At 36.7% G+C, this 72,089-nt stretch overlaps 2 protein-coding genes and 4 pseudogenes across 2 annotated transcripts in view; 4 read left to right on the top strand and 2 right to left on the bottom strand.

Moving 5' to 3' along the window:
- Positions 1-654, top strand: part of LOC101388767 (olfactory receptor 7G2-like) — a 930-nt gene extending 276 nt beyond the window's left edge. The window contains exon 1 of the mRNA XM_014790407.2: positions 1-654. This exon is cut by the window's left edge and continues 276 nt beyond it. Within this exon, the coding sequence (XP_014645893.2) occupies positions 1-654 (654 nt within the window).
- A 28,603-nt stretch (positions 655-29,257) lies between these two features.
- Positions 29,258-30,196, top strand: LOC106802460 (olfactory receptor 7G2-like). Its single transcript, XM_014790463.2, has one exon. The coding sequence runs from the start codon at positions 29,258-29,260 to the stop codon at positions 30,194-30,196; it is 939 nt and encodes a 312-aa protein (XP_014645949.1).
- Positions 30,197-37,735: 7,539 nt separating this feature from the next.
- Positions 37,736-42,128, top strand: LOC106800172 (olfactory receptor 7G1-like; annotated as a pseudogene).
- An 11,913-nt stretch (positions 42,129-54,041) lies between these two features.
- LOC106799981 (olfactory receptor 7G2-like) lies at positions 54,042-54,981 on the top strand (annotated as a pseudogene).
- Positions 54,982-60,496: 5,515 nt separating this feature from the next.
- LOC101389034 (olfactory receptor 7G3-like) lies at positions 60,497-65,822 on the bottom strand (annotated as a pseudogene).
- A 1,847-nt stretch (positions 65,823-67,669) lies between these two features.
- LOC101389294 (olfactory receptor 7G2-like) lies at positions 67,670-68,616 on the bottom strand (annotated as a pseudogene).
- Positions 68,617-72,089: the final 3,473 nt, after the last annotated feature.

Below are 72,089 nucleotides of genomic sequence, written 5' to 3'. Positions count from 1 at the left end.
GGCTGCCTCACACAGGCCTGCTTTGTCCTCATTTTTGCTAATTTAGAAAATTTTCTCCTTGTGGTTATGGCCTATGATCGCTATGTAGCCATTTGCCACCCACTGAGGTATGTGGTGATCATGAACCCCCACCTCTGCGGACTGCTGATTCTACTTTGTCTGTTCATCAGCATTTTGAATGCCCTTCTCCACAGTCTGATGGTATTGAGACTATCCTTCTGCAATGACCTAGAAATACCCCTTTTTTTCTGTGAAACTGCTCAAGTCATCAAGCTTGCCTGTTCTGACGCCTTCATCAATAGCATCCTGGTTTATTTTGCAGCTAGCATATTTGGCAGTGTTCCTCCCTCTGGAATCATTTTCTCTTATACTCAAATTGCTTCCTCTATTTTGAGAATGCCATCAGCGGGAGGAAAGTATAGAGCTTTCTCAACCTGTGGGTCTCACCTCTTGGTTGTGTCATTATTCTATGGGACAGGTCTGGGGGTGTACATTAGTTCTGCTATTACACACTCTTCCAGGAAGACAGCAATAGCTTCGGTGATGTACACTGTGGTCACTCCCATGTTGAACCCCTTCATCTATAGCCTGAGGAACAGGGACATGAAAGGAGCATTGAGAAAAATCATTGGGAGGGCACCTTCTTATCAATGATTGTGTCATCTGCTTTACGTGAGGTTTCTAGAATGATTATAGTGAAAGGAATACTGTGTGAGCCAGAAAGTTTGATTTCCATTACCTTCCTCTCCAAAATGACCAGAGAGCATAATGGCCAAGTACATTTTAACTTGGGATGGAAATCTAATTTGCACTTTTGCTCTATGATGTTTGCCAAGTGATTTCCAATCTGTAACCTCAATTTCTGAGTCAGATTCCTTAGAAGGAGCACCTGAGTGAGATTGCAATAGTGATTTTGCAAGGAATGTTTTTCTAAGAAGAGAATTGGATATGGTGGATACGGCAGGGAAAGAATCTAATCAACATTGTGGTGATTGTTAGAGGCTGCTACTGCCTTATTCCATGGTTCTGGCCATGAGAATTTAGCTTCAGAGTTAGAACTTCTATGAGGAAAGGAAGCTGATATTTCATACCTCGATTCAGTAACCATTGAGCCCAGTCACTGGGAAACTGTAACTGGGTGAGGAAATGTCAACATCAACTATACTTAATTTCATTTTGTATAAAATCACATTATGAGATTATCTTAGTGGTTTGATGTGATAGGAGGTAATGAACTTTATCCGTTAGGAAACTTTTGGTTGTATTAAAAAAAAGATACTCTGACTCTAATATACTCAGACAATAAAGAGAGTTATGAGGTCATGGATGTGTTAACTAAATTTCTTGTGGTAATCAATGCACAATATATACATATATCAGATCACCACACTGAACACCTTAAATTTATACAATTTTGTCACTTATACTTGAGTAAATCTGACAAAAAGTAGAGTTGTCTTTCATTGTAAGGGTTTCAGAGGTAGGGAGCATACAAGATCTGGACATCGTTCATTTCTCAATGTGGTGGCTTCTAGGAACAAGATCCTAGGTCTTGTTCTCCTCGTTGTTTAGATGGTTGCAACAGTTGGACCTGTCATATCCAGATGTGATCTCTGGAAGCAGAAAACTGACTGTCCTTCCCAGGGCCTATTGTTAATAGATGATCTGTTGTTAATAGATCTTTCTATGGAATCAGTTTCTTCATTTCATTGCTAAGAGTAGAATCATCAGCTCCTTCTCAATGTAATTATCTGAATGGGAAAAATTATTACCATGAGAGGCTTTGAGTAACTCACCCTCTGGAATGTAATTCATGTTAAGAATTCAACCCCATAACCACGACAGACATTCACAACAATGCCTGGCACATAAAATGTACTCAGCAAAATTTAAGTATATCCATATCCATATGTTTTCCATATCTTGCTGATGTTCATTAATCTAGTCACTATTTTGCTCACATATTTTTTTCATGTTGACTTCAGTATGAGATTTATTTACTATATTAGTAATATTTATCAGCAACATTTTCAGGTTTGCATAACATAATCATATGCATAATTATTGTCTTGGAAGAGCAAAGACTGGTAATATTTTCCTCACACTTTGCTATGATTCATTCTTATTGATTTATTTGTAATAAATTAGTTTTTACTTTCTCCTTGGTCACCTCATCTTGCTGTGTTTCTCTTTCATCTCTACTGGAGTCCAAACAGAGAACACGATTGGGTAACAAATTAATTGAATCATTGAATTTTTAGAGGATTGGCTGCAACCTTCGGGCTCTCCTGCAAAAATTTTCAATGTGTCTCTATGAATAAAACAGTTTTTCTATGGAAATGGACTTTATTTTTAGAAGGAAATGTTGAGTGTAAAATAGCACAGGAGAAAATGAAAGCTGCCAGGATTCGGAGGATCATTTCTTCCCAAAGCAGAAAAAAGCAGGGCCGTTAGTCAGAATCATTTCTCTGCATTGGTGGGTGAAAATTCTGGAAGTCTCCAAGGAGAATCAAGTGTCCAGAGAGCTTTCTGTTGTGGTCATCATGGAGGGGAGAGAGAGATAGGCATTATGTTCAGCACCGCAATTTGAGGTCAGCTCCCTTACTGGTGTCAGCGTGTCCTGTATTGCAGAGATTCCTGTATTAACTTCCACAGAGCACTCACAAAGATGATTCAACTGTGGCTTTTGTATATCATGAAGGTTCCTGGACCTCACATAAGAACTAAAGACTTTGAAACTCTGCAGAGACATCAAAGGATTCACACTTTTAGTAAACACTTTCTGAGATTCTGCTGCACTTTGAAGTTTGAAATGCGTACCTTTAATACTAGAAACCTATGGAGAATGTATATTGAATCTGGAATACGAAGCCTTTTCCTAAATTTTTCCTGTTAACTTATATACAAAGTAGTGTATAAAATGTATCTATAGTTCTTAAAGAGCAGTAACATAATGGAACACATAGACCTATGACCTGGGTGAAGAAATAAAACTATGCCATCACCAGAGAATCCACTTGCAGTGTGTTCCAGCCATATTACACTCTCTCTCCCTAATGGCAAATGCAATACTGAATTCTGAATTTATAATTTGTTTGGTGTTCTTCTATGAGGTTGAATCCTATGAAATTGCCTGTATTTGATCTTATTTACCCCCCAAAATGGCATTAGGATTCAATGCTATTGTTTTATCACCCCAAATGTATTTCTCTCCAATTTGTAAATTGCCTTTCTTTCTGAACAAGTTGAATCTTAATATATGCATTTTGCGTCTTGACTGTTTTTCCATCTTTGTTCCTTTTTTTTTTTGCTTGAGGAAGATTAGCCCTGAGCTAACATCTGTGTCAATCTTCCTCTATTTTGTATATGGGTCACTGCCACGGCATGCCTGTCAAGTGGTGTAGGTTTGCACCAGGGAACTGAACCCATGAACCTGTGCTGCCAAAGCAGAGTGCACCAAACTTAACCATTAGGCCACAGGGCTGACCCCCATCTTTGCTCTTTTGAGGTTCAAAAGTGTTGTTGGTTTTAGCAGTAATTTATTTATTTTCAGTGCTCTCTATTATTGTATTATATAAGATGACATTACAAAATAAGTATCCCTGTGAAGTTGAAAGATATTTTGGTTGGTAGTTTTCTGCATTATGAATATATAAATCAGCTTAAATATGTCAAACCTGTTTCCCAGTGGGAAGAAGAGTGTTTTATTCTTGGGACAAAATTACTGGTTATATGGGAATATGTGTCCTATGGATATTTCCAAAGACTCCTAACTGGTTGAACCGCTTTACACACTCATTAGAATTTTTTGGTGATCCATATCATCATCAACACATTTTCATTTATATTGATAATCTGGTGAGCATAAAAGTTATTTAAGTATTTGACATTTCTCTTATAATTAATGACAGTGAGTGTCTTTTCACAAATTTATGTGCTATTCAGTTTTACTCTCTGTTAAATATCTGTTTATAGTTTTTCTATCAAGCTGTTTATTTTTTTCTTATTAATTCTAAGCGTTCTTTATATAACCAGGATTTTAATCCTTGTCAGGGATACCCATTGCTAATTTATTCTTTATCTATGTGGCTTTGTTTTTGCATATCATTTATAGCATTTCATGAATGAACACAAGGGCTTTGTTTTAATTGAATTGATTTTTTCTATGCTTTCCATAATGCCTTGTGCTCCATAAGTCTTGTTTATGAAAGCCTTACTCACTTGAATCTGAAGAATGTAGTTTTCTTTTTTACATTTGTGACGTGAACCCACCTGGAATTTAGTTTTGTCTTTGAGTTGAGGCAGGAAAATTAATTTTTATGGTTCTGCATTTTTAATTAATAGTCTATTCAGTCACTGAAATCCTGCTTCCACAATGAATAAACTGAATATATATGTGGTCAGTAGGCAGCACAACTGAGCCACATCCCCAGGAAAATTACTTTTACGTAGAAAACTAGTGGTTCACTCTGTCTTTCTGTTTCCCTGAGTAGAAAGTCTGATTTTTGCTCATCAACATCCAGAAAAGAACTGAATGTCATTCCTTGGTATTGGCACTCAAGTATCTAAAGTCCACTTGTTTATGTTTTGCAAATAAGGAGAGTTCTTTGTCTACCAATGAAAGTTAAACTGGTAAGTTTCTACTTATTTTCCATTTTTCCCCCTAATATAACTAGGTAGGGGAGATGAGGAGACTGAGAAAGTGAATAACCAAGTCAATTCTACAGGCTACATCTGCTGTCTACTGGTGTCTCTACTCCTGTATGAAATATTTTAAAAGGCAAAGTAGTACAGAGAATAGGACAGATTCTAGAATTTACACTTGTGGCCATATTGCCATTACAATTATATTCTTAAAGTAAAAATAGTGTACATAAAGATGATATACACTTATTATTCTGCTCCATTCCCCTCCTTTGCTTCCCAGGCGAGCAGTCTTGATGGTGGACAGTTTGAAGGTGTTATTTTAAACTGTCTTTACACATATGTATGTGTGTGTGTATAGATGTATATATGTATATATTGTATGTATATTCATATACATACATATATATGCCACAATCAAAATGCCCATAAAATTAAGAGAAAATTAATTGTTTTGTTATAAGACAGAGAAATATGTAAGATAGTTAAATTTAACGAACCACAGTGAAATGTATCAGGAGTAGTAAATCATGAAATGTATTGTTTTTAAACACCAGTTTGTAAAGAATTCAACACAGAACAATAATGTTGTTTATGAATAGTATTGCAGGGGAGGAAAAAGTTTTTCTTGACCCTCTTTGAGTCACTAACTGGGTCTGCAAGTTAAACAGGCCAAGACAGATTAACAAGAGAAAAGGATACACATTTATTTAATATAAGATTTATGTGACACAGGAGACTTCCTAATGAAATGAAGACCTGAAGAGACAGTTAGACAGGAATATTTTTATGATAGGTTTGATGAAGGGTGGGGGAAAAGATGATAGGTCAGAGAGTATGTGGTAAATGTAGTATAAACTAGAGAGAACTTAAGGCTTGTTTGTTCGAATTCCTCTTGCTGCTCCTTTGTTTTTGGAGGTAAGGACGCTCCTTTCCTGCGGATATGAGGAGGGCTTGCATGAAAGTTTTATGACCTATTTCAGGGGAAATAGATGTAAGAAAGCTAGAGTAATCTTCTTGCTTCTGCTGTTTTCTCTAACTCCTTCAGATTAAAATATTCAATAAACCAAGATGCCATAATTTGGGGTAGCATGTCCTGAACCCCATCGGTATCATACTAAATGTACTGAAAACCCAGAAAAATCAAGTTCAATACAGGAGTTCCATCTGAGGAGTGAAAAATGATCAAGAATGTGGAAAATAAAATGAAGAGGAAGGAGGGACTTCAAATATGCATGTATTATTTTATTTCTTTATAAAAACAATGTGAGATGACAATATATTTTAATTTGATGGTGTTGAGTTGTGAATACTCAGAACTTCCTTGTGTTTAGTGCAATTTCTGATACATTTAAATGTTTCATCATCAAAAATGAAAATTTATATCATCTGTGTAGTTATAAAACTCAATTAAATTTCTCGTATTATAGATATTTTGTTAGCCAAATTACTTTTCTCTTTTAAGTTTTTATGATTTGTTTTGATATACTTAGGTTATTTATTTTAATTGCTATATATTTCATCATGTATCCATGCCAAATTACCATTGATATTATTGACATTCATTTATGTGGTTCCTTCCCTCAGCTTCTCTACACAAGCAGGACTCTCACTGAGCCTGTCAACACATCCATCCTTCCTTGAAATTTACTGTTGTCAAGCAAATAATGTTCTTTCTCTTCTCTTCCTTCACCTTGCTCCTCCCATCACTTTCCTCCCTATGGTGAATCATGCCAGGTGATCCTGTCCTGTCCATGGGACGAAAAATAACTGCAGGAAGCATTGAGAGGGTTGCAGATGTCAGGCACTGTGCTGTGCTATTTATTCATTTCTCATCCTTGCAGCATTCCCACAAGGATTTACGATGGTTCCTATTTTACAAATGAGTATAGTGTAAGGCTTCTTGCACAGTCATTACAATTTACTTGTTTACAAAGCGAGTGCTGGAGCCTGGATTCAACTCAGATGTGTCTGAGTCACACCAAATGATTGATGTTGCTGTGATGACTCCATGCTCAGGGCACAGAATTTCTCACTGGCGAAACCAAATTTTCCCAAGGCCATTCAACTCTAAATATTAGGGTATTAAAGAGCTGGTCACACCTTTGGAGACCTTTTCTAAACATTGGTTCATAAGAATAACGGACAAATATATTGATGCAGCCAAAATTTAGCCAATCAGCTCTTGTTGCTGAACAAAATTGGGGTTCTCTGCCCCATGAGGATAAACAAGCCAATTAATTATGGCATCAACCTGAAACTGGCAAACAGTTCGCCATTGATGATTAAACAGCTAGTAAATACAGGGGATCAGAATTGGCCCTCACACGCACTAACTAATCAAAGTAGTTTGGGATGAGAGGCCATTACCATAGACATCTCTGGGTATCTGGGTGGATCCATATTAAGCCCATCCTTAGTTCTTATTGCCCTTTATAAAAGACATTTACATTTGTAAAGAAAATCTCCATTTGTAGGGGTATCTTCTTCCCCATACCAGGAGGAGATGGCCTTACCTAGAAACTTATCAGAAGTTAAGGCAAGGACTTAAATCTGAATGATAAACTTACCCATTGTTAACTGTGCTGACTCTTACTAGGTTCCTATAGATGACATCTTTCTGGAGCCTGGGTCACCATGATAATGGGTGTTTGAGCTAATTTTTTTCAGGAATTGGAACCCCTTGTCCACTTCAGTCCGGTTGAGACCACCAACCCATCAACTGTAGCCATGCAGACATATGTCCGATACGTGACTTTTTGACATCGGGAGGTTAAAGCTCCACCCTCAGGGCATGCTGATGCCACCGTTTTGTGAACATGCATCCTACGAAGATTCACAAGCCTGACTACGCTTGCGCAGATCATCAATTACCTCATCTCTCCTCACCTCCAATCATTTCAGACCACCTAGTCCCCTACCCCACAAATATCCCTGAGTCCCTATTTTTGGGGAGCAGATTTGAAATTCATTCTCCCGTTTCCACACTTGGCTGCCTTGTAATAAGAGTCCAACTTTCAAGTTCCAGTCATGTCCTTCTCCTTGGGTTCCATGGGAAGGAGGATCTTTGGTTCTGTAGTCACTTCAGGTCACAGCTTTTTGTTTTGCTCATGCCCTGGCTATGTGACTTTGCAGATTTTCTGAAATGCAATTCTTAATCACTCTGTTGATAACAAATGGGATGAGTTGAACTGGTCCTGGAAGGCCCATGATTACACTCTTGCTGGTTTGGGGAAATCAGTGACCATATTGAAACCGAAGACCAACTCGCTTTTACTATACTCAGTTAGTTGTCTGTTTGCAAAAGTAGTTAGTTAATGCGTTACTAAAACCCACCCTATTGATAACATCTCTGAAGCTTGGGTAACCATTACAATGTGTGATTAAGTTTTTCAGGAACTGAGTCAACTCCTTGTCCAGTTCAGGCCTGTTAAGACCACAGACTCTTCAACTGGGCTTGCACAGGTGACCAATAGGTGATCCTTTGAAATCAAGGGGCTGAAAACTCTACCTTCAGATCCTGCTGACACCACCATTTTGTGAACATGTATCCTGTGAAGAGCCATGAAACTTGACTATGCTTGCGCAGTTTATCAACTGCCTCACTTCTCCTTAACTCCAATCACCTGTTCCCACACTTCAGCCCACTCCACCCCTTTAGCTCATAAATATACCTAATCCCCATTTTTTAAGTAGGCAGATTTGAGATTTGTTCTCCCACTTTCTGGCATTGCTGCCTTGTGAATAAACCTTTTCTCCACTGCAAACTCATTATCTCAGTGAATGGCATTTCATGCAATAGGCAAAACAAACCTTCTTCGGTAGCAATTTTCTCGGTTATCTTATCCCAACACAGGAAGTAGGTGTGCCATTGACTTCACCCTGGCTCATAAACTAGGAATTCTTGTAGGAGCCAGTACCCAAGCGACCCAGACTATGACGGGGCCTTACAGAAAAAAAAGGAAAAGGATCTGAATGTCATGATTGATTTTCAGTATTTATTTTTCTGACATTATCTGCTAATTTTGCAACTGAGACAGATGTGCCAAAACATGGAAGGAATAGGAAATGGATAAAGTTACTGAGTATTGAAGGATTAATTTTTTCTATAATATACCATAAAAACTCAGAAATAAAGGGTGGGATGGGTCCCAGTGGGCTACATAGGAAGGAAATAAAGAAAAAGAAAAATAGATCTAGAAGTAATAACCTCTTAATGGAGATTAATTGTGACTCAAGTTAGTTTAAAGTTTAAAATAGTTTGGTGTCTGTTCCTATTACATTTCAAGTAAAAACGTGACTGGCAGCTAAACAGAAGAGAGTGTGCATGTGTTTATTTCGTAAAGTGCTGTGCATGATAGGGAAGTAAGAAAATTCTAAAAATAAAGTCTAATTTTCTCATCTGTTGTCATGATCATCTTAAATACTTCACACTTAATAGGTGTTAGGGTCTCTGCTAAGGAAGTAGCACAGATTAAATTTTTTAAATCCCACAACTAACAAAATATTTGAAGTATCCACGTATGCTTTGCTCAATTTCCTTTTTTTACTCTTAAGGCTGATTTAACAATATTCTCTCTTTTCCTAATGCTGAAACAACTCTTCTGTCAAGTAGCCTGGATGTTTGTGTGGTTTGAGTTTTTCTCTTTTTAGGATTCTGCTTAGGATATACTAAAAAATCATTTCTGGGCTGGCCCTGGGGCTTAGCAGTTAAGTGTGTGCGCTCCACTACTAGCAGCCTGGGTTCGGATCCTGGGCGCGCACCGATGCACCGCTTCTCCGGCCATGCTGGGGCCGCGTCCCACATACAGCAACTAGAAGGATGTGCAACTATGACATACAACTATCTACTGGGGCTTTGGGGGGAAAAAAAAGGAGGAGGATTGGCAATAGATGTTAGCTCAGAGCTGGTCTTCCTCAGCAAAAAGAGGAGGATTAGCATGGATGTTAGCTCACGGCTGATCTTCCTCACAAAAAGAAAAAAAAAATCATTTCTCTTTTTTCTTCATTTTTTTCAAAATTCTATGTATATCACTCCTTCTCCAATGTTGTTGTTTGGAGTGAAAAAATGTGCTATTCATCACCTTTTGAGAAAAATATTTTTATCTTCAAGTAATTGGAGGGAAAAGAGAGTCTCATCAACATAGTCATATATATTACATAGTGCACATATTTTAACGACCATAGTCATAACAGGGTGGAGTTTCAAGTAGAATATTCAAATCTTGATGTCAGGTCCTGATTGTGAATCCTATTGAATGCTATCAGCTCAATGTCTCAATATCTGTGGGGTCAGAGATGAGATCTTGAAAATCAGAGAAATCATCTGAGGCTTTATTCAGTTGGAAGTTTTCAAAAAGCAAGTGATGGAATCTGATTGACCTTCAGGACACCTAATCCTTTACTACTCAGAGTTCACATAGCATGCTACGTGGTAGTATGATGTCAACTCCAAAGTCTGGTAGCCCAAGTTCAAATCCTCTCACCACCTCTTATAAGAGTGCCATGAATCCATGTACCTATAACTTAAACTTATGTTATTTAAGTAACTTCATATTAAAGTGAGGTATGAGAAAACTACTCAACTCATCGATCTGTTGAGATAATAAACTTAGATAATATAAGTAAAGTGCTGAGATACATGCCTAGCAATAGTCACAGCTCCATCAGTTGTGGTGGCAAGAGTTGATAATAATGATTACTTTAGTGATATAATTTCTACTAATACTATTATTAATTGTAAAATTTAGAGAAAGAATCTTGTGATAAGAACCCCAACAGTGCGACCTCGAAATGAAAACAGAAATTAAAAGAACAAGTCTTTGAACCCATTGGCAATGAAGAGGCTTAACTGACTGCTGGCCTTGAACTCCCAACCAGCCCTCTCTGCATAGCGCTGACAATTTGGGTCACTATCTGCACAGGAAGTGTGCTGGGCATGTACAAATTTTCAATTTTTTGCAAGAGTTTCAGGAGGGTTGTTGTTAGTTCTCCTTTAAATTTTGGTAGAATTCTCTAGTGAAGCCATCTGGGATTTTCTTTGTTGGGAGGTTTTGTATTACTGGTTCAATCTCTTTCCTAGTTATTGGTCTGCTCAGATTTTCTATTTCCTCATTATTCACCCTTGGTATTTTGTGTGTTTCTAGGAATTTATCCATTTCTTCTACCTTATCCAATTTTTTGGTGTATGATTACAGGATTTTCTTATAACTCTTTTTATTCTATGGCATCTGTTGTAAAATCTCCTATTTCTTTCATTTCTGATTTTAGTTATTGGAACCTCTCTTCTTTTTTTCTAGTTAATCATGCTAAGAGTTAGTCAATTTTGTTAATCTTTCAATAAACCAACTCTTAGTGTTGTTGATTTATTATATTTTTTCCTACTATCTATTTGATTGATCTCTTTTCCAATCTTCACTATTTTTTTCCTTCTGATAGCTTTGATTTAATTTTTCTTTTTCTAATTCCTTTGGGCATAAAGTTTGAATTTTGTTTTGAGATTTTTTCGTTTTTTAATATATGCAATGACTGCTATACACTTCTGTCTTAGCACTGCTTTCACTGAATCCTTTAGGTTTTGGTACGTTGCATTTTTATTTTCATTTTTCTTAAAGTATCTTCTTAATTTCTTTTTTGAGGTTTTTCTTTGACTCATCTGTTGTTTAAGAGCATTGTTAATGTCCACATATTTGTAAATTTTCCACTTTTCCTTCTGCTATTGATTTCTAGTTTTCTTCCACAATGATGAGAATAGATACTTTGTATGATGTACATCTTCTTGAATTTGTTAAGGCTTATTTTTTTGTGTAACATGCGGTCTGTTCACTTGGGAAGAATGTATTTTCTATTGTTGCTGGTTAGAGTGTTCTGTATCTGTGAGTTAGATTTAATTGTTCTATAGTTTAGTTTTATCTGCACCTAATGGAACCCAACACTTCCACTAGTGCATGGAATAGTTCATAGACCTAAAAAACTCTTGCCTACTCTAGGACATAGCTCTGATAATTCCTCCACCACTCTCTTGCATCATCAATTTTCTTCTTTGATTACTTCATTTCAAATAGCATCTAGTATATTTGACCTATTAAAAAAACTCTGGACCCAGCTCCAGCTGTACCTTCAATTTTCTGCTCTCTTTATAAAAAAACTTCTCAAAAAGACTTTTTTATACTCACTCTACCCAATTGTTCTCCTCTAATTGTTTTTCAGGTCAATATAGTCAAGCACCTGCTCCTAGACCCTCACAATATCTACCCTTAAAGAGTCATCAATGTTCTTTCCTATAAGTCCACTGTTTAATTCTCCTTCCTTCCCTTAACTGACTTATCGGTAACATTGACTCATTCATTGCTTACTAAAAAGCTTTCTTTCATCACCTTTCAGCATCACATATTATTTTTGACTTACTCCTACCTCACTGGCTACTATTTCTCTGTTTCTTTTGATCATCTTCCCCATCTCCCCAACCCCCAACCCTGGAGGGCCTCTTGGATCAGTACTTAGTCCTACTCTTTAGCTATCATCACTCCTGTGCAATAGCATCCTAGACTCATGATTGATAACCCATGAATATACTAGGGACTCCCAAATTTAGGTCTCTACAGAGATACTCTCCTTTGAATTCCAGAGGTGTATTCAACTTCCCTCTTGACATCCCCCTGTAGATGCCTAACAGGCAACTGAAACTCAACATTTTGGAAACCAGAATCCTGATATTAATCCACAAATATGATATGCACACAATTTTTCGTATCATCGTTGATGGCAACTCCAATTTTTATGGTACTGAGTATTTTTCTCTCACTAAGCATCACCCCTGATTTCATTCTTTCTCTTACAACCTGTGTAGTCTTCCCCAAAATCTTGTTGTCTACACCATCAAAATATATCCAGAATCCAGCCAAATCTTATCTCCCCCATTACCACCTTGATTGAACCCACTAGATATTTAGAATTATTCAAATGCCATCTTACCTGGGCTACCCTGTGTCTGTCCTTGTAGTCAGTAGGATGTTGATATAATATGTCTGACATTACCTCTTTGATATCATCTTTAATATTTTTCCCGTTTCTTATCTGTTTCATCCCTGCTGGCTTCCTTGTGTACTGCTTATTATTCATTTTGTTGGTTTTCTGTTTCAGGATTATTTTTATTGCTACCTATTAGTATTTTGACTTGCAGATTTTATTTGAGTGAGAAAGTTTTTTCTTCTCTCTCTGTTGATGGTCTCACTCTTCCTTGTGCAGCAAGTTCTCAATTACACTCACCAATCACAGTTCTCTAGTTCTGAATTCAGTTTACTGACTCTTGCTGCTCAATGACATTGAGAATGTCATAAATCCAGCCATAAAAAGTCAACAGGTAGATCAGTTCAGTTCTTACCTGGAGGTTTTATTGAAATCTGAATATTCTATGTTCACAGACATATAGGCTCAATCACATCCATAACTTTACATATTTGAGAAATACTTTCTCAAATAAAGAAGTTCCACTTCTGCCCTTGGATTTAAGTACTTAATCTTCTTCTATAACATTTAGTCCTCATTACCTGAAAGAGTAAATATCTTCTTACCTACGGACCTAAATCCATAAAACCCTTGCCTCCAGCCCAACTACCGCTTTATGCTTTGGTTCTTTTGTGGTACGTGGAAAACTTAATTTTTTAAATTCAGCTAAGTCTTTGTATATTTTACTTATTTCTCCCGTGTTTGAAGTGAATGAAGTTAAGACGGTGAAGAGTGACATTACGATGCCATCTTGTCATAAATGTATTTTCAAATAATACATCTGGAAAAACATAGATTAAAAAACTTTATATAGAAAGAGTTAAAATGTAAAATAAATCAATGAACACACAAGAATACTAAAGTTCTTCAAAAAATGTTTTTAAGTGCATATTAACATGGAACATCATCCCCATCTATTGAATTATGGATGAAATCTCCTGAGATATACTAGTTAATGGACAAAATTTCACATTACTGCCTTTCATTGACATATTTTATCACAAAACAATTAAAAATGAAGAACCACAATGCAATCCAAAGTCTCCTAATGTGAAGAAAAATGTACATTGAATTTGTCGTAGAAATAGGGAGAAGTGGTTATGACAGTTCAAACAGGGAGAATGAAGTCTATGTACATTGATCACACTCATACTGATCACAGAGATATTTCATATTCTTCTGTGTGATATACAAAGAACAGAAATTAATGTAAAGGAAACATTTAATGACACTAAAAATGAAATACCTCTAAGTGCGTGAATTTTACAATGCCTTTGCTGTATTTGTCTTATTTATACCCAATACATAAACTATCTTTTAACACTTAAAATTGGAATCAGGATCTAAGATGTTAGTAATTAGATGGAGATGCTTTTATATGTAACTTTAAAAAGAGGAGACTGGAATTCATTACAAAATGAGTGTGTGTAAACATGCACAATGTGTGTGAAATGGAGGTGAACATGAACAGGTGGAGAGAACTGGATGGCGTACACCAGGCCTAACAAGGTCAGGGGTTAGCCATCATGAATTCTTTTCTATAGTCTTGGTCTTTAAGGATTTGCAGTGCCCAGGGATCAGAAGGAGTATAAAAATATTTGTCTAATGAGGAGCTTTGGATATTGATCCCCCAGGGATATAGAGACTGTGTAGTGCCAGCCTGTAGCAACCTCATTCAACAACCATTGCCTGGTCAGGAAGAAGCACACCTGAGGCTCCATCCAGGGATGATCTTTCTTGTCCAGAAGCCCATTTTCTCACTTGGTCTCTCTGCCCTTCCTGAAGACATATCTTCTGTCTTCAATATTCAGGTGACATGTCAAGCATCATTCCACAGTGATGCCAGTCAGGTAATTTAAAGTCCCTTTGTTAGCATGTTGATAATGATGTCAGGTGTTTTACTATGAATTCATCTGTGGGAAGAAATGAGGAGAGAACATGTGTGAAATCATCAGAACCAAGTGTCCACGGGATTGCAGCCTATCTGTCTTCTTGTTGACAGGTTCCCATGTACATATGTACCAATAATCAGTCAGTTCTCAATCTACTAGTCTTCTATTTTCTCTAAAAAATTGAAGAACACCTTATCTTCCTCAGCAGAAATCACCCCATTCTCAAACATGATGACTGTTATAAATCTTTCTGACTTTTACAAGGATTCCTGTGTGAACATGGTGAAGGAATTTGGTTAGCTTCTCCGTCATTTATGTTCCTGGTTCTTGATACACCATCACAGAGAAGGGCATATTACCCCCGTAGCTGGCTTGTGAGAACACAGGGGAGAAAATGGAGACAGAGAGAGATTCCACCAGCTACCTTCCTGGTACACCTGTTTCTCTATATAAAATTGCCATGCATTTAATATAGGAACAGCAGTGATAGCATAATAAATAAAAAACATATGACCAACCTTCTCTCATTCTATAATCAACAAATGTTGATATTCTGCTATATAAGCTTCAAGTCTTTTTTACAAAGTAACAAAATAATATATATACAGAAAGCACTTTTTTTTTTAACATCCCCCTCAATTCTTGTTCTCCCTTTTGTATCCCCCGTGCATAGCTTTATATTGTATGCGTATTCATAAACACATATAGAATGTGTTTATAACCGTATACTATCAGTTTGGGAACATAGAAATAAATTGTGAGGTAACAATATATTAGATTACTCTGTGATAATTAAAATTAATGAAGTAGGACTAAATACATAAACATTAATCAAAAATAAATTACATAAGAATGCTAATTGTAAATGACACGTACCATACGGATTGGTTTATGTAAAGCTTTCAAAATGCAAAACAATGCAATCATTTCTGGAATATTAACACTAACTATAGTAAAAGTTTCAGGGGAATAACATATATGAACTTCATGTAATGGTTCATCTGAGGAAGGAAAAGAATAAGATTGTGCAAATACACTATGTGGGCACTTCACATATACCTGTACTATTTATTGCAATAAAAATGCTTATGACGAGAAGAGTGAAATGTATGGATTTGATAAATTTGACTTATGGGTACCAAGCTCTTCATTGTTGTCTCCATACTCTTGTTTCACTGGAATAATCCATAATAAAAATAATCACATCTATGTAGGACCAAAAATATTTAAAATTTTCTCATGCTGTAGACTTTTTGTTGTACAAAATTTTTTTTCTTTTGTAGGTTTTCATTATTTGTATTGATTCATTTACCTGATTATTTTTATTAATTGATTCATCTTAATTGCTATATATTTCATTATATTTCCATTTCAAATGAATAGTAATATCATTGATGTTTCTTTCACTCCTTTTCTACATGATAAATGTTCCCAGCTGGAGTTTCAGGTCTTAAAAGCTTCCTTAAAATTTGCAGAAACCATCAAAGGATGTTCTCTATTTCTGTTGTCTTTCCTCAATTTGCCCCATCCCACTGTTTTCTTGTAAGGAGGGAAATGTGCCAGGAGCTGTTGTTCACGGCAGAAAAATAACAATAGGAAATGTCAATACAAGGTTCCCAAATGCTGAGTGCTGCATTGGATGCTTTCCTTCCATTTGTGTCTCATGATTTCAACATTCAAAACATAAGTTTTTAATTTTTGTGTGTGTGTGTGTGCAGAAGATTGGCCCTGGGCTAACATCTGTTGCCAATCCTCGGCCTTTTGGCTGAGGAATATTGGCCCTGGGCTAACATCCGTGCCCATCTTCTTTTACTTTATATCGTACGCCAACACAGCATGGCTTGATGAGCAGTACGTAGGTCCATGCCCGGGATCCGTACCTGTGAACACCTGGGCTGCTGAAGTTGAGGGTGTGAACTTAACCACTATGCAACCAGGCCGGCCCCAACATCCCTGTAAGTTTTTATGATAATTTCCATTATACAAATGAGGACATCAGGCTTTTCATACAGGTGAACAATTTCCCCCTCAATGCTAAAGGCTGTCCTGGCCACTTCTTTTTCCCCCTTGAGAGGGAGGACCACCACTTTACAGAGACAATTCTGTTAAGACACTTGATTATTTTATAAGTATCATATAAGTCTCTCTCATCTTGTAAGTCTCTATCTTCCAAGGACCAAAAACTGAAGCTATTTTCATTTGTTTTCTTAGGAGCCTATGAATTTCACTGTTTTTCTCATTTAGCTGTTTTTATTAATGATATGCCACCTATCACCTTAGGGGAAGAAATTCCCTTAGGATGAGACAGAGAATCTCATTGACATAGTTTTCCAGCTTATTTTAGAATCCACAACTAATGAAGTTGACTATCGTTTCCATGGAAGAGTCTTCTGAACTTCAATTTTGTAGGCAATATTTTCTAATCTTTGCTCAGGTGCGGAGCATATACTCGGATGGATGCCATGCACCTGCCACACAATATTCATGGGTAGAGGTGGACATACCTTGTAGGAAAGTGAAAAGATTTGGGGCATTGTTCAGGATTTTGGTTAGTACTTAGTCTCAGACACTCTGAATTTAATCCAGTCTCTAACACTTGTTTTGTGAATGGGGATACTCTTTAACTGTATGGGAAGCCCAGCATTCTGTTTGTATGTTGGGGACTATCATAAAACTCTGTGGGCTTGTTGCAGTGATGAAAAATGAATAGGCTTAAAGCAGCCAGCACAGTGCTCGGTATATGGGAACCTCATAGTGACATTTCCTGTTGTGCTTTTTTTTTTTCCAACATGAAAAAAAAAGTACCTGTCATGTTTCCCTCCTAGAAGGGAACTGGTTTGGTGGGGCAAGTTGAGGAAAGAGGAAAGAAAGAGAGAACACTCCTCACTGATAATTGCAAATTTCAGGAATGGGTTTACGTGCTGAAATTCCCTCTGAAAATCTTGGTCATGTACAGGGGAAAGGAAGAAAATATCAATGACATCAATACTTATTTGGCATGGACATAAAGCAATTAAAATGAATTAAATAATAAAGTAAATTAGACATATGAATCGATACAAGCAATGAAAACCTACAAGAGAAAAAAAATGTCTGATATAAATTCTACAGCATGAGAAGTGCTTAAATATTTTTTTAACCTACATAGGTGTTTATATTTACTATGGATTATTCCAGCGTAAAAAAGTATAGAGAATAAAAATGAATGACTGGGTACCCACCCACTAACATTATCAGATTCACACTCTTCACCATTCTTTCTTTGGGTATTTTCCTTGCAAAAAACAGTAGGTATATTTGATGCCCCCAAATCAGGTATTTGCACAATTTTGATTCTTTTCTTTCCCTGAGGGAACCACTACACTAACTTGATATACATTATACACCTACACTTTTTCCTATATTTGGTATTATTCTTCCAAGATCAATTGCATTTTCTTTCTTTTCACAAAGGCAACTATAAGAAGAAACAAACTGTGCACGTCATTTTACAACTGACTCTCACACGTTATATGTTTTTATTAATGTTGATACGTTCAGTTTGCTTCATTCATTTTAACTACCATAGAGCATTCCACTGTATTGTTACATCACAATTTATTTCTCAATTTCCTCGCTGAGAGATATTATGATGTTTAACGCACACACACACACACACACACATATATATATGTATCCATGGATACATATATAGTATTAAAAGATGCCAGGGGGGATACCATCATGTTGATGTTGACTTTGAAGGGAGTGAGGGGAATGAAAGTCAATACAGAAACGGAGCTTTCCATATGTATACTATTTTGTTACTTTATTTAATAAAGGGCATAAACTTCTATAGTAGAATGCCAATATTTGTTAATCTTGGAAAGGGGTGGATGGTGTTATTTTTAAATTATTATTACTATAACTATGTTGTTTTTATAATTCAAGTATTCAGTAGTTTTATAAAGATGAACAAGTAGACAAAGGAAGTAGTCAGCTCTGTCTGTCTGGGTCTACACTTCCTTCTCCAGAGTCTTCATAGCTAGGCAGCAAAGATGACACCAAAGCCCTTCTGTATAAAGATGTGTGGGAACATGTATGAGAAGATGAAGTGAAGCTGACTAACACCTTTCCCTTCCACCACCACAAGGATGCAAGTGAATGTCAGAGAATTTTATAATGGTCATTGTGTTTGTGAAGGAGAGGATTTAAGCTCAAAAGTGAAATGGTTCCTCCCATTATATAGACAGAGTAGAAGACTAGCAGAGTGAGAGTTGTATGAGTATTGTTGCAAAGGTACAAAAGAACATGTCAGGATGATGACATACAGGCAAGAATTCCGTGGGGGACCTAGTATTGATCATCTTAGGAATGGGTTCTCCTCACAGCGGTACAGGGATGAAACTATAGCAAACACCTGCCCTCATGCTCAAAGTGTTGTCTAAGGGACTTTAGATTATCTGGCTGGCATCACTGTGGGATGATACTTGGTATCATCCTTGGATATTGAATGATGGAGACAGAAGATCTCTCTCTAAGAAGGGCAGAGGAACTGAGTGAAGCCACAGACTTCTATGCAAAAGGGATCATCTTTGGGAGATGGCTCAGCTGTTGCTTCCTGACTGGGCAGGGCTGTTGAATGAGGTGGAGACTCACAGACTCTTCGTAGTCTCTGCATCCTTGGGAGTTTAATATTCAAAGCTCCTCATTAGACAAACTGTTTTATTGTTATTCTGATCCCAGAACAGTGTAAATCCTTACAGACCAAGACTACAAAAGGGAAGAATTCAGGATGGTTGATTCCCTGATCCCACAAGGCCAAGTGCATGCCATCCAGCTTTCTCTATTTGTTTCTGCTAGCCTCCGTGTCACATACCTTGCACATGAGGACAAATCATTTTTCTCTAATTGTATACCAGTGTTTATTTTTTAGATACGATCAAAGACATCTCTATATAATAAATGATATCAGGAAACTAGACTCTAACATTAAGTGTGAAAACATAGTTTTTATATGTGGGTATAAAAAATATATTTATAAATACAGCTAAGCTATTGTAAAAATGGAAACACTCAGAGATGTTTCTTTCTAAGAGTCACTGAATGCTTTCCTGAACCTTAATCTTCATTCTTTATATTTTATATGGTAGATTATTATCTACAATCTGTAAACAATTCTGACTGTGATCAATATAGACAGACTTTAGAATTTTATAAACACCATTTTCAATTTCATCAAAATAGTTTCAGTGTACATTTATGTTTCACATTTGGGGATCATGGGTTGAAATTATGGCACTTGATTTTTAAAAGAATTATGAGAAATTACAATGTCATTGCCAAGGCAATAGTATGCTGCTTTATCCATACTCTCAGTAGAATGAGTGAAATTTCAACCATAATTTAATAAGTGAAAATGGTGCTTCAGGTTAATACTTAATCACAAAATTTTCATCATTAATATATGCACGCATTTATCACTTTATTTTACCACATGTTAACCCTTTCCACAAAAACGTTGTTTTTTAATCAATAGAGTACTTGCTACAGTATTTGAAAGCAACATGGGACAAGAGGGTATTTGAATGTCATCCATTGACTTCAACACATTAAATAATAGGAAAAAATATAAAAAGACAAATCTGGCCTTATAAAACAAGAGAAAGCTTTCCATGTGCCACAAAAGTAACTCAAACATAAAGAATGAATGGGCCAGGGGCCGGCCCGATGGTGCAAGCGGTTAAGTGCGTGCACTCTGCTGCAGCGGCCCGGGGTTCACCGGTTCGGATCATGGATGTGCACCGACGCACTGCTTGGCAGGCCATGCTGTGGCAGCGTCCCATATAAAGTGGAGGAAGATGGGCACGGATGTTAGCCCAGGGCCAGTCTTACTCAGCAAAAAATGACGAAGATTGGCAGATGTTATCACAGGGCTGATCTCCTCACACACACAAAAAAAGAATGAATGGGCCAAAGACAAGGATTCTATGAATTTACTTCTATAAGGAAGAAGTTAATCTCTCCAGGTAATGAGTGTCGTGGAGGGTAAATGTCCTAGAAGACATTAGGTGCTGGAAGTCAAAGGCAAAAATGGAGCTTCAATATTTGAGAAATGTGGGTAAACACAAGAGTTGTGGACACTGCATGGGCTGATGAATGTGGACACGGAACAGCTGAAAGTTTCATAAAAACCCCAGGGAAGAACTGAACCAAGTTACCTGTTGATATGGTGAGTGGATTTGTGATATTCACAATATATCCAAGCAGCAGGAGTCAGGAAACTAAATTTTGGAGTAGAGAACAGATTGTGATCAGTGGGGGCAAATGTGAACCTACTAAATGAGAAAGAGTGAGCCTATAGGTAAAATAGAGAGAGGAAAAATCCTTCCCATCCAAATAGACTCTGAAAGTCAAAATATAAATGAGAAGAAAAATAATCCTGAAGCAGAGACTCACTGTTGAATGTAACGAACGTCAGGAGACCAGCATGGTTGAAATGGAACGAATAATAGGGTCAATAGTAAAGAGAAGATCAGACAGGTAGTGTCAGGAATATTATACAAAGCCTTCTGACAAAGGCAGATGCAGAGTAGCCCAGGTATGGTAGAATTTGAAAAATCCTCTCACGAAGATTTCTAACTGTTTGTGCTGAATTTCATCATCAGCATCTACAACAGGGCTTGACAGCAGTATGCTCTTGATTAATATTTATTGAATGAATGAATAAATAAATAAATGTGTGTATTAGAACTCGAATATGATTTAACACATTTGCAGAGTAAAAGTAAACATATCATTCATTATTCTCAACAGATTGGAAAAATGCATTTGAATAAAACACAACACCCTTCCATGATAATAAAAATAGTGAAGTAAGAATAGAAGAAACCATCTTAACTCAAAAAAGAGTATTTCAGAAATAATCAACAGTAAATGAGATACTCAGTGGTGAAATACTGAAAACATTTTGTTTAAAATCCAGAACAATATAACACATGTCAACCAGCACTACTTTCATTCAAACAATATAGTGTAGGTTTGAGCTATTTAGAAGAAATAAATGTGTCAGAATTAACAGATAAAATTAACATCTATGTAGAAAATGCCAAAGAACCTCTAAATAATTTATTGGAGACAACAATAGAATGTAGCAAAGTTGCTGGAATCAAAATCACTATACAAATATCAATTGGGTGTCTGTACCAAAAAAAATTTATTTAGAAAGTGTGGTATGTAATAGATACCTTTAACAAGATCATCAGATAAATACCTCTGAAGAGTTCCATGAAAAGATTTGAAAGCACATTACGGAAAAATCTACAACATTTTACTGAAAGACACAAAAGAAGACCTAGAAATGGAAAAAAATTGTAATTTTAGATAGATATACCCAATATCATAGAGATGTCAATTTTCCTCAAACAGTTTTATACATTTAAGGCAAATATTGGGATTTTATTGTATTTGAGAAGCGGATTTTGAAATTTATATGAAAGAGCAATGGAGAAAGAATAGTTCACTTGATGGCAAATAACAACAAAGTGCAACATTTGCTTTAGAAGTTATATTATGGAGAAATAGTAACTAAAATGGTATGGTTCTATAACAGATAGAAAATTAGTACCAATAAAACCCTCATCTGTATGAAAATTTTTCAGGACAGAGGAGGCATTGGACACTTTCTTTACGACAATGTGGCATTGCAGGGAAAGGACAGTACCATTTAGGAATAGTGCTGAAATTATTGTATCCATTTTGGAAAAAATGAAATGTGATTTTCTATTATAGCATCCACAAATATCATTCGAAAGTACCAAACCCTTCAATTTAAAGACAAAATGATGAAGTGTTTTGAAAATAATATAGGATAATATCCCTATGACTTGGAGAATAATCAATCCTTAAATAAGATTAAACAATCACAATAGAAAATGAAAAGAGTGATGAATTCAACCACTTTAAAATAAGATGATAATGGACTAATACCCTGCAAATATAATGAACTCCCACAACTCAACAACAAAAAACATACAAAAATGATTAAAAATGGGCAAAGAACTGCATAAACTTTTTCCAGAGAAGATATACAAATGGCCCAGAAGCACATGAAAAGATGCTCACCATCACTAATCATTAAAGAAATGCAAATCAAAACTACAATGAGATACCACCTGATATACATTAAGATGGCTACTATAAAAAAGAAAACAAAAAAGAAAAAAGTGTTGGCAAGATGTGGAGAAATTGAAGCCCTTGTGCACTGTTGGTGGGAATGTAAAATAGTGCAGCTGTTCTGAAAACAGTAGGGCACTTCCTCAAAAAATTAAAAATGGAATCATCATATGACGTAGTAATTCCATTCCTGGATATATTTCCAAAATAAATGAAGGTAGGGAGTTGAACAGATATTTGTACACCTATGTTCAAAACAGCATTATTCACAATAGTCAAAAGGTGGAAGCAACCTAAGTGTCCATTGACTGATGAATGGACAAATTATGGTATGTCCATACAATGCGATATTATTTAACCTTAAAAAGAAAGGAAATTCTGATATACATGATGATATGGTTGAACCTTGAAGACATTCAGACAAGTGGAACAAATCAGTCACAAAGGGACAAATAACTTGTGATTTTACTTATATGAGTTTCCTGGAATAGTCAAATTCACAGTCACAGAAATTCAAATGTGGTTTGCAGAGTCTGGTGGCAAGAAGGAATAGTTTTTTACTGTTTAACAGGTGCAGATTTTGGTTTTGTGAGATGACAAATTTTATTCATGGATGGTGGTGATTAAGCACAACAATGTGAATGTACTCAATGCCACTGAACTGAACATTTAAAAATGGTTAAAATGGTAAATTACATTTTTTTTTGTATTTTACTATAATTAAAAAAATAAAAATAAATAATCAACCAATCAATAAGCCACCAAAACAAGTGACTCAAGAATAAAATTTCAAATTTTTCTCTCAATATAGCAAGGAGTACAGCAGGACAAAAAACTTTCAAATATGACCTAGACTATCCATCCATAATAACTTGATTTTATTACTCAGTGAAGACATAAAAGAACTGTGATAACAACTTACATTAAGGACCCAAGTCATTTGGATTTAGGGCCCATCCTAATCTAGTATGACTTTATCTTTTTTTGTTAAAGCAACACAAATTTACTCTCTTACAATTATGGCAGTCACAAGTCTGAAATCGGAATATTTCTCTGGGCCAAAGTCAGGCAGTTGGCGTGTCTGGGTCCTTCTGGAGTCTCTGATGAGAGATTCTCATTCCTTAAGTTTTTCAGCTTCTACTGGCCCACCTGTGTTTCTGGCATGTTGCCCTTCCTCCATTTTCAAAGCACATCAAGCCAATCTCTGCTTTCATTATCTTATCATCTTCTCCTCTTCTGTAGCCAAATTTTCCTTTACTTTTATTTTGAATTTGCAAGTGTTTTACTGGACAAAAGAAGTAAGATCAAAGAGAACACGTATCTCTTAATTCAATTTTTTAAAGATCAAAACCCATCAAAAGTAAAATATTTTTTTTCTGGTTTAGGTAGAGAAACTACCAAGAAAATCCAGGAGATTCTGACTTTAATAATTAGAATATTGGATCCTTCTTGTGGGGGAGGCAGAATGTTATTGGAATAGATTATTGCAGATACTGTAGAGTATTGGTACTCTTTTTTCAAGCTTAATTGCACTATAATTGACATATAACATTGTATAAGTTTAAGGTATACAATGTAATGATTTTATACATGAAGAAACATTCAAGTACAAAGTACAGTATTGTTAACTACAGTCACAACGTTGTATATTAGATGCCTGGAAATTATTCATCTTATAACTGGAAGTTTGTACCCTTGGATCAACACATCTCCATTTCCACCACCCCTCACCCTCTGGAACCATCATTCTACTCCCTTTTTTTTTGAGTTCAACTATTTCAGATTCCAGATATAAGTGAGATAATACAATATTTGTCTTTCTCTGACTTACAGACAAAATTCTATCACAGCACAATTTATTATTTTTTTAATTTTTTGTTTATTGCAGTAACATTGGTTTATAACATTGTAAAAATTTCAGGTGTACAATTTAAAGTAAAGAAACATAATTCGATCAAAATTCCTCCAAAAGGAAGAAAAATATGCACTGGGTCTATTGTATGGAAATTGGAAAAGTTGGTTATAAAAGTCTAAAAATGGAACATGAATTCTCTCCATATTGATCGCAGTCACAACTGATCACAGAGAATAGATCAGATACTGCAGTGTAAAATACAGAGAACAAAAATTTAGGTGCAGGAAACATTCAATGACTCTAAAGATGAAATACCCCAAAGTGTTTGAATTTTACAATATTTAGCTATAATTATAAATATATTATTTATAGCCAATATTTAAACTATATTTTCACATTTAAAATTGAAATAAAACCTCCTGATATCAATGAGATAGAGATGCCTTTGTTTCTAACTTAAAAAAAAAGAAGCCTAAAATTCATTAGCAAAGGAGTGTGTGTACATGTGTGCAAGGTATGTGAATTGGAAATGAACATGAACAGGAGGAGAGAACTGGATGGTGTACAACTGGTCCCACAAGGTCAGGGATTAGCCATCATGAATTTCTCTCTCCTATTGTCTTGGTCTTGAAGGATTTGCAGTGCCAAAGGATAAGAACGACACCGAAAATATTCGTCTAATGAGGAGCTTTGGATATTTATCCTCCAGGGATCAATGTAAAGCCTATAAACAGTCAGCCTGTGACAACCTCTCTCAACAGCCCTTGCCTGGTCGTGAAGAAGCACACTTGAGGCTCCATCCAAGAATGAGCTTTCCTAGCCAGGAGCCCATTGCCTCACTTGGTCTCTCTGCCCTTCCTGAAGACATGGCTTCTGTCTTCAATACCCAGGTGACATGAGAAGCATCATTCCATAGCGATGCCAGTCAGGTAACTGAAAGTCCATTAGTTAATGCTTTGGTAATGAGGACAGGTGTTTTACTACAAATTCATCTGTGGGAAGAAATGAGGAGAGAACATGCATGAAATGATCAGAACCAAGTATCCTATAAGACTGCAGCTTAACTATCGTCTTGTTGACAAGTTCCTATATACTTGTGCCAATACTCCGCCAGTACCCAGTCTGCTTTTCTCCTATTTTCTCTAATAAATGGAAGAATCTGTTATCCTCCGATCAGAAATCTGCCCCTTCTCAAACATGATGATTGTTATAAATCTTTCTGACTTTTACTTGAATTCTTGTATTGGTCACAGAGAAGAGGTTTTGTCAGCTTTTCCTCTCATTTCTGTCCCTGGTTCTTTACACACTGTTGTACAGAAGAGTGTTTGTATTATCCCCCTAGCTGGGCTGTGAAAACACTGGGGAGAAAGAGGAGATGCAGATAGACTTTGCAGGCTGCCTTCCTAGTACACATGTTTCTCTTTATAAAGTTACCATGTATTTTACATAAGAACAGTAGAGCTAGTATAAGAAGAAAAGATATCATCACCCTTCACTCATCCAGAATTAACAAATATTGACATTCTGCTATATCAACTTCAGGTCTTTTTTAATAAAGTAACAAAATTATGTTCATATAGAAGCCATCTCTTTTGTATCCCCCTCATTTCTGTTGTCTCCATCTCAGGGACAATATCAAGTAGAATATGGTAATATCTCCCATGCATGGCTTTGTATTATATGTGTATTCATAATGTAGGAAGGAAGCATTCACAAATAGGAAGGAAGACATTAACTATAATATCTATCAGTTAAGGAATGGAGAAATAAAACATGATATAACGAAATAGTGGAATACTCTCTAGTAATTAATATTAATAAACCGGTATTAAATATAACAACAATAAAGAAAAAATAAATTGTGGCCAGCCTGATGGCAGAGTGGTCAGGTGTACGCATTTCACTTCAGCTGCCTGGAATTCCCAGGTTCTGATCTCAGGCGTGGACCTACATGCCACACATTGGGCCATGCTGTGGTGGCATCCCACATGCAAAATAGAGTAAGATTGGCATGGATGTTAGCTTAGAGCCAATCTCCCCCCGTCCCCCCAAAAAAGATAAATTACATAAGAATGCCAATTGTAAATGGCATGTACCTTATGGTTTTGTTTATATAAAACTTTCAAAATGCAAAACAATGCAATTGTTTTTGGAAGAATAATACTAATTATGATAAAAGTTGCAGGAGAATAACATATGAAGTTCATGTAGTGGTTCCCCTGGGGAAAGAAAAGAATCAAGATTGTGCAAAAATATCATGTGGGGGCTTCACATATACCTGTATGGTTTATCAAAATAAAACACCTAGACTGAAGATGATGAAGTGTGTGAATTTTATACTCTTGACTGGCAGATACTCAGTCCTTCATTGCTACCTCTGTTTTTTTTCACTGTAATAATCCATATTAAAAATAAACCTCTGTAACTGAGGGTTCAAAATACATTTAAATTTTTCAATTCACGTAGACTTTATGTCATTTGAAATGTACACTTTATGTCATTTGAAAATATTTTTCTTGGTTTTACTATTTGTATTGATGTGTATATCTAATTTATTTTATTATTTAATTCATCTTTTTTTTTTTTTTTGTGAGGAAGATCAGCCCTGAGCTAACATCCATGCCAATCCTCCTGTTTTTGATGAGGAAGACCAGCTGTGAGTTAACATCTACTGCCAATCCCCTCCTTTTTAAATTTTTTTCCCCTTTTTCTCCCCAAAGCCCCAGTAGATAGCTGTATGTCATAGTTGCACATCCTTCTAGTTGCTGTATGTGGGATGCCACCTCAGCATGGCCGGACAAGCGGTGCATCGGTGCGCACCCGGAATCCAAACCTGGGCCACCAGTAGCAGAACGCGCGCACTTAACCGCTAAGCCATGGGGCCGGCCCCTAATTTATCTTAATTGCTATGTATTTCATAAGTCCATTCAAATGAATATTGATATCATTGATATTTCCTTCACTTTTCTTCTATATGATAAATGTTCCCAGCTGAAGTTTCAGCTCATAAACTCTTCCCTGAAATTTGCAGTTATCATCTAGGGATGTTATCTCTTTGTATTTTCTTTCCTCAGCTTGCCCTACCCCACTGCTTCCTTTGGAAGAGGGAGATGTGCCAGGAGCTGTTGCTCCTGGCAGGAAAAATACTATGATTGGAAGTGTCAGTACGAGGGTCCAGAAGGCTGAATGCTGCACTGGATGCTTTTCCTCCATTCATTTCTCATCATTGCAATAACCCCGTAGGTTTTTATGACAGCTCCCATTATACAAATTAGGACATCAGGCTTTTCTAAGTTACAACCAAAAATTGTTCAAAAACAATTGAAAAATTTTCCTCATTCTCAAAGCAAGTGTTGATTTGGATTAAATTCAGCGAGTTTCAATATAACTAATACACTAATGCTAAAGGCTGTCATGGCCACTTCTTTTTTCACCTTGAGAGGGAGGAACATCACTTTACAGAGACAATTCTGTTATGATACAATTATATTATAAGTATCATATAAGTCTCTCTTATCTCGTAAGCCTCTGTCCTCCAAGGACCAAAATTTGAAGTTATCTTCATTTGCTTTCTTAAGAGCCTATGCATTTCATTTTTTCTCTCATTTAGCTATTTTTTTAAGTGACATTCCATCTAAAGAAATTCCCTTAGGATGACACAGAGAATCTCATTGACATAGTTTTCCAGCTTGTCTTAGAATCTATTGGTAACACAGTTGAGTAGTGTTTCCATTGGAGAGTCTTACGAGCTTAAAGTTTATAGGAAACTTTTTCTAATCTTTGCTCTGGTGCAGAGCATATACTTTGATGAATGCCATGCACCTCCCACACAGTGCTTCATGGGGAGAGGTGTACATACTTTGTAAGGAAGTGAAAAGATTTGGGGCATTGTTCAAGATGAAATATCGCAATTTTAAAAGGGAATTATGAAAACTGAGTGATGGTTTAAGAATGCTAATTCTGTACTATCCAGAGGAATTAACAGAGATTAGTCAAGTGAATCTATTCAGCAGTCAGATGATCTGATCTCGGACCTAATTTTTGCCATGAACGAACCATGTACTTTCTGTACATGACATAATCTCACTAAACCTGCTTCCCCAATGATACAAGAAGTGATCGTGTGATCTAACTCACCCATAGTTTAATAAGCCCTTCGATGATTCTGAGGCGTGCCAAAGTTTGGGAACTGTACACTACAAGAGAGATTGGATAACTTTATTCTCATCTTTCTGTTTGCTTGAGTCAAGAAACATTTCTGAAGGAAACACCACGTCGTCGTCTTTGTTTTAGTCTCAGCACTTGGCACAAGGTAGGAAACAGAGTTGATCATCAATAAAAATAAGGGCCAGTAAATGAAGTGGAGGGAAGAGGAAGAGTGAGAAAAGATGATGATGCAGCGAGAGATTAGCAGAGGGAAAGATTAAAATATTTCCTTGGGTTCACAATACACAGAGGTTTTTTTTTTTTTTTCTTTATTTTCAGCACTGGTTCTCAAATGTAAGCATATATCAAATTCATCTGAAGGGCTTGTCAAAACTTAGACTGTTGGTCCTCACCCAAGACTTCAACAGCAGTAGACCTGGAGCAGTACCACCATTAGTTGTTTCTAATAAGTTCCCAGTTGATGCTTCTGCTGCCTATCCAGGGACCATTCATTTTATTTTATTTTCACTCCATCTTTTCCATAAGATTCATCAACAACATGGAACCCAGAAATCACACAGATGCTCCAGAATTCTTTCTACTAGGATTGGCAGATGATCCAGAACTGCAGCCTCTCTTCTTCATTCTGTTCCTGTCCATGTTCCTGGTCACCATCCTGGGAAATCTACTCATCATTCTGACTGTCATCTCTGACTCTCACCTGCACACCCCCATGTATTTCTTTCTCTCCAATCTGTCCTTTACTGACATCTGTTTAAGCACAACCACGATCCCAAAGATGCTGATGATCATCCAAGCACAGAATCAGAGTGTTACTTATGCAGGCTGCCTTACACAGAGTTACTTTGTCCTGGCTTTTGTTTGTCTGGAAAATTTTCTTCTTGCGATAATGGCCTATGACCGCTATGTGGCCATTTGTCAGCCACTGAGGTACATGCTCACCATGAACTCCTGCTTCTGTGGACTGCTGATTCTATTCTCCCTGTTCATTAGCATTGTGGATCCCCTCCTCCACAGTCTAATGGTGTTGCGGCTGACCTTCTGCACAAACCTGGAAATCCCCCTCTTCTTCTGTGATGTTGTTCAGCTCATCAAGCTTGCGTGTTCTGATACCCTCATCAATAACATCCTGATATATTGTGCAAGTAGCATATTTGGTGGTATTCCTGTGTGTGGAATCATATTCTCTTATACTAAGATACTCTTCTCTGTTTTGAGAATGCCATCAGTGGGTGCCAAGTATAAAGCTTTTTCCACCTGTGGGTCTCACCTCTCAATTGTGTTCTTATTCTATGGGACAGGATTTGGGGTGTACATTAGTTCTACTCTTGCTAACTCTTCCGTAAACACTGCAGTGGCTTCAGTGATGTACACTGTTGTCCCTCAAATGCTGAACCCCTTCATCTATAGCCTGAGGAACAGGGACATGAAGGGAGTCTTGATAAAACTCATCAGCAGGATACCTTCTCTTCTTTGATTGTGTCATCTGCTTGGATTGGGGTTTCTAGAATGAGTCATTGTGACAAAATTATTGAGTGAGCCAGAATGTCTGATTCTTGCATCATCAACTTCTTCTAAAATGAATAGATAACATAATGGGTAAGTCAATTTTAACTTGGTATTGAAAGCTTAAGCTTATTTGCAGCTTTTATAGCTCTGTAGTGTTTCAAAAATGAGTCCATTCCCTAAGTTTAGGGTCTTTGGTGGGGTCGTTAGAAGCTGACCTGAGGCAATGGTTATACTGATATTCTTGGGACATCAAGGGAAAAATAGGGCAGAAGTTGCATAGAACAGGAGGAGGATCGAATAAGTCTGTGGTCCTAGTAGAGCCTTGATTCCGTCTGATCTCACGGTTGGGCCAGGTGAATTGCACCCCAGAGACAAGCCTACTGTGAGACATGGGAGGACCTGTTCTTTCATACTCCAATTCAGTAATTCCTGAGACCTATCATTGGTCAACTTCATCTATGCAGGGCAACATCAGCATCCACTACGCTCAGTTTTATCATCTATACAATTTCTGTAATGTGGTTATCTGTGGTTAGAGATAATTATGAGACTTTTCACCCTGATAATTGAGGAAGCCATTGTTTCTAGTAAGAGAAAGTAACCCAGATTCTAATATGCCAAAACAATAAAGAGAGTTATTTTCATTAGTAGGACATCATAGGTAGGGAATGTAGAGGAAAATTCATTTACTCCTCCATGTAGTGTCTTTTTCCTGGAAGTAGTTTCGCTCATGGACCCAGATCACTGCAACAGATGCCAGCATCGTAGCTAGACATCATGATCAGAAAAAGAAATCTGACTCTTCTCCCCTAGGTCTGTTGATACTTAACATTGCATGAAGTCATCCAGAATATGTAGCTGTCACTCCCTTCACCATGAATAGGAAATATGCCCCTTCTTAATCTCATTCCTGATGTGGAGAAAATGATTACTTTGAGAGCCTGAGACTGACTATATGGAGTGTACTTCTTGCTGGGAAGTCCACCCACATAAGCTCTGCAAACACTTAGAACAATGCCTGACACATAGTAACTACTCAACAAAATTAACTAGTATCATTCTGTTCTGTACTTGCCTATATTCATGTTTGTCATACTACTGTTCTCATGGATTTGTACCACACACTGTAGCAATTAGATTTGTTTTCTTTTGTATTATATTTATCAGCTGCTTTTTCTGGTCTGAGTGATATAATAAAATAGATAATATTTAGGTAGGCAGAGGAAAGGTTGGTAATCTTCTTCTGGCATGTTATTTGCTTTGAAACCTTCTTCTTGGCTGATTTGTAGGAATTTATCTGAGATTTCACTTTTTTCCTTAGTCATCTGATCTTGTGATTCTTGCTTATCTCTCGTGGAGTCCACACGGAGATCAGATTGAATAAAACTAATTGTATTACTGATGTCTTAGAGCATTGGCTGCACTCAAGGTTCTCATGCAAAACTTTTAATGTGTCTTTATGAGGAAAGTTACTCTAGGGAGAACTACTTTGCACTGAGAGAGAGATGTTGAGGGCAAAACAAGAGAGAAGAAAGGGAGTTAGCCAAATTAGGTCAGCCACATTTCTCATAATCACAAAATTTCAGTCATCAGTCAGAATGACCTCTGTGGGTGTGGGGTGAAAACAGTGGAGGTCTCAAAGGAGGATCAAAGAAGTTGCTGGAGAGACTTCTGTTCTGGTCATTTTTGGAGGGTGATGGGGTTGTTTTATTTTCAACACCATGCCTGGGATACAGACCCTGCCTGGGAATCATGGTCCTGCTAGTGCAGAGCTTCCTACATTGATTTTAACAGAACACCTGCAGAGTTGAATCACCTGGAGCCTTTGCACACACAACAGGTTTCCAAACCTCACTCAAAACTGACGACTTTGAATTTCTACAGAGACATAGGAGGAATGAGCCTTTTCAATAAGCATTCTGTGAGATTCTGATGACCTCTGAAGTCTGAAGATGCATGACTTCGATATTAAAATGATGTAGGTGAGTGTATTTAAAATTTGGAATATGGGAGGCCTTTCCTCAATTTTACTTTTTAATATAATATATTCTAAGTAGTGCATAAAATCTGTCTGTAGTTCTGAAAGAATATAAACATAATCTATCCAGGGGTTAAAAATAGAGCAATGCCGTCATTATAGAATCCACCTGAAGCGTCTGCCACTCACATCGTTCTGTCCCCTAAACACTATGCTGAATTCTGTACTTATCATTTTCTTTGACGTTCTTCTTTTAGGTTGAATTCTAAGAGATTTCCAGTATTTGATCATATTTGTCCTATAAAACATGTAGTAGGTTTAAACATCATTGACTTATCACCTCTGTGTGTATTCCTGTCCAATTTATAATTTGTTTTCTAACTGGTTAAATCTTAGTGTATGAACTTTTGTCCTCATTGTTTTCCTCTTTATTGCATTTTTGAGATTCAATCATGTTGTTGGTGGTAGCAGTAACTAATTCATTTTCAATACTCTGGACATTTTACACTATTTATGGGATCTTTTCAAAATACATATCCTTGCTGTTACTGATGGAAATTTTGTTTCCTTGTAGCTAGTTTTCTGGTGTTATGAATAAACTTGTTTAAATATGCTTTTATATGTCTTCTGATGGAAATGAAAGAGTGTTTTATAATTGGGATGGAAATATTGGGTATAAGAGAGTCCCTTTTCTCTTTGAGTAGTTCCAAAGAGTTTTCCTAAGTCATTGAACACATCTACACATACATTAGAAAGTCCTGGTGATTCATATCACCACCAAGATATTTTTAAGTATACTGATAATCTTATGGGTATAAAAATGGTTTTATTAATTGATATGTCTCTTAGTATTATATGGTTGATAGTGTTTTCAGATTTTTTTTTTTGCTATGTTAAATCTGTTTCTTGTAATTTTGAGCTTTTGTGTCGTTCTTATTGATTCCTGTGACTTCTTTATTTCAGAATACTATTGTTAGTTATAAGCATAGAAAATTTCTTTTTAAGTGTGTGTCTTGTTTTGGGATATTTTTTATAGTTTTTTTTTTGGATGAACACAAGTGCTTAGTTGTAATGTAGTTGAATTTGCCAATACTTTCCATAATAGCTTATACTCAATAGGTCTTGTTTATGGAACCTACAACTAATCAGTCTGAAGGATTTACCATTTTGGCTTTTACATTTGAAACAATATCCTTCTTGGGATTTAGTTTTGCCTTTGATGGAAGGCAGGAATCCAAGTTCATTTTTATATCCTTGCATAAACTGCCCACTTATTTGTAGGTCTGTTTTTGGGCTCTATCTTCTGATCTTGTCTTGTATTTACCTCTGTACTAACGTGGCAAGTCTTAATTATTGTAGCACACCAGTCATCTAAAAATCAGTTTATTGTGGTAATGAAGAAGTCCCAATGTCTGTCAATTACAATCACAAGGTACATTACAATACAATTTGACTGCTTCTCTCATAACTCACAGCTTACTGCAACAATATTGATAACCAATGACAATAATTTCAAAAAGTTGTCCATAATGTGGGAAAAATATATCAAATCCAGTACTTTGAGATTAGGAAAAGTTGATAGTGATATTCTATAAAGGGATTTAAATGCTTGCTAAATTTTAGTCTAATTTCTTTATTGTGATAAAATACATATAACATAAAACTTATATTTTTCATGATTTTTTTTTTTTGTGTGTGTGTGTGTGAGGAAGATCAGCCCTGAGCTAACATCCATGCTAATCCTCCTTTCTTTGCTGAGGAAGACCGGCTCTGAGCTAACATCTATTGCCAATCCTCCTCCTTTTTTTTTTTTTCTCCCCAAAGCCCCAGTAGATAGTTGTATGTCATAGTTGTACATCCTTCTAGTTGCTGTATGTGTGATGCAGCCTCAGCATGGCTGGACAAGCGGTGCATCGGTGAGCGCCCGGGATCCGAACCCCGGGGGCCAGTAGTGGAGAGTGCGCACTTAACCGCTAAGCCACGGGGCCGGCCCTATTTTTCATGATTTTTAAGTGTGCGAATTTGACGCAAAATTACATTCAAAACCTTAGGCAACCATTGTCTCTATCTTTTTTCACAACATTTTCATGAATCAAACAGCAAACCTGTAGCTATTTAGCAATAACTTCTCATTCAAATGCCACACTACTAGCCCTTCACAACTTCTAGTCTACTTTCTGTCTCTATGCTTCTTCCCACTCTAGATATTTCATATAAGTGGAATCATAAAATATATGTTCTTTTGTGTTTGGCTTATTTCAATTAGCATAAGTTTTTCAAAGTTCATCCATGTTTTAGCATGTTTCAGAACTTCGCTTTTTATGGCTGAATAATATTCCATTGTAAATATATATGTGTGTGTGTATATATATGTATTCAAAAAATTGTTGAAGGTAGTAGTAGTCTATTCATTTAGCGACTTTTTCAAAATATATTTGTAAAGAATGTAACTCTTGTTGTATATGGTCCCTGAAATCTGTGTCCTTTGATTTTGTCCAGGTAGTGCTTTGATAGATTTTCTTTGAATGGCAGGAGAGATACAAGCAAACAAAGAAAAGAAGTAACACACCTCTCTCAGTCTTCACAGAGTGGATCTGTACCGCAGTACTCTTTCAATGCTTACTCAAGTTTGCACTGATCCTAGAGATCAATGCGAAAGTTCAGGATCTTCTCTGGTCTTTTCTGATATACGTCTTGCCATGGGCATGCATGTGGCTTTCTAAATTCTCCCATATACTCGGCTGGTTTTAAAGCTCCTAATTTCTTAAAGTAAATTTTCACTGTTTGTGCTCTGGGGCTTAGCTGATCTATTTTAAGTTTTGACTTTAATCTTTTACTATATTCATATGTGGGCTGTTAGTTTGGTTTGTGGTATTTTTCGAACAATGCCCACTGCCTTTCCAGCCTGAATTCTGAGTTAGGCAAAACAGAGATGAGTACCTTGTGTCATTCCTTCAGCTAGCTCCCAGACAGTTTAGAATGGACATACAGAATGATTTGAGAAAAGATCTACTCTTCTTCCTCTGAATCCATGGACCAGGGTCTCATATTGAGAACACAGGCTGTGATCAGTTTAAGACTAAGACTACTGACATGCCAAGAAGGGAGTGGGACAAAAGCAAGGAAAAATGTCACAAAACCTTTCTACCAGTTTGAAGCTGCTTTTTTCTTTTTCTTATTTTTTTTTTTTACTGGAACATTTTATTTTTATTTTTATTTTATTTATTTTATATTATTTTTTTATTTTTTTGTTTATTGCAGTAACATTGGTTTATAACATTGTATAAATTTCAGGTGTACATCATTATACTTCTATTTCTGCATAGATTACATCATGTTCACCACCAAAATACTAATTGCCACCCAATTTGCAAAGGTACATGCACCCCTGTGTTCATTGCAGCGTTATTCACAATAGCCAAGACTTGGAAGCTGCTTTTTTCTTGATTCAACACTCACTAGATTGAGGTAAATTGTGACTCTTTTCAAGAGATCTGACAGTTCTTATAATTTTTGCTTGTTCTCATTGTTTCTTTGAGAGGACAAGAGCTTTAAGCTGCCTAATCTGCCATTTTGCCATTTTGCTGAGGTTACTCTTCCTTTCAGAGTCCATTTTGATTAGAGGAAATATATTAGAAACCGCAGAATATAATATGTAGAAGAAGAATGCAACGATCCATACATAGAATTAGTCCTTAGAATATACCTTTTAGGGTATATTTGCTATGTTATCACTTGCATTTTATAAGTAAGATACCTGATATATATATACATATATGTATTTATCCATATTGTAAAGTATACTTTTGACCCTAAATATCCTTTCAGTCTTCCTTAGATTGTTGTTATAAAGTATACTTTTGAATGTACCTTAGGAAAGAAGACTAGAATCCAACTACAGAAGGAAATTTTCTCCATGTGTGAAAGGCACTTGAATGGATGTGATCAGAAACAGGCATATGGAGGAGAATTGCATACTTTTCGCATCCCACATAAGGGAATTTAAGTCATTCCTTCTCTGAGCTTTTAATAATTTTCACTGTTTTGGGATCAGAATGATAGCAAAAAAGTTGAATAATGAGAAACTTTGGATGTTGAACCCCCAAGGGCCACAGAGACTGCAAATAATCTGCCTGTGGCCACCATACTCAGTAGTCCTGCTCAGGTCACTAAGTAGCACACCTGAGCCTCTTCCCAGGGACCACCACTTTTGCACAAGATCCCAGCCCCTCACTCTATGTTTCCATGCTTCCTGATAGCATGGCTTCCATTTATCTCCCTTAATATCAAAAGGAGAACTGAATATCATTCCTTAGGGTTGGCACCCAGGTCGTCTGAACTTCCCTAGTGTATTTTTCAAATATGGAGAGGTGTTTATCTACCAGTCCTTCTGGGGTTGAGTGGGAACGTGCTGAAGATGACTTGATTTTATTCATCTATGAAGTGCCTGCCTCATTGTCCATCATTTGATATGTTTTCTTATACCTTTGCAACAACACTAATCAGTCTGCTAATCTTCTACTCTGACCCTAAAGTTCTAAGGTTTTTTTCCATCCTCTGGAGAAACTTTCCCTTGCACAATTTTGAGGCATGTTCCAAAATTCTTTAAAATATTCTTTAATTTCTGCAAAGGGGATTAAGGCTGAGGATCTTCTTATATTTATCCTTCCATGTCTGGTTCTTTATATCCCTTTGTAGGGATGACCACTGGTCTTGATCATTTTACTTGTCTATGAGGACTGTGGCACAGGAGATGAAGAACTAGACAATCCCCATAGGCTACATCCACAGTAATGATATCTCTTTAGTAATCTATGAAATATTTTACAAGGCAGAATAACGCAGGATATCAGGGCAAGTACTCCTGTGTCTCTTTCCAGAATTAGTAAATTTTGATATTTGCCACAACAGTCTTCTTCTAAAAGTGACAAAGTAGTTTGCATAGGGACAACATTCATTTTTATTTTCCTCCATTTCCATTGTTCCATTCCAAGAGACAACCACAGTCTTGAATTTGTTGATAGCTTGGCATTGTTTTAAACTGTTTTGACACACACATAGGTCTGTATGTGGGTAGGCGTGTACGTATGTGCATGTGTGTGTGTGTCACAATGAAAATGCCCATTCCTTCAGGAAGAAATAAATTGTAATTTTGTAATATAGGAGAATATAACAAAATAGTGGAAGATAATGAGCCGGAATAAAATGTACCAAGACTTGCTCCCTTCCTCTGCCTCTATACGTCGAGCAAGATTTACAGTGGGAGTTTAAGCATGTGAATTCTTTCCTTAAACTTGCAGTTACCATATTAGGATTAGTCTTTCTTTCTCTCCTTTTCTTTCTTCTTGTTGCACCCCTCACTTTCCTCCCTATAATAAACTCTGCCAGTTTGTCCAGTCATGTTCATTACATAAAAAAATCACTATAGGTGAAATATTAAGAAGGTCCCATATGTCAAGCACTGTGCTTGGTGATACTATTTCTCATCCTTGTAATATCCTCATGAGGTTTCATGATACAAATGTCGAGATGAAGACTTCCCACATAGCTGTAAAAATCTCTTTGTTCCGGAAGCATGTGCTGGAACCTGGAATGATTCAGGTGTATCTGAGTCCAACTTTACACCAAATCTTCGATTCTGATATAGTGTCCTGTTTTCATCACTCTGTGCTTGGCTCAGATTCTCTCATCGGGGAAGCAGATTATTTATATTACCATTCGTCTTTAAACATTGAGATCCTATTGAGCTATTCTCCTTTAAAACATCATTACATAATTTTTCCAAATCATTGTTTTATAAGAATAATGGGAAATACATTGACAAACCAAAGACTAAGCCAATAAAGTCTTCCTTGTTTGGAAGGATCCAACGTCAATATTCTCAAGGATCTCACCTTAAAACAGGAAATAGGAGTGTCCTGGAATTAATGCTGGTGTGTATCTTCTGAATATCCTCAGGAAGTGGTAACAAAGCCTGCCCAACCCAGGCTTAGAAAGAAGATCTGAAATTTAGTGATTGATTTTTTTAAGTGCACTCATGATGTTAATTAATTAATTATTATATTTTTAAATTTATTTTTACATCACTTTATTTAGATATGATTGATATGTAAAAAAACTGTGCATACTAATGTATACAATTCAATGAGTTTGGGGCTAAGTATACTTCTGTGGAAAAATTACAACCATCATGACCATAGACATATCCATTACTTCCCAAAGTTTTCACCCATCTTCTTTTATTATTATTATTATTATTATTTTATTTGTCACTTAATATAAGATCTACTGTCTTAGCAAATTTTGAGTGTACAATACAGTATTGTTAGCTGTAGGTGCTATACTGTATAGCAGATTTCCAGGACTATTTATCTTGCATAAATGAAACTTTGTACCCTTAGAGCATAACTTCTCCATTTACCCCTCTTCCTAGCCCTTGGGAAATACCATTTGACTTGTATGCTTCTGGGTTTGACTATCTTAGATTACACATACAAGTGAGATCACACATACAAGTGAGATCACACAATATTTGTTTTTCTGTATCTGGCTTATTATACTTAGTATAAGGTCTTCCAAGTTCATCAATATTGTCACAAATGGCAGGAATAACTTCTTTTTCTAAGGCTTATAACACCCCATTGTATGTTTATACTACATTTTCTTTATCCATTCATCCATTGATGGACATTTAGATTGGTTCCAAAACTTGGCTATTGTCAATAACGCTGCAATAGACATGAGAGTATAGGTATCTCTCTCACATCCCGATTTCAATTCACTTGAATATATACCCAGAAGTGAGAAGGCTGGAACATACAGTAGTTCTATTTTTAATCTTTTGTGGTACCTCCACAGTGTTTCCATAAAAACTCTACAAATTTACATTCTCACCAACAGCATACAAGACTTGCCTTTTCTCCACATCCTCGCCAAAACTTATATTTTGTTTTTGTTTTTTGTGAATAATAGCCATCCTAACCTGTGTGAGTTGATTTCATATTGTGGTTTTGATCTGAATTTCTCTGATGATTAGTGACATTGACACTTTTTCATATACCTGATGGTTATTTGTATGTCTTCCTTGGAAAAATGCCTATTAATTTCCTTTGCCCATTTTTTCATCAGATTACTATTTTTTGCTATTGACTTGTGTGAGTTCCTTATATATTTTGGATATTAAGTCCTTATCAGATTTATGGTTTGCAAATATTTTGCAGGTTGTCTTTTCATTTTGTTGTTTCTTTCCTTTCGCTATGCAGAAGATTTTCATAGAGTGTAGTGCCACTTGTTTGTTTTTTCTTTTGTTGGTTGTGCTTTTGGTGTCATATTAGAAAATTCATTGCCAAGGCCAAGTTAAGGAGCTTTGTCCTTGTGTTTTCTTCTAAGAATTTTATGATTTTAGGTCTTACATTTAAGTCTTTAATCCATTCAAGTTGATTTTGTTCTGTATGGTGAAAGCTATGCATACAATTTTATTCTTTTGCATGTCGATATCCAGTTTTCCTAACACCGTTTATTGAAGACATTATCCTTTCCCTGTGGCATGTTCTTGGAGTGCTTATCAACGATTAGTTGACATATATGTGTGGCTTTATTTCTAGGCTCTCTATTCTGTTCCATGGGCCTATATGTCTGTTTTTATGCTACTATTATATTGTCTTGATTACTATAGTTTTGTAGTATAATTTGATATTAGGAAGTGTGATGCCTCCAGCTTTGTATTTCTTGCTGAGAATTATTTTGACTGCTTAGAGTCTTTTATGGTTCCACATGCATTTTAGGATTGTTTTTCTATTACTTTATAAATCACATTGTGAGTGGTGTATACCTGGCCTCAGAGTCAGGAAAGCAGCCACTTGAACTCCTCCCTCTGGACTCTTGGTCTTGTAGGGTTTGCACTGCCCTGGATCGCAATGACAATAAAATTGCTTGGCTAATGAGGAGCTTTGGAAATTGAGCCTATGTGGATACCGAGATTGCAATCCGCCTGTAACCGCTTCTTTCAATAATCCTTCCACAGAAAAGAAGTAGCACACTTGAGCACCCTCCCATAGATGATCCCTGTTGTTTCAGAGCTCAGTGGCTCACTCAATCTCTTTGTAATTCTTGAAGACAGATCTCCCAGATGGTGCATTCAGAGGAGATGTCAGGCGTCATTCTGTTGTGATGTCAGCCAAGTAAATAAATGTCCCTTAGTCAATGTTTGGAATTGAGAGCAGGTATTTTACTACAGGTTCATCCAGGGGAAGCTGTGAAGCAAATACATACATCAGATGATTAGAATTAGGTTACCTGTGTTCTTCCTGCCTAACTGTCTGTCATCTTCTTCACATGTTTTCTTTGTACCATGCATCAACATGCATGTACTTCTTATCTACTTAACTTGTACTCAGTCTACCATGGTGAGTACCATTTTCTTCCTCAGCAGAAATCTGCCTCTTCTAAAACAGGATGACTGTAATAAAATTCCCTCACATTTATTTTCATTCCTGTGGTGCCGGTAGGGTGCAGAACGATTGATAAATTTCACTTTATTTTCCTTTTCCTGGTCCCTGAAAAATCTTGGCATTATTTTTATTGCGTGGAACCGAGGTCTTGGAGGATCCAGAGAGAATCTTCAAGGTGCCTCCATAGTCTATATGTTTCTCTAATAAATTACCAAAAATTTAAATAAGTAGAATATTATAGTGTAATTTTTAAAAAAATGACCACCCTTAACCCTTTCCTGAATTAACAAATGTTGACACTCTGCTATATTATCTTCAGATCTTGTTAAACAGTAACAATATACTTAAAGAAGGCACCCTTTTTTCATTTCCATACATTCATCTCCTTCCCTTCTCAAGATGATGTTTGCCACTGATGATGCTCCTGGTGTTGGATCACAGATTTGATTGTTTGTTAACCTCTCTTTTCCATCAGATTTGTCAACAACAAGGAACCCAGAAACCAAACAGGTGTTTTAGAATTCTTCTTTATTGAAGCAACAGAGGATCCAGAACTGCAGTCTGTCATCTTCATTCTGTTTCCGTTCATGTACCTGGTCACCATCCTGGGAAACCTGCTGATCATCCTGGCTGTCATCTCTGACTCCAGTCTGCACACCCCCATGTACTTCTTTCTCTCAAATCTCTCCTTTACTGACATCTGTTTAAGCACAACCACGATCCGCAAGATACTGCTGAACATCCAAACTCAGAATCAGAGCATCACTTATATAGGCTGCCTCACACAGGTCTTCTTTGTCCTCATTTTTGCTAGTTCAGAAACTTTTCTCCTTGTGATTATGGCCTATGATCACTATGTAGCCATTTGCCACCCACTGAGGTACATGGTCATCATGAACCCCCACCTCCATGGACTACTGATTGTACTCTCACTGTTCATTAGTATTTTGAATGCACTTCTCCACAGTCTGATGGTATTGAGACTCTCCTTCTGTACAGACCCAGAAATCTCCCTTTTCTTCTGTGAAATTGCTCAGATCATCAAGCTTGCCTGTTCTGACACCCTTATCAATAGCATTCTGGTTTATTTCACAGCTAGCATATTTGGTTGTGTTCTTCCCTCTGGAATCGTTTTCTCTTATACTCAAATTGCCTCCTCTATTTTGAGGAATGTCATCAGTGGGGAAAAAGTATAGAGTTTTTTCAACCTGTGAATCTCACCTCTCAGTTGTGTCCTTATTATGGGACAGGTTTGGGGGTTGTACATTAGTTCTCCATTTACACACTCTTCCAGGAAGACAGCAGTAGTTCTTGCTGTATAGCAGATTTACACTGTGTTCACTCCCATGTTGAACCTCTTCATCTATAGCCTGAGGAACAGGGACATGAAAGGATCCTTGAGAAAAATCACTGGTAGGGTGCCTTCTTTTCACGGATTGTGTTGTCTGCTTTTGCTGAGGTTTCTAGAATGACCGAACTGAAAGAAATACTGTGTGAGCCAGAATGCTTGACTTCTATCACCATCTTCTTCTCTAATGACGAGATATCATAACGGCCAGGTGCATTTTAACTTGAGGTGAAAATCTCATTTGCACTTTATGATGTTTGCCAAGTAATTTCCAATCTGTAATCTCAGTTTCTGAGTCAGATTCCTTAGAAGGAGTTCCTGAGCCAAGTTTTAATAATGATTTTGCAAGGAATATTTTTTAGAAGAAGGGAATTGTAAATGGTGTGTAGGACAAGGAAAGGGTACAATCAAGGCTGTGGTGATGGTTAGAGGCTGCTACTGCTTTATTCCATGGTTCTGGCTATGACAATTGTACTTCAGAGTTAAAACTACTATGAGACAAGGAAGCTGATATTTCATACCTCAATTCAATAACTATTGAACCCAGTCACTGGGAAACTGTAAGTGGGCAGGGAAACATCAACATACACTACACTTAATTTCATTTTGTATAAAATGGCATTATCAGATTATCTTAGTGGTTTGATGTAATAACAGATAATTGAACTTTATCAGTGAGGGGAACTTTGGTTTATTAAAAATAAACAAATAAACCCTGCCTGTAATATGCTCAAACAATAAAGGGTGTTATGAGGTGACAGATGTGTTAACTAACTTTCTTGTGGTAATCAATGCACAATATATACGTATAGCAAATCTCCACAAAATCACCATGTGGAGCACCTTAAATTTATACAGTTTTGTCAATTATACCTTGATAACTCTGGAAAAAAAGTATGGCTATCTTTCATTCTAAGGACTTAGAAGTAGGAAGTATGCAGGACATGGACAGCAAGGCTTTGTTCAATCCTCCATGTGGTAGATTCACCCTAGGTCTGTTTTCCTTCGTGCCTCAGATGATTGCAACAGATTTATCCATCATATCCAGACGTGATCACTGGAAACAGAAAACTGACTGTCCTTCCCTGGGCCTATTGTTAACAGAAGATCTGTTGATAATAGATCTTTCTATGGAGTCAATATCTCCATGTCATTGCTAAGAGTAGAATCATTACCTACTTCTGAATGTCTCTCTTCGGTTGGGGAGAAATATTATTATGAGAGGCTTTGACTAAGTCACCCTCTGCAATGTAATTCCTGTTAAGAAGTCAGCCCCATAGCCAGTACAGACGTTCACAATGATGCCTAGCACGTTAAAATACTCAGTGAAATTTAACTAGGGTCTGTGTCCATATGTGTCCTATCTCTTGATGATATCCATTAATCTCGTAACTTCCTTGCTCTCACATATTGTTTCACATTGGCAACAACAGTGAGATTTACTTACCATTTTTATAATATTTATCAACAGGCTTTTCTGGTCTGAGTAACATAATCATGTGAATAATTATTGTTTAGGAAGAGCAAAGGCTAGTAATATTTTTATCACACTTTGCTATGATTCTTTCTTAATGATTTATTTGTAATAATGCATCTGATTTTTTACTTTCTCCTTGGTCACTTCAGCTTGATGTATTTCTCATTCATCTCTGCTGGAGTTCAAACAAACATGAGTGGGCAAATTTAATTGAATAATTGAATTCTTAGAGGATTTGCTACAGTCTTTGGATTCTCCTGCAAAAATTTTAATACGTCTCTATGAATAAAGCAGCTTTTCTATGAAGATGGACTTTACTGTTAGAAAGAAATGTTGAGTGTGAAAAGCACAGAAGAAAATGAAAGCTGGCATTATTAGGAGGATCATTTTTTCAAAAAGCAGAAAAAATCAAGGCTGTGAGTCAAAATTGTTTCTGTGGGTTGGTGGGTGAAAAAGATGGAAGTCTTCCAGGAGAATCAAGAAAGTACCCAGAGATCTTACTGTTGTGATCTTCATGGAAGGGAGAGATAGGCACTATGTTCAGCACGACAATTTGAGGACAGCTCCAAGATGGTGTCACCATGTCTTGTAGTGCAGAGATTCCTGCATTGACTTCCACAGAACCCTTGCAAAGATGATTCAGCTGAGGCTTTTGTACATCATGAAGGTTCCTGGACCTCACAGAACTACAGACTTTGAATCTCTGCAAAGACATCGAAGGATTCACACTTTTAATAAACACATTCTGAGAATCTGCTGCACTTTGAAGTTTGAAATGTATAACTTTAATGTTAGAACGTATTTAGAATCTGGAATACGAAGGCCTTTCCTAAATTTTTCTTGTTAAAATGTATACAATGTACTGTGTAAAATGTATGTATTTTTCTTACAGAGCAGTAACATAATGAAATGTATACCTATCACCTGGGTGAAGAAATAAAGCAATGCCATCACCAGAGAACCCACTCAAAGTATATTCCAGTCATATCATACTCTCTCTCCCCAATGGCAAATACTATGCTGAATGTGAATTTATAACTTGCTTGATGCTTTTTAATGGTGTTGAATACTACGAAATGACCAGTATTTGATCCTATTTGCCCTCTATAATTGGCAATAGGATTCAATGTTATTGTTTTACCATCCCATATGGATCTCTCTTCAATTTGTAAATTATTTTCTTTCTGAACAAATAGACTCTTACTCTGTGCTTTTTGGGTCTTGATTGTTTTCCCATATTTGTTCTTTTGAGGTTTAAAAGTGTTGCTGGTTTTAGCAGTAAGTTATTCATTTTCAATGCTCTCTATTATTATATTATCTATGATGACATTACAAGATAGGTATCCCTGTGAAGTTCAAAGATATTTTAGTTGTTAGTTTTCTGCATTTATGAATGAATAAATCTGTTTAAGTATTTTAACTTGTTTCCTGGTGGGAAGAAGAACGTTTTATTCTTGTAACAAAATTATTTGGTATATGGGAGTACCTCTCTTTGGATATTTCCAAAGACATTTTTTAAGGGTTTGAACTACTTTACACACCCACTAGAATTTCCTGGTGATCCATATCTTCACCAACACGTTTTCATTTATACAATCAACCTAGTGGGTATAAAAGTTATTTTATTATTTGGCATTTCCCTTATGATTAATGAATTGAGTGTCTTGTCACTTTTTTATGAGTCCTTCAATTTTACTCTCTGTTAAATATCTGTTTACAGTTTTTCTATCAAGCTGTTTATCTTCTTATTATTAATTCCTAAGAGTTCCTTATATAACCAGGATATTAATCCTTGTCCATGATATCCATTGCTAATTTCTTCTTTATGTGTGTGGCTTGCTTTTGCATATCCTTTATAGTGTTCCTTAAACGAACACAAGTGCTTGATTTTAACATAGTCAAATTTGTAATACTTTCCATAATTCCTTGTGCTTAATAGGTCTTGTTTATGAAACACTTACTTACCTGGATCTGCACAATTTTTAGTTTTGGTTTTTATATTTGAGGCTTGAACCCACCTACAATTTAGTTTTGTTTTTGACGCCAGACAAGAATCAATTTTTTTAATGGTCCTGCACCTTTTAATAAATAGTCAATCCAGTCACTGCTATCCTGCTTGTGCAATAAGTAAACTGTTGATTGATGTGTGGTCAGTAAGCAGCACAACTGAGCTACATTCCAGGAAAAATTAGTTTTGGACAGAGAACTAGTGGTTCCCTCTGTCTTTCTGTGTCCCTGGGTTCAAAGTTTGCTTTTTGTTCTTCAAGGTCCAGATGAGAACTGAATGCTGTTCCTTACTATTGGCACCCAGGTATCTGAAGCTCCCTTATTTGTATTTTGAAAATAGGGAGAGGTCTTTGTCTACCAGTGCAAGCTAGACTGGTCAGTTTCTCCTTATTTTTCCTTTTTTTTTCTGTTATAACTAGGTAGGGATATCTCTGTTATTTACCTGTTATCTGGCAATGAGGAGGCTGGGGAGAATGTGAAGAACCAAGTCAATTATATAGGCTACATCTGCATCCACTGGTGTCTCTATTGATGTATGAAATATTTTAAAAGGCAAAACAGCACAGAATAATAGTACAGATTCCAGAATTTATGAATCTTCGTGTAATTGTGGGGGAAAGGAGAGTCTCATCAACATAGTCATATGTTTTATATAGTACACATATGTTAACGACCACAATCTTAACAGCTTGAGGTTTTAGGTAGTATATTTTAATCTTGACCTCAGGTCCTGAGTGTGAATCTTCTTGGATGCTATCAGCTCAATATCTCAATATCTATGTAGTCAGAGATGAGATCTTGAAAATCAGAGAAACCATTTGAGGTTTATTCAGTTGGAAGTTTTTAAAAGGCAAGTGATGGAATCTGATTGACTCTGAGGTCAGCTAATCCTTTACTACTCAGAGATCAAATCACGTGGCAGTATGAGGTCAACTCTAAAGTCTGGCAACCTGAGTACAAATCCCTTCACCACCTCTCACAAGAGTGTCATCAATCCAATATCTATTGCTAAAACTTATGTTACATAAGTGACATCACAGTAAAGTGGGGAATGAGAAAAGTACTCAACTCACAGGTCTGTTGAGATAATAAAATTAGGTAATATAATTGCCGAGATACATGCCTAGCAATAGACAGAGCTCCATCAATCGTTGTAGCAGGAGTTATAATAATGATTATTTTAGTGGTATAATTTCTACTAATACTGCTATTAGTTTGAAGATTTAGAGAAAGAATTTTGTGATAAGAATCCAAATGATGGGACATTGAAATGAAACGGGAATTAAAAGAACAGGTCTTAGGATCCCATTGGCAATGAAGAGGCTTAATTGACTCATGAGCTTGAACTCACAGCCAGCCGACTCTGCAGGGCATTGATATTCTGGGTCACTGTCTGCTCAGAGAGTGTGCCGGACATGTACAAATTTTCAATTTTTTGGAAGAGTTTCAGGAGAGTTGTTGTTAGTTATCCTTTAAATTTTGGTAGAATTATTCAGTGAAGTCACCTGGGGTTTTCTTTCTTGGGAGGTTTTAAATTACTGATTCAATCTCTTTCCTAGTTATTGGTCTGTTCATATTTTCTGTTTCTTCATGGTTCAGTCTTGGTACTTTGTGTGTTTCTAGTACTTTTCCATTTCTTCAATCATCCAATTTTTGCTGTATAATTGCTCATAGTATTCTCTTATAATCCTTTTTATTTCTGTGGCATTGGTTGCAATGTCCATTATTTCTTTCTTTTCTAATTTTAGTTATTTGAATCTTCTCTTCTTTTTACTAGTTATTCTTGCTAAGTGTTACTCAATTTTTTAAATATTTTGAATAAACCAAGTCTTATTGTTGTTGGTTTATTCTATTTTTACTATTCTATATTTTATTTATCTCTTCTCTAATTTTCATTATTTCCTTCTTTCGGATAGCTTTGCATTTAGTTTGTTTTCCTTTTTCTAGTTCCTTGCGGCATAAAATTATATTCTTGTTTTGAGACTTTTCTTCTTTTTTAACTTACACAATAACCACTATATGCTTCTCTTAAAGCAGTGCTTTTACTGCATCTCATATGTTTGGGTATGTTATGTTTTTGTTTTCACTGGTGTAAAGGTATTTTCTAATTTTCCTTATGAGTTTTTCTTTGACTCATCTGTTGTTTAAGAGTGTTTCATTAATGTCCACGTTTTTGTGGATTTTCCAGTGTTCCTTCCACCATCGATTTCTAGTTTCATTCCAATTGATTGGAAGAGATGGTTTGTATGATTTCAATCTTCTTAAATTTGTTAAGGCTTGTTTTGTTGCTTCCAATGTCTTTTCGTTTGGAAGAATGCATTTTCTGTTGTTGGTTGTTCTGTACGTGTGAGTTAGATCTAATTGATCTAAAGTTTAGTTTTCTCTGCACCTGATCAAGACCAACACTTCCACTTATGCATAGAACTAAAAGAAACTCTTGCCTTCTTTAGGACATAGCTCTGATGATTCCTCTATCACTCTCCTGCATCATCATTTTTCTTCTTTGATTGAGTAGTCCACTTCTGATAGTATCCAGTATAGTTGAATTTCTTAAAAAAATAAAAAATTGTCTGGACCCGTGATCTAGCTACACTCTCAATTTTCTGCTCCCTTTATTTCAAAACTTCTCAAAAGAGCTTTCTGTACTGACTTAATTCTTCTCCTTTCTCTGTTTTTTGAGGTCTATCCAGTCCAGCCCCTGTTCCTAGACCCTGACATTACCTACTCTTAAAGAGTCATCAAGGTTCTCTCCCTTAAATCCATGGTTTAAATCTTGATCTTTCCTTTAAATGAATTATCATCAAAAATGACCTATTTATTAATTAGTGAAAATCTTTTTTTTATCACTTTTAATCATCATATTTATTTTGGATTTACTCCTACCTCACTGACTATTATTTCTCCATCTCCTATGATCATCTTCCTCATCTTCCCAACTCCTAACACTAGAGAGCCTCTTGGATCAGTACTCAGTCCTCCTCTCTAGCTACCATCACTATTTTGCAATAGCACGCAGGCTAATGTTGGATAGGCCATCAGCATATTGTGACTTCCAAATGTATATCTTCATAGAGATATTCTCCCTTGAATTCCAGGAGCGTGTATTCAACTGCCCACTTGACATCCCCATGTAGGTGCCTAACAGGCAACTTAAACTCAACAATTTGAAAACCAAAATCTTGTTATTAATTCACAAATATGGTATGCACACAATTTTTCTTATCATTGTTGATGGTCACTGCAATTTTTTTGGTGCTGAGCAGTTCTCTCTCAAAAACAACACCCTTGATTCCCTTCTTTCTTTTATAACCTGTGTCCAATCTTCCAGAAAACCCTATTGTCTGCACCATCAAAATATATCTAGAATCCAGCAAATCTTACCATCTCCACCATTACCACATTAATTGAAGCCACTAGAAATTTAGAATTATTCAAAAGCTGCCTTACCTGGGCTGCTGTGTGTCTGTCCTTGTAGTTAGTAGGATGTTGATTCAATACGTCTGACATTACCTCTTTGATATCATCTTTAATATTTTTCCCATCTTCTATCTGTTTTAGCCCTTCTGGCCTCCTCATATTCTGATTATTTATTTTGTTGGTTTTCTATTTCAATATTATTCTATTGCTACCTATTAGTATTTTGATTTGCAGATTTTATTTGAATGAGAATATTTTTCCCTCTCTCTGTTTCTATCTATGTGCTCATTCTTCTTTGTGGACCAAGTTCACAATTATACTCACCAGTCGCCCCTTCTCTAGTCCTGAATTCAGTTTACTGACTCTTGCTGCTCAGTGACATTGAGAATATCACAAATCCTGCCATAAAATCAACAGTTAGATTAGTTCAGTTCTTCTTTAGAGGTTTTTTTTTTTTTTTTCAGTTTCGGATATTCTATGTCCACAGTCATGAGCTCATTCATGTCTGTAACTCTACATTCACCCCCTTTTCTCACATAAAGAAGTTCCACTTCTGTCTTTAGCGTCAATCACTTAATGTTCTAGGACATTCAATCCTTATTACCTGAAGGAGTAAGTATTTTATCACCTGTGAGCTAAATCCACAGTCTTTGGTGTCAGCCCACCTACCACATAATGTTTCAGTTCTTTTCTAGTACATGGAAAACGTTATTCATTCGTGAGCTCATCTATGTATTCCTATATTTTGGTTATTTCTCATGTGTTGTAGTGAATGAAATTAAGATGGTGAAGAATGACATTACTATGCCATCTTGTCCTAAGTTTATTTTCAAGCAATATATCTGCAAAAATAGAGATTAAGAAAGTTCATATAGAAAGAGTTAAATTGTAAAATATATTGATGAACACAAAAAATACTGAAATCCTTAAAGAAAAATATTTTTATGTGACTATTAACATGGAGCATCATCCACATATATTCAACTATGGATTAAATCTCATGAGATCTGCTAGATAAAGGACAAAATTACACACTACTGGCTTTAGTGATATTGTATTTTATCACAACACAATTAAAAACTGGAGAACCATAATGCAACCCAAAGTCTCTCAATGTGAATGAAAATGTACATTGAATCTACTGTGTGGAAATAGGGAAAAGAGGTTATTAAGTTCTAAAAGGGAAGTATGAAGTCTGTGTATATTGATCACTATCACAATTGATCACAGAGGTACTTCAGATTCTTCTTTGTAAAATATAGAGAACAGAAATTAAGTTACAAAAAAAACTCAGTGACTCTAAAAATGAAATAACCCCGATAGTTTGAATTTTACAGTGTCTTAGCTATATGTGCAAATATATTATTAATACCAAATGCATGAACTATGTTATCACACTTAAAATTGAAATCAGGCTCCAAAGCATCATTAATTAGATAGAGATGCTTTTGTTTGTTACTTTAAAAGGGGAAGTCTGGAATTCATTAGCAAAGGAGTGTGTGTACAGGTGTGCAAGTTGTGTGAAATAGAGGTGAACATGAACAGGTAGAGAGAAATAGATAGTGTACACATAATGTAACAGGATCAGGGATTAGTCATCATGAACTCCTCTCTTCTATAGCCTTGGTCTTTAAGGATTTACAGTGCCCAGGGATCAGGATGACACTAAAAATATTTATTTAATGAGGAGCTTTGGATATTGATTCCCCAGAGATACATAGCATGTGACAGCCTCATTCAACAGCCCTTGCCTAGTAAAAAAGAAGCACACCTGAGGCTCTACCCGGAGGTAATCATTCTTGGCCAGGAGTCATTTGTCTCACTTGGTGATTTTGATCTTCCTGAAAACATATCTTCTGTCTTCAACATCTCAGTGACATTCAAGCATCACTCAACAGTAATGCCACTCAGGTAACTTAAAGTCTTTTAGTTAATGTGTTGGTCAGGAGGACAGGTGTTTTACTACAAATTCATCTATGGGAAGCAATGAGGAGAGCACATGCATGAAATGATCAGAACCAAGTGTCCCATGAGACTGAAGCCTCACTTTCTTCTTGTTGACAAGTTTCCATGTACGTATGTACCAACATTCAGCTAGTTTTCAATCTGCTGTATCCTAATTTCTCTAAAAAATCACTGAACTTATTTTCCTCCTGAGCATGAATCTGCTGCTTTTCAAGCATGATGAATGTTATAAATCTTTCTGACATTCGCTTGGATTCTTGTGTGGTCATGGGGAAGGGGTTTGGTCAGTTTTTCCCTTCATTTATGTTCCTGGTTCTTGATATACCATTGTACCGCAGAGTGTTTGTATTATCCCTGTGGCTGGGCTGTGAAGATGCTGAGAGAAAGTGGAGACACAAAGAGATTAGCTGGCTGCCTTCCTAGTACACTTGTTTCTTTTTATTAAATTACCATGTGTTTTATATAACAATAGCAGAGATGGTATAATAATACAAAAAACATATGACCCCTCTGCATTCATTCCATAATTAACAAAAGTTGACATTGTACTATATCAGCTTCTGGGTTTTTTCATAAAGTGACAAAATAATATGCATATAAAAGACACCTCTTTTGTATCCCCCTCAGTTCTTGTTCTCCCTTTTCTAGAGACAACATCATCTAGAATGTCATGGTATCCCCCTGCATAGCTTTATATTGTATATGTATTCATAAACATATATAGGGTGAAAGGCATTAACCATATACTTATCAGTTTGAGAATGGAGAAATAAATAATCATATAACAATATATTGGAATATTCTCTGCTAATTAAAATTAATGAAGCAGGACTAAATACATCAACATTAATCAAAAATTAAATTACATAAGAATGCCAATTGTAAATGACAAATACATTATGGTTTGGTTTATATAAAGCTTTCAAAATGCAAAACAGTGTAATTGATCATAGAACAATAATACTAATTATAGTAAAAATTGCAGGGGAATAATGCGTATGAAGTTCATGTAGTGGTTCCACTGGGGAAGAAAAAGAATCAAGATTATGCAAAAACACGAAATGGGGGCTTCACGTATATGTGTATTGTTTATTGCAATAAAAACACCTGCAATGAGAAGAGGGAAATGTATGAATTTGATACATTTGACTGATGGGTACCAGGCTCTTCATTGTTATCTCTGTACTTTTGTTTTGCTTGAATAATCCATAATAGAAATAAATGTATCTATGTAAGATTAAAAAAATGTTTAAAATTTTCTCATGCTGTAGACTCATCATACAAAATTTTTCTCTTGTAGATTTTCATTATTTGTATTGATTCGTATACTCAATTCTTTTTATTATTTCATTCATCTTAATTGCTATATATTTCATTATGTCCACTCCAAATGAATATTGATATCGTTGATATTTCCTTCATTCCTTTTCTACAAGATGAAGGTTCCCAGCTAGAGTTTCAGCTCAGAAACTATACCTTGAAATTTGCAGTTATCATCTAGAGATGTTCTCTATTTGTATCATCTTTCCTCAACTTTCCCTAGCCCTCTGCTCTCTTCTGATGAGTGAAATCTGCCAGGAGCTGTTGTTCATGGCACACACACACACACAAAACACTATAGGAAATGTCAGTATGAGGATCCCAAAATGTGAGTGCTGTGTTGGATGCTTTTCCTCTGTTTATTTCTAATCATTGCATCATCTCCATAAGTTTTTATGACATTTCCCATTATACAAATGAGGACATCAAACTTTTAAAGTTACAAACTAAAATTGTTCAAAAATAATTGAACAATTATCCTCCTTCACAAAGCAAGTGCTTGTCTGATTTAAATTTAGAGTGTTTGAGCCTGAGCAATACACCAAATGCTAAAGACCTCCATGACCACTTCATTTTCCCTCTTGAGAGGGAGGATCACTGCTTTACAGAGACAATCCTGTTGGGTCACTTGCTTATCTTATAAGTATCATATAAGTGTCTCTTTTCTTGTAAGTCTCTGGGTTCCAAGGACCAAAATTTGAAGCTATTTTCATCTAGTTTCTTAGGAGTCTATGCATTTCATTCTTTCTCTCATTTAGCTGGTTTTTAAAAAGCAATATGCCACCTATTGCCTTAGCGGAAGAAATTCCCTTAGGATGGGACAGAGAATCTCACTGACAGTTTTCCAGCTTATTTTATAATTGATTGCAAATGCAGTTGAACAGTATTTCCATGGGAGGGTCTATGAGCTTCAAGTTTATAGGCAACATTTTCTAGTCTTTGCTCAGGTGCAGAGCATGTTCTTGGGTGGATGCCATGCACCTGCCACACAAGACTTCATGGGTAGTGGTGGACATACCTTGTAGGCAAGGGAAAAGATTTGGGGCATTGTTCACAATGAAATGTTATAATTTTAAAGGGAAATTATGAAATCAGAGTGATGGTTTAGGAATGCTAATTCTGTGCTATCCAGAGGCATTAACAGAGATTAGTTGAGTCAATTCAGCAGTCAGATGATCTTATCTCAGACCTAGTCTTTGCCGTGCAATAACTTTGTACTTCACGTCCATAGCGTAATCTCACCTTATCTAAATTTCCCCAAAGATAAATGGAGTGATTGCATGATCTAACTCACCTGTAATTTAACAAGCCCTTCAGATGATTATGAGGCATGCCAAAGATTGTGGACCACACTCTACAAGAGAGATTGGATAACTTCATTCTTGTCCTTTGGTTTGTTTGAGGCAGGAAACATTTCCGAAGGAAACACCACGTCTTATTCTTTGTTTCAGTTTCAGCACTTGGCACGTGGAGGGAACCAGAGTTGGTGATAAACAAATATGTGGGCCGATTAAAAGTTGTAGAGAGAAGAGAAAGAGTGAGAAATGATGATGGAGGAAGAAATTAGCGGAAGGAAAGATTTGAATAATCTCTTGGGTTCACGATATATGTAGTTTTTTCCCTTATATTTAAGCACTGCTTCTCAGTCTTTAGCTTATTTCAAATTCATCTAGAGGATTTGTTCAAGCAGATTGCTTGCCTTCACCCCAGAGTTTATCAGCAGAAAGTCTCAAGTGGAGTTCCCATTATTCATTTCTAACAAGTTCCAAGTTGATGCTTCCCCTGTTTATCAAGGGACATTTCATTTTCTTTTCTTTTCACCTCTTCTTTTCCATCAGATTCATCAACAACATGGAACCCAGAAATCACACAGATGTTCCAGAATTCCTTCTTCTGGGATTGACAGAGGATCCACAACAGCAGACCTTCATCTTCATTTTATTCCTGTCCGTGTACCTGGTCACCATCCTGGGAAACCTGCTCATCGTCCTGGCTGTCAGCTCTGACTCCCACCTCCACACACCCATGTACTGCTTTCTCTCCAATCTGTCCTTCAGTGACATCTGTTTAAGCACAACCACAATCCCAAAAATGCTGGTGAACATCCAAGCACAGAATCTGAGCATCGCGTATATAGGCTGTCTAACCCAAACCTGCTTCGTCTTGGTTTCTACTGGTTTTGAAAATTGTCTTCTTGCAATAATGGCCTATGATCGCTATGTAGCCATTTGTCACCCCTTGAGGTACACAGTTATCATGAACCACCGACTCTGTGTCCTGCTGATTCTTCTCTCTCTGTTCCTTAGCATTATGGTTGCCTTGCTCCTCAGTCTGATGATGTTACAGCTGTCCTTCTGCAAGGACCTGGAAATCCCTCACTTCTTCTGCGAGCTTGCTCAGGTCCTCAAGCTCGCCTGTTCTGATTCACTCATCAATAACATCCTATTATATTGTGTGACTGGTCTATTTGGGGGTTTTCCTGTCTCTGGGATCATTTTCTCTTATACTCGAATTATGTCCTCAGTTTTGAGAATGGCATCAGTGGAGGGAAAGCTTAAAGCTTTTTCCACTTGTGGGTCTCACCTCTCAGTTGTTTCCTTGTTCTATGGGACAGCTGTTGGGAGTGTACATTAGTTCTGCTCTTACTACCTCTTCCAGGAAGACTGCAGTGGCTTCAGTGATGTACTGTGTTGTCCCTCAAATGCTGAACCCCTTCATCTATAGCCTGAGGAACAGGGACATGAAGAGAGCCTTGAGGAAACTCATTGGGAGAAGACATTCTTTTCTGTGATTTTATCATCTACTTTGGACTGGGGTTTCTAGATGGAGTCAAAATAACAGAAATCTTTGGCGAGGCAGAATGCTTGATTCTTCTATCTGCAAGTTCTTCTTAAATGAGTAGATAACCTAATGGCTAAGAATATGTCAAATTTGCCTTGAATCATGACTTTGCTTTTAGTCTGGTTCTGTAATGTTTAACAAATGATTTCAATTCTCTAAATTCAGTTTCTTTGCTCAAGTTCCTTAGAAGCAGAGATGGATGCAGGGTTTCTAGTTTTAGTGATTTTTTTTATGATTTCAGCAGAAGGAAAGTTGTAGGAGGTGGACAGGGCAGGGAAAGGATTGAAAGAACACTGTGGGCGTATCTAGAGGTTAGCTTCCACCTGATAACATGGTATGGTCTTGTTAATTGTACCCCAGAGTTAGGCTTACAGTGGGTCAAAGAGCCTACCTTTCATACTACAATTTAGTAGTTAGTGAGACCAGTCACTGGTAAACCATATCCTTCTAACGCAACATGAGCATCCAACATATTCAGTTTCATTATCTATAAAATTGGTATAATTAGATTACCTCATAAGTATGAGATGACTATGATGTAACTGACTTCATCCATGAGAAAACCTTCAGTTATAATAAGAAAAAGAATCTCCGAGTAGAGTATGACCAAACAATAAAAAAAGTTATCTTTTATTACAGCACTTCAGAGATATGGAATGTACCGGGAGAGTGGGGATTCATTCTGTTCTCCATGAAGAGTCTTTTTTCTATAGGATTGGCTCTTGTTAGGGTCACCAGGTGGTAGCAGCAAGTGTAGGTGTCATACTTTGGACATGATGCTCAGAGACAGAAATCTGATTGCCTTACTCTGGGTAAGTTGTTTGCAGATCTTTCCATGGAGTCAGCCAGTTGACGTCTGTATAGTGAGTTGAATGCTGGCCCTCAAGATGATATGCCAACCCTCTAATATTCCTTACTTGTGAGTATTATGCTAAAAGGATGATTGTACTGATTCGAAAAATGATATTTACAGAGAAGGAGCTTAGTATCCATTATCTGGGTGGACCTTAAATGTAATCACATGTATACTTTTAAGATAGACAGAAGTGGAGAAGATATAGAAAAAGAGGAGGCAATGCAGACATGTAGACAGAAATTGGATTTATTTGGTCAGTATTTATTTGATCATTCTTGTTTTACAAGGTAGTCATTATCTTAAGACGATGATGCATCTTTCTATGACCCCAGTGTATAGCTATATACAACTTATTGAATAAATCTGTTTCCTTTTCATCTTGTTTAAGTTTGAAATTAATGAATAAATTCTTTGTTGTTAATCTCATCATCACGTTTCTGAGATTCAATTATGTTGTTGGGTTTAGCAGTTATTTATTCATTTGCAATGTTCTCTATTTTTATATTATGTGTAGTGATCTTAAAAGATAGCAATGATTGGAGTTTTTAAAAATATTTTTTCCAGAATCTTTGAGGTATAATTGACAGATAAAACTACATTTAAAGTGTAAAATGTGATGATTTGATATATGTATCCATTGTGAAATGATTACCAAAATCAAATTAATTAACACATAATCACCTCACATAGTTGCTACTTGTTTTGATTAGAACACTTAAGATATACTCTCTTCACAAATCTCAAATATACAATACACTATTATTAAGTACAGTCACTGTGCTGTACATTAGATCCCCAGAACTTACTCACCTTATAACTGAAAGTTCGTACCCTTTGACCAACATCACCCCATTGCCCCAACCTCCCAGCACTTGACAAAAGCCATTTATTCTCTGTTTCTATGTTTACCTTTTTTTTATATTCCACTTATAAGTGATACCAGATAATATTTGTCTTTCTCTGTTGGGCTTATTTCACTTAACATAATATCTGCCAAGTTCATTCATGTTGTCACAAATGGCAGAATTTCTTTATTTATGGATAAAGAATGGTGCACTGTATACACATACATATTGAATTTTCTTTATCCATTCATCCATCAGTGGATATTTAGGATATTTAGGCTGTTTCTATAGCTTGGCTATTGTGAATAATGCTGAAAAACACATGCAAGAGTAGATATCACTTCAAGATACTGATCTCATTTCTTTTGCAGATATACACAGATGTGGGATTGCAGGATTGTATGATAGTTCTATTTTTAATTGAGGTATAATTGACAATAACATCATATTAGTTTCAGGTGTACAGCATTATGATTCAATATTTATATAGATTGTGAAATGATCACCACAATAAGTCTAATTAACATCTGTCACCATACATAGCATACACAGTTACGAATGTTTTTTCTTTTTCTTTTATTTTTTTTTAAAGATTTTATTTATTTATTTTTTTCCCCTTAAAGCCCCAGTAGGTAGTTGTATGTCATAGCTGCACATCCTTCTAGTTGCTGTATGTGGGACGCGGCCTCAGCATGGCCGGAGAAGCGGTGCGTCGGTGCGCGCCTGGGATGCGAACCCAGGCCGCCAGCAGCGGAGCGCGTGCACTTAACCGCTAGGCCACGGGGCCGGCCCAAACGAATGTTTTTTCTTGCAATGAGAACTCCAAGATTTACTCTCTCAGCAACTTTCAAATATTCAAAACAGTGTTATTAACCATAGTCACCAAATTATACATTATATCCCCATGATATTTATTTTATAAATGTAAGTTTGTACCTTTTGACTCTCTTCACCCATTTCGCCCACCCCCATTCCCCACCTCTGACAATCACCAATCTGTTCTCTGTATGTATGAGCTCAGGTTTTTGTTCTGTTTTGTTTTAGATTCTGAATATATTTGAGATCATGTGGTATTGGTTTTCTCTGTCTGATCTATTCACTTAGCATAACACATTCAAGTTCGATCTATGTTGTTGCAAATGGTAGAATTTCATTTTTTGTAGGTCAATAATATTCCACTGTATGTATATCACATTTTCTTTATCCACTCATTTGTTCATGGACACTTAGATTTTTTCCATGTCTTAGCAATTGTAAATAATGCTGCAATGAACATAAAAGTACAGATATCTCTTCGAGATAGAGATTTCATCATCTTCAGATATATTCTCAGAAGTGGGATTGCTGGATCATATGGTAGTTCTAGTTTTATATTTTTGAAGAGCTTCATACAGTTTTCCATAATGACTGTACCAATTTAGATTTCCACCAATAGATTGCCAGATTTTGCTTTTCTTTACTTCCTCACCAACACTTGCCTTCTTCTTCTTCTTTTTTTTTTTTTGGTGAGGAAGACTGGCCCTGAGCTAACATCTGTTGCCAATCTTCCTCTTTTTGGTTGAGGAAGACTGTCGCTGAGCTAACATCTGTGCCAATCTTCCTCTATTTTGTATGTGGGGCACTGTCACAGCTTGGCTTGTTGAGTGGTGTGTAGGTCCTCACCTGGGATCTGAACCTGTGAACCCGGACCGCCGAAGTGGAGCACAAAAACTTAACTGCTATGCCATCAGGCCAGTCCTCTATTGTTTGCTCCTATTAGAGATAGGAATTTTTTTCCTTATTACAATTGAAGGCTTCCTCACTGATGAAGTTCAAATATCTCACAGTCATCTCAGATCACAGAGATGATACAATTATGCCAATTTTATAGACAATGAAACTGAGTATAGCAGATGCTAATGTTGCCTCAAAGGGATACGGTTTACCAGTGATTTGTCTCAGTAATTACCTAAATTGAGGTATGAAAGGTGAGCTCCCTTGCCTCACTGTAGGCCTAACTTTACATTTCAATTGACATGTTCCTGTCATGGGAGCAGATGGAAGCCAGCTCTAGATATGACCACAGCTGTGCTACCCGATTCCATCCTTTTCCTGCACTATCTATCTTCTACACCTTTCCTTCTTGTGAGAGTCTAAAAAATATTACTAAAACTCTAACCACCCCCTCAGGTTCTGTTTATGTGAAACCTGAGAAAAGAGATTGAGTTAAGAATTGAAATCATTTGTCAAACAACACGTAACTACAGATGAAAAGTCAGGTTTCAATACCAGGTTAAAATGTATTTGGCCAATATTTTATATAGTCATTTTAGAAGAATTTGGTGACAGAAGAATCAGGCCCCCCAAAAAGATAAAGTTTTCCAAGTACCACAAGAAGAGCAGAAACATAAAGTGGTAGGTGGGCTGGAGCCAAGCAGCTCTGTTGATTTCTGTCCACTGGTAAGGAGACACTTACTCTTTCAGATAATGAGGATTCAAGAATGCATACAGAAGTTGAAATATAATGGTGTACACCCGAAATTTATATAATGTTGTAAACCAATGTTACCTCAATAAAAACCAAAAAAGAAAAAAGAAGGAAACAGGACCCCCATCTTACACCAGTCTCAAAAGTCAATTCAGAATGGACTAAAGTCTTAAATGTAAGATCTGAAACTAAAACTCCTAGAAGAAAATGTAGGAGTAAGCTCTTAAATGTTGTTTTTGGCCACGATTTTTTGGTTTTGACTCTAAAAGTAAAGGCAACAAAGCAAAAATTGTCAGATGAGACCACATCAAACTACAAAGATTTTGCATAGGAAACCAACAATAAAATGACCTTAATTTCACAAATTTCTTACTTTTGCCAAATTCTCTCATCTGAGAGACGAAGAGAATGCTATGCTTTTCTCTACACTTCTTTAATTTATTTTATATATTTAGGGTATACAACATAATGATTTGATATACATACGAAGTGAAATTATTACAATGGTTAAGTTAATTAATATATCCATCTCTTCACATGATTATATATTTTTTCTTTTTTGTGCTAAGAGTACCTGAAATCTATGCTAAGGCTACTCCTCTGGCTATCATGACCATCTTATTTAGCTTCTTCCTCTATCTTATCCTCTTTCTGTTGCTAATATTTCTCCTGAAACATTACCCTAAAAATCACCATAGAAAGAATCCCTTACTCAGGTTCTAATTCGACAGAAGCTAACCAAAGTCAAGCTCAGGGAGTTCACACAAATTTTTAAAAATCCCAGTGTTAGGGCCAGCCCCATGGCTTAGCGGTTAAGTATGCGCGCTCTGCTACTGGTGGCCCGGGTTCGGATCCGGGCGTGCACTGACGCACCGCTTCTCCGGCCATGCTGAGGCTGTGTCCCACATACAGCAACTAGAAAGATGTGCAACTATGACATACAACTATCTACTGGGGCTTTGGGGAAAAAAAAAAAGGAGGAGGATTGGCAATAGACGTTAGCTCAGAGCTGGTCTTCCTCAGCAAAAAAAAAAAAAGCGGAAGATTAGCATGGATGTTAGCTAAGGGCTGATCTTCCTCACAAAAAAAAAAAATCCCAGTGTTAGAGAAGAACAAAGTCGGTTTTCAAACGTAAGTTGAACTACCCATAGTTATTTTGGTATTTAACTATCGTAGCTTAAGTACTTGGTGATAGAAGAGTCAGATATTCTGACTCACCCAGTATTCCTGTACTTTGTTTCATTCTGGAAACCAAAGCTCAAGGCAGATGACACAATAACAAAAAAAGAGATGTTCCTCAGATGAGTCTCCCCAAGGCTCCCTTCATGTCCTTGCTCATCAGGCTATGGATGAAGGGGTTCAATATTGGAAGGACCACGGTGTACATCACTGAGGCTATTTCAGTCTTCTTGGAAGAGTGGTTAACTGCAGAATTAATGAAGACCCCAAAAGTGTGACATAGACTAAGGAAACAACGGAGAGATGAGATCTATGGGTAGATGAGGCTTTATATTTCCCCGAGTTGATGGCATTCTCAGAGTGGAAGAGACAATTTGAATGTAAGAAAAACTAATCCCAAAGAGAGGAACACCACCCAACATGCTAGTCACTAAATATACAAGGATGGTCTTGATGAGGGTATCAGAACATGCTGCTTGATGAGCAAGTTCACAGAAGAAAAGGAGGATTCCAGGTCTGTGCAGAAGGACAGTCACCATCCTTCCATGGGACTGTGCATCTGCAATGCTCATGAGTAGGGAGAGTCACCATCCTTCCATGGGACATGAGCATCTGCAATACTCATGATTAGGGAGAGTAGAATCTGCGGGCAACAGATGCCGGGGTTCATGATGACCTCTGACCTCAGTGGATGGCAGATGGCCACATAACAGTCATAAGCCATTGCTGCAAGGATGAAGTTTTCCAAGCCTGCGAAAAATAGAATGAAGCAGACCTGAGTGTGACAGCCTGTGTAACTGATGGATTTGTTCTGTTTTGGGATGTTCGATCCTTGGAGAGACCCCCCCTTGGAGGGGGAATTCTGCTACACCTGTTTGGTTTTCTGATTCCTTGTTGTTGATGAGTCTGATGGGAAAAATACAAGTGATAGGACACATAACAAATGTACAAGGATCCCTTAGTTTAGCAAGACCTGATATCTATATTGTGAATCGAAGTGAATATTATTAATCTTTTCCTTTGCCTTCTGCCTTCTCTTAAGCTCCTTTCCTCAGCCTCTTTTTCTTCTGTCCCCTTCTCCCCTAACTACCTGATTACCCAAATCTTATTTACTTTCTTCCCACATTGTGCCAATTAATAGGAACAAAATTGGAAACAACATATAGCTTTTTCCTTGAGAATTTGCCAAAGCTTCAAATTAGCAAGCAGGAAAATCAAAGCCGAGTACATTAAATGCGGGTTTTGGAGCAGATTTCTCAAACTGTACTTGCATTAGAGTCAACTGGTGGATTTTGTAAAACCGATATTGCTGGACCCCACACTCAGAATATGAGATTCAGGAGACTAGCATGGGGCTGAAAATTTGTCTTTCCCACACATTCCCAAATGCTGCTGCTGGCTGGGTTTTACTTGAGGACAGCTCTCCCAGAGTACACTTCATTGAGGCAGGGAAAATTAACTCCCCCACAGGTTGGAGCAGACCCAGTATAATTAATGAAGAAACTGATGGCCGGACTCATCAACGCTCTGCTGAGTGAGCTGGCTGGGAAATCAAGTCCATGACTCAATTAAACCTCTTCATTTTCAATGGGTCATCAAAATCTGTCCTTTTAATTCACCATTTCTACTTTAGTGTCTCATCATTGGATTCTTATCACAAAACGTGCTATAATTGTTGTAATTAATAATGGTATTAGCAGATATCATAAATATAAATATAATAATTTTTATAAACTTCCATCACTCCCAATCCCATTTACAGTGCTCCATTGCCGGGTACATTTGTCAGTACTTTTCTCATAGTAACTAATTTTATTCTCTCTAGTGACCTATAAGTCAGGTGCTCCTACAACCTTCTTGTTTACCCATGTCTTCATGTAAAGATAGAGGTCAAGTGAAGTGAAGTTATGGATACAAAATACTTGACACTCCAGTAAGAGGTGGTGAAGGGATTTGAACTCAGGCTTCCAGACTTTGGAGCTGAACTCATACCACCACTGGATGCAAACTCTGAGTATCACGGATTTAGAAATCCCAAAAGGTCAATCAGATTCCCTCAATTATCTTTGGAAACTTCCACCTGAAGAAAGTCACAATTGCTTTCCCTGATTTTGAAGGTCTTCTAATCTCCGACTGCATATGTAGTATCTAGCAGGTGACAGCATCAAAGCGGGATCCATGTCGGAACCTGAGATCAAGATCAGAATATGCTTCTTGAGCCCTTAGCTTGTTATGGCAATGAGATTCTCTTTTCTCCTAATATTAGAATATTAAAACATTATGAAAAGTTGATACATAGCACATCTCTGTTTTTTCTTTTCTTTTTCAAAACAGAAGAATTGGAGGAAGAATGAAATGCATGACATCTTAAAAATAATGAAAAGAAAAGCAGCAATTTGTTAGTGTGTTCAGAGCACAATCCTGGGATGAGAAAGACGAAATCTACCAACACAAATGTCCAGGCTGCTTGACAGGAGTGTTGCTACAGTAGTTGGGAGACACAGAAATTGCCAACTTAGCCTAAGAGGGAAAAAGGAAATTGAGAAAATATATCTGGGCACCTCAAATGCCTTGATAGATGTGGGACTTAAAAAGTTTAATCAATATAAATGGGATCCCAGAACCTAGTGAGTGTGAAGCACTTCTTATTTAAGATGATCATGTCAACTGGATGAGAAAATGAGACTCTGTTTTTAGAAATTACTTACCTTCTCCAGCACAGACAAATACACACCCACATACACACACACATCAGTGTATGAAACAAATACATGCACACTCTTTTCTGTTTAACTGCCAATCACATTTTTACATGAAATGTAAAATAGAAATTTGTATGTAGTAGAAAAACACTACATACAAATTTAAATTTTAAACAACCAAGGGTCATCATTATCCCACTAATAGGTAATTACTTCTAAATCTATTTTTCCTGTTCTTTTCTCCCTTCCAAGGTAACACTTTGAGATCTGTCTCTTCCTTCCATTCTCTTTTTTTACAGTGGACTATAGAAATAATTAATCCCTTGCTACTCAGCAGTTCAACTGATTCCCTATTACTTTTATTTTTTGACACCTCTGTCTCTGTTGTATAACAAACGGATAATGTTAGGAAAGAAAATTGAAAATCAATTATGGAAGTTCAGATCATCGTCCTGTGTTTCTGTTAGGCTTCATCAAATCTGTATCAGCAGCATAGGCCAGTGGTTCCCAAAGGAGTCCTCAGTTTATGTACCAGGATCAACACCAGGACATTCCTATTTCCTGTGTTATGATGATTTCCTGAGAATATAGTCATTGGCTCACCCAAAACAGGAAGGAGGTAATTGGCTATGCCCTGGGTACATCAATGTATCTCCAATTATTCTTATGGACCAATGATTTAGAAAAAGTCTGTAAAGGAGTCTCTTATGTGAACAGCTCAATAAATTACTAATGTTTAGACCTGAAGTTCTCTAGGTAAACTCTGTTTCACCAATGAGAAAACAACAGGCCATTAACATGGAGTCGTGAAAACAAGTAGCCGTAACAATATCAATCAAGATTCTATTCAGACATATCTGGTTTTAATTTTGGCTCCAGAACTTGCTTTTTAAACACGAAAATTTTTCAACTGTTCAAGAATCCTTATTCTCCCTATGTGGATTATGGGAGCCATCATAAAAGATTTGGAAAGGTTGCAACGGTGAGTAATGAGTAGACAGAATCACCAAGCACAGGAATTGATATATGAGACACTCTTTATATTTCCTATCATGATTTGTTTCTGCCATGGACACAAGTGCACCACCTGGCGTGGTTCATTATAGAAGGGAAGTGATGGGTGGAGCAAAGTGAATGGAGAGTGAAGAAAGGAAGAACAACTTTACTATGACATCGATGCATTTCAGGGAAGAATGGATGTGCTGAATCTTCTGCTGGGAATCTTGCTTATGTAGAGAAACAGGAGGAGTGAACAATCCAAAAGACATCAATGATTAATGGTCATTTCTCATGGACATATGATAAAATGTATAGCAATTAAAATGAATAAACTAGACCTAGATGTAACGACACAAATAATAAAAACTACAAAAGGCAAAGTAAATTGCCTAACAAGGCACCTATAGCATGATAAAATTTAAATAAGTCTAAAATAACATAGATATTAAAATTTTAATTATTTTATAAAACTTCAAGCATACAAAAAGTGCAGAGAAAGCAATAAAGTCCTGGGTATTCACCACTAAGCACCACTGAACTAAGGTGTATTGCCATATTTGTATTAGACATTTTCAAAAAAATAAAATAATACATATATTTTTTTCCATACCCACAACCACTTTTCCTTCTTCAGAGGAACCACTGTACTGTACTAGATGTGCATTATTCCCCCATGGTTGTAGTAACTGAGTATGATTCTATCCAAAAAATGTGTCACCTGTTTTGCATTTTAAACTTTACATATCGTACACAGCATTTTACGTTTAGTTTTTTAAAATAATATTCTTAATTTCCTTGTACATTTTTCTCTGGTTCATTAACCTAACTCTCTTACCTTATTCTAATGTTTTATTGTATCACAATTTATTTATCCTTTCCCCAACGGAGGGGCATTTTCATTACTGCCTTTTACATGGGCATACACACACACACACACACCACATAACGTGTAAAAGAATTTTAAATAACACATGGAGAACAACCAAACTTAAGACTGTGGTTGCCTCTGAGAATGGAGGGTATGCTGTGTTTATTCATGTTATTTTCCTGCTTTAAGAAAAGAGCTCTGATAGCAAATGTCAACATTTACTAATTCTGGAAGCATGGATACCTGTGCTTATCTTATTTATTATTCTATGGGTTTGTTTTGCTTTTTAAAATATTTCATAGATTACTAAAGAGAAACAGGTAGACTGGGATGTATTTTGGGATCTGCTTCATTCTCCATCTCCTCTCTCTCTCAGAATACTCATAACCAGGAAACAATGTCAAAACCAGAGATCTCTTCTAGAAAGTGGAATCATGAGTCAGGAGTGGAAAGGAAAGGAGAAGCTAGTCACACACCTCCGCCCCTTGCCAAATAAATTAAAGAAAATGTTAGATCGCCAATACCATCGCCAATACTAAGGGATGACATTCCACTCTTCCCTAGATGTGAAGGAGAAAAATGGAAGCTCTGAACTCAAGGAGCACAGAAAGAGAGTGAAGCACTGGGCTCCTGTGCAGAAATGATGGTCCCTAGGACTAGGCTCAGGTGTGCTGCATACTGACCTGGGCATCGCTGTTGAATGCGGTGGTCACAAGCAGATTATCTGCAGTCTCTGTGTCCCCTGGGGGTCCAATATCCGAAGCTTCACATTAGTCAAACTCTTTTACTCTCATGTGATCTTTTACTCTCAAGGGCAGCCGAAATCCTTGTGGAGCAAGGCTCAGAGATGAAGAAGATTGCTTTGGCTGATTCATCCTGAGAGATCAAATGTATGCCATCTTCTTCCCTACACCTTTCTTGGCTCACATCCATTTCAAGTCACCTACACACCCATACTCATCTTCTTTCTGTTGTTAGGTTCTAGTCTTTCTTAAAGGTGTATTTAATACAACCATGTCCTAACAACAATATCGGGAAGACTGATAATACATTGAAGCTCAAAAATACAGGTTCCTTATATAGGTAGATATATTACCTGGATAAATACATGTGATAACATAGGGAATGTATCCTAAAAATGCAAACACTAAGGGCTAATTCTATGTATGGCTGTGAATCTTGAGTCTGCTTATGCATATTATATATAGTGCTTTCTAATATATTCCACATACTCATGTGTAACAGGTATTTGTTATCTTTATAGAATTTCACTATCAACTTTTCCCAATTCAATATTAATACTTTCAATATACTTCTTTTCACATTATGGTCCATAGGTTGAAATTATGGTTCTTGGTTATCAATATCATTGCAGTAAATTGCAAATTATCAGGGTAGCACTCAACCTGCGATACAAAGTGACTTTCAGACTGTAACAGTAAATTTGGGGCTTGTTTGTTATAACAACTAATTTCAATTTATCCTACTGTTATGATGCAATTTTTAAGACAGGGAGAGATTTGATGGACTTATCGATCAGAAAGGACATAAAAAAAGACATAAATTGACAGTTTTTTATTTATTTATTTATTTTTATTTTTTGCAGAAGTGGGATTATAATGATTGGATGAACTAATAAAAAGGTAAGGGGACATAAAATGAATTTAGTCCTATCTCACACCAAAGTAAAAATTAAACTCCAGGTCAGTCCACTCCTCATGTGTACAAGCCAAAAGTATAAATCCTTTATTTTGAGGTAAGTTTGGGTTACAGAAACAAGACCTATTGAGAAAAAACCACTAAGAAAATATTGACAAATTCAACTGCATTAAAACTAAGTATTATGTTTATTCCAAAAACATTACAAATAATTTGCAAAACAAACCACAAATGTATTTAAGAAATTTTCAAATCATATAACTAATAAAATATAATGATCTCAATAAAATAAAGAAGTGTTACAAATGAGAAAAAAATAGGTGACTCAGTAAAGATATCACAGATACTTCACAGAAGAGAAAAATAAATAGCCCATAATATGTGACAGGACTTTCAATCTCAAAATCAGGGTGAAGCCAACCATGGAGGATGAAATGTATCCCTGCTCCCTTATCATCTTACATTCCCTACCTCTGAAGTCCCCAGAATGAAAGGAAACTACCTTTCCTGTTTGAGAATATTAGAGTCAGGGTTTCTTTTTCTTATTAGAACCAAAGACTTCTTCAGCTTGAGGTTTACATATCTCAAAATCATCTCAAACTACTGGGATAATAACATTATACTAATGTTACTGATGATTAAACTGTGTATGGTGGATTCTGATTCTGATATTACTCCAGAGAGATACAGTTTAATAAAGATAACTCTCAGTAATCACCATGTTGGAGTAAGAAAGATCAGCTCCCTAGCCTCAAAAGAGGCCTAAGGCTGGGGTAAAGTTCACATTGTCCTAACCATTGGATAAGACGAAAGCTAGTCGCTACCTATAAACATGGCTTTGCTTAAATCCTTTCCCTGCCCTATCCAACTTCTCCCACTTTGTTCTGAGAATACTGTCCCCCCAAATCACTATAACAAGACCCCAGGGCTCACATTCTCCCTCTTTGGATGTGACCCCCAAAATTGAGTTTAGAGAGCTGAAATCATTTGTCAGATATCCCAGAGTTAGACAAAGAGCACAATGAGATTTCAAGCCCAAGTCGAAATGCACTTAGCCATCATGTTATCTAGTCATATTAGAAGACCTTGATGATAGAAGACTTAAGTATTCTGAAACACAAAACACCTTCCTCTTTGACTCACTCTGGAAACCTGACTTAAATATGATGACAAAATCATTAAAGAAAATTATCCTACTGATTAATTTTCTCAGGGCTCCCTTCATGTCCCTGTTCCTCAGGCTGTAGATGAAGAGGTTCACTATTTGAGGAACCACAAGGTATATCACTGAAACCTGCAGTCTTCCAGGAAGAGGCAGTAACAGCAGAATTAATGTACAACCCTAATGCTGTTCCATTGCAAAAGGTGACAACAAAGAGATGAGATCCGCAAATGGAAAAGGCTTTATATTTTCTGCCAACTATTGGCATTTGTAAAAGAGAAGAGAGAATTTGAATATTAGAGAAAATGATCCCAGAGAGAGAAATACCACTCAGTACACTAGCCATAAATATAGCCAGGAGGGTATTGATGAAAGAATCAGAACAGGCGAGCTTGATGACCTGAGCAAGTTCACAGAAGAAGTGGGGGATTTCCAAGTCAGTGCAGAAGGACAGCTGCAAAGCCATCCGGCTGTGCAACAGGGCATCCGCAGTGCTAATGCCTAAGGAGAGTAGAATCAGCAATCCACAGAGGTAGGTGTTCATGCTGACTGTGTACATCAGGGGGTGACAAATGGCCACATAGGGTCGTAGGCCATTGCTGCAAGGAGAAAATTTTCAAAACCAGCAAAAAACAGGACAAAGCCACCTGGGTGAAGCAGCCTGTGTAACTAATGCCCTGATTCTGTGCGTATATGTTCATCAGCATCTTTGAGATCATGGTTGTGCTTAAACAGATGTCAGTAAAGGATAGATTGGAGAGAAAGAAGTACGTGGGAGTATGGACGTAGATCTCAGAGAGCACAGCCAGGATGATAAGCAGGTTTCCCAGGATGGTGACTAAATACATAGATACTGTGTTTCTATGAACAGGCAAGAGATGAGGGGCTGCGTTTCTGGATCATCTGTCAATCCCAGGAGAAGGAATTCTGGAACATCTGTTTGATTTTTCATTTTCACGTTGTTTTTCAATCTAATGGAAAACATTGGGTGACAAGAAAATAAAATGTATGTTATGTTCTCTGGACCAGCAGCAGTAGTGCCTAGAGACATGTTAGAAAACCAATTCTGGGTCCCCAGTCCAGACTTACTGATGATAAAAGCTCCGGAAGTAATGACCACCAATCTGTTTTAACAAATTTCCCAGATGATTCTGACATACAGTAAAGTTTGAGAACTGCTGATCTAGAAAGATGCTCATCTATATTGTTAACCCAAGTGAATACTCAAATCTTTCCCTCTGCTTTTTTCTCATGCCTTCCTCTTTTCTCTCTCCCCTTCTTACCTCTAATCACTTCATCAGCTGACATTTTTTTGAGCGATGACTGTCTAACATATTGGGCAAGTCCTGAGAATGAAATGAAGAAGACACAGCTTTATTCCTTCAGCATTATTTCACGCCTTCCAACAATCAGGAATATAACAAGAAAATTACAAAATCTGTCTCATCTGTAGAGATGTTCTTCCCCCAATGTGACAAGTGACATGTGATCAAAAACAAAGAAATAAGCAAACAAAAATCCAAGCTGAATGGGAGAAAGGGTGAAACTCATTGGATCATAAAAAGAGAGATAAGAACAATCACAATTTTTTGGTCCTCAAAAGACAAAGACTTGTAAGATAAGAGTAGCACGAGGCATCCTAACAGGCCTGTCCCTATATAGTCCTGCTTCTGCCTCTCCTGAAGGACACAGAAGTGGTCATCAGAGGATCAAGCATTTAGTTAATACTTGGTCTCAGACACTGAATTTAATCCAGGTTCTAGCACTTGCTTTGTGAATGGAGAAACTTTAAGCGTATGAGAAACAGAGTGTTCTTGTTAGCATATTAGAAATTGTTATAAAACTTTATGGTGTTCCAATAACGAGAAATGAATAGGCTTAAAGCAGCCAGCACGATGCTCAATATGTGGGAGCCTCATTGTGACATTTCCTATTGTGATTTTTTTACTGCCATGAACAATAGTACCTGTTATGTTTCTCTCCAGGAGGGAATTGGTTTTTGGGGCAAGCCGAAGAAAGAGGAAAGAAAGAGAGAAATCCTCTCGTATGATAATTGCAAATTTCAGGGATGGGTTTATGTACTGAAAGTCCCTCTGGAATCTTAGTCATGTACTGGGGAAAGGAAGGAAATATCAATGACATCAATATTCATTTCACATGGACATAAAGCACTTAAAATGAATTAAGCAATAAAATAAATTACAAATATGAATCAATACAAACAATGAAAACTTACAAGAGGAAAAATTGTTTAATATAAAGTTTATGGCATGAGAAGTGCTTAAATATTTTAAAACCTACATAGATGTTTATATTTATTAGGGATTATTCAAGCATAAAAAAGGATAGAGAATAATAATGAATAACTGGCTGCCCACCCACTAACATTATCAAATTCACACTCTTCGCCATCCTTCTTCGGGGATTTTCATTGCAATAAATAAGAGGTATAATTGAAGCCTCCCATCAGATATGTGTACAATTTTGATTCTTTCCTTCCCTGAGGGAACTAGTACACAAATTTTATATACATTATTCACCTGCACTTTTTCTTATGCTTAATATTCCTCTTCTAAAAGCAATTGCATTGTTCTTTCTTTTTAAAAAGCCATATAGAAGCATAATCAAACTGTGCACATCATTTTACTAATATATTTGTATTATATATTTGTATATTTGTATCTAATATATTTTTATTAATTTTGATATTTTCAGTATTTATTCATTCATTTTAGCTACCATAGAGTGTTCCACTCTATCATTCTATCACAATTTGTTTCTCCATTTACTAGCTGAGAGTATTAAGATGAGTATGTTTTTGTATGAAGATACAAATCATGGCAAGATAATGGGAAGATAAGGTGAAGTTGACTAACACTTCTCCCCTCCACCACCACAAGGATACAAGTAAATATCAGAGAATTTTATAATAGTCATAATGTTTGAGAAGGGGAGGATTTAAGCTCAAAAGCAAAATGGTCCCTCCCATTACTTAGAGTAGAAAACTATCAGAATGAGAGCTGTATGAGTATGGTTGCAAAGGTAAAAAGAACATGTCAAGGTGCTCACCTATAGGCTGGAATCCCATGGAGGACTTAGTATTGAAAATCTTAGGAATGGATTGTCTTCAGAGCTGTGCAGGGATGACACCCTAGTAAACACCTTCCCTCATGCCCAAAGCATTGTCTAAGGGACTTTATGTTACCTGACTAGCATCATTGTAGGACAATACTTGACATCTTCCCTGGATATTGAATGCGGGGGACAGAAGATCTCTCTCTCAGAAGGACAGAAGGACTGAGTGAAGCTGCAGGATTCTACGCTTGAGGGATCATCTCTGGGAGATGGCTCAAGTGTTGCTTCCTGATTTGGCAGGGCTGTTCAGTGAGGTGGTCACAGACAGACTCTTTGTGGTATCTGCATCCTTTAGGGTTCAATATCCAAAGCTCCTCATTAGACAAACACTTTCATTGTTATTTGGATCCCGAGACAGTGTAAATCGTTACAGACCAAGGTTAGGGAAGGGAGGATTTCAGGATGGCTGATTCCCTGGTCCCACAAGGCCAGGTGTACACCATCCAGCTCTCTCCATCTGTTTCTGCTCACCTTCATGTCACTTACCTTGCACACATGGACGCAACATCTTCTCTAATTGCATTCAAGTGTTCACATTTTTTATTTTTGGTGAGGAAGATTAGCCCTGAGCTAACATCCACTGCCAATCCTCCTGTTTTTTTGCTGAGGAAGACTGGCCCTGGGGTAACATCCGTGCCCATCTTCCTCTACTTTATATGTGGGACGCCTGCCACAGCATGGCTTGATGAGCTGTGTGTAGGTCTGTGCCCGGGATCCGAACTTGCAAACCCTGGGCCAGTGAAGCAGAGCAGGAATACTTAACCACTACACCACTGGGCCGGCCCCTCAAGTCTTAATTTTTTAGGTACACGCAATGACACCTCTACCTAACTAATGAACAGGAAATCAGATTCTAAATTTAAATGTGAAAATATAGTTTATATATGTGGATATAAAAAATATATTTGTAAACACACCTAAGCTATTGTAAAATGAAAACACTCAAAGATATTTGACTGTGAATCACTGAATGTTTCCTGAACCTTAATCTTCATTGTGTACATTTTAGACAGCAAATTCTAATCTAAAATTTGTAAACAATTTTGACTGTGATCAATACAGATGGACTTTATAATTTTTTAAACACAGTTTCCAATTTAACCACAATAGTTTCAGTGTACATTTTTCTTTCATACTAGTAGATAATGGTTTGAAATTATAGCACTTGATTTTTAAGAGAATAATG

The sequence above is a fragment of the Ceratotherium simum genome, chromosome 39, assembly GCF_057802395.1.
Source record: "Ceratotherium simum simum isolate JZ-2026a chromosome 39, ASM5780239v1, whole genome shotgun sequence".
Taxonomy (NCBI): Eukaryota; Metazoa; Chordata; class Mammalia; order Perissodactyla; family Rhinocerotidae; genus Ceratotherium; species Ceratotherium simum.
This window is presented reverse-complemented; position numbering and strand designations above follow the sequence as displayed.

What these genes read in the sequence shown, in the direction of transcription:
- LOC106802460 (XM_014790463.2), top strand. Translation starts at nt 29,258, where the DNA reads ATGGAACCCAGAAATCACACAGATGCTCCAGAATTCTTTCTACTAGGA.